The sequence below is a fragment of the Macadamia integrifolia genome, chromosome 8, assembly GCF_013358625.1.
Source record: "Macadamia integrifolia cultivar HAES 741 chromosome 8, SCU_Mint_v3, whole genome shotgun sequence".
NCBI lineage: Eukaryota > Viridiplantae > Streptophyta > Magnoliopsida > Proteales > Proteaceae > Macadamia > Macadamia integrifolia.
In genome coordinates, this window is record NC_056564.1 from 12,964,493 (window position 1) to 13,036,581 (window position 72,089).

General features: G+C 37.1%; 3 protein-coding genes, 2 non-coding genes and 2 pseudogenes across 14 annotated transcripts; 3 read left to right on the top strand and 4 right to left on the bottom strand.

The window, feature by feature from the left end:
* Positions 1 to 557: 557 nt before the first annotated feature.
* On the top strand, positions 558 to 1,863 carry LOC122085824 (photosystem I reaction center subunit psaK, chloroplastic-like). Its single transcript, XM_042654415.1, has 3 exons — positions 558 to 789; positions 1,277 to 1,357; positions 1,486 to 1,863. The coding sequence occupies exons 1-3, from the start codon at positions 691 to 693 to the stop codon at positions 1,711 to 1,713; spliced, it is 408 nt and encodes a 135-aa protein (XP_042510349.1). The 5' UTR covers positions 558 to 690; the 3' UTR covers positions 1,714 to 1,863.
* A 1,205-nt stretch (positions 1,864 to 3,068) lies between these two features.
* LOC122087787 lies at positions 3,069 to 3,146 on the bottom strand. Its single transcript, XR_006142857.1, has one exon. It is a non-coding gene; the product is annotated as a small nucleolar RNA U31b (small nucleolar RNA).
* A 3,177-nt stretch (positions 3,147 to 6,323) lies between these two features.
* LOC122086726 lies at positions 6,324 to 19,327 on the bottom strand (annotated as a pseudogene).
* Positions 19,172 to 27,905, top strand: LOC122086939 (putative receptor-like protein kinase At4g00960). Of its 10 annotated transcripts, none has more exons than XR_006142566.1 (9): positions 19,174 to 21,300; positions 21,934 to 22,065; positions 22,364 to 22,494; positions 22,629 to 22,839; positions 23,155 to 23,392; positions 23,982 to 24,135; positions 24,408 to 24,908; positions 26,352 to 27,268; positions 27,697 to 27,905. XR_006142566.1 is itself a non-coding variant. In XM_042655860.1 (9 exons), the coding sequence occupies exons 2-9, from the start codon at positions 20,876 to 20,878 to the stop codon at positions 24,750 to 24,752; spliced, it is 1,527 nt and encodes a 508-aa protein (XP_042511794.1). In that variant the 5' UTR covers positions 19,177 to 19,987; positions 20,783 to 20,875; the 3' UTR covers positions 24,753 to 25,185. The 10 variants fall into 10 exon arrangements, 6 of the variants coding, with proteins under 6 accessions (XP_042511791.1, XP_042511790.1, XP_042511789.1 ...); XR_006142567.1 differs by lacking the exon at positions 27,697 to 27,905 and having other exon boundaries at positions 26,352 to 26,484; positions 26,581 to 27,533; XM_042655860.1 differs by lacking the exons at positions 26,352 to 27,268; positions 27,697 to 27,905 and having other exon boundaries at positions 19,177 to 19,987; positions 20,783 to 20,878; positions 20,988 to 21,300; positions 24,408 to 25,185.
* A 1,491-nt stretch (positions 27,906 to 29,396) lies between these two features.
* Positions 29,397 to 32,264, bottom strand: LOC122086941 (2-alkenal reductase (NADP(+)-dependent)-like). Its single transcript, XM_042655861.1, has 5 exons — positions 31,909 to 32,264; positions 31,610 to 31,787; positions 30,609 to 30,775; positions 30,044 to 30,126; positions 29,397 to 29,954 (listed from the first exon to the last, which is right to left on the bottom strand). Exons 1-5 carry the CDS (start codon positions 32,125 to 32,127, stop codon positions 29,576 to 29,578), a joined length of 1,026 nt encoding a protein of 341 aa, XP_042511795.1. The 5' UTR covers positions 32,128 to 32,264; the 3' UTR covers positions 29,397 to 29,575.
* Positions 32,265 to 34,815: 2,551 nt separating this feature from the next.
* LOC122087789 lies at positions 34,816 to 34,912 on the bottom strand. The gene has a single exon (XR_006142859.1). It is a non-coding gene; the product is annotated as a small nucleolar RNA snoR31 (small nucleolar RNA).
* Positions 34,913 to 60,794: 25,882 nt separating this feature from the next.
* LOC122086727 overlaps positions 60,795 to 72,089 on the top strand; it is a 13,012-nt pseudogene continuing 1,717 nt past the window's right edge.

The following is a 72,089-nucleotide window of genomic DNA, read 5'->3' on the forward strand; positions in this document are numbered from 1 at the left end:
TGACTGTCTCTAAAGCTTTGTCCAAAAAGAAATGAGAGAAATTTTTCGTTGTTTCAATCCTAAAATTCTATGTCATATAATTGGGCTCGTATGATAATGGCTTCTCGGCATGATAAAGGAATTCTTTCACATATGAAACTAGAATCTGTAGCATGGTTTTAAAAATCGAATTTAATCACCTGGATTAGATTGATATTAGTCTTGATTGATTCGATATTGATCCTCTATTACAATTTAAGGGTAAAAATATTAAAAAAAAAAAAATAATGCTGTTAAAAAATATATAAAATAAGGGTAAATTCGTTGGATCCAGTCCAATCCCAACAATCTAATACCGACCCAGATCGATGTCAGTTGACACCGATCCAGAGTTTAAAACCTTGGGCTGTAGCCGATAAAGAGTTTCAGGAAACTTTATCCTAAAACCAAAATAGCTGAAAATATCCACTCAAGCCAAGATCTTATCCAAAAGGGATTGCCCACTCAAGCTCTGCCACTTCAGACCAAACATCCAAGTGCAACCAACCATGGCAGTTTGAAGCCACAAACATTTCATGTGGTTGTGGTGTAATGCCATCCCTACCATGGTGTTTAATTCTGCTTGGAACCCTAAGGAGCAGAGAGACAGAATTGAAAGGGGAGCTTTAGAGAGAGAGAGAGAGACTCCATCTCTTTGATCAGAGCTTAGCAATGGCAGCCAAACTCACGTCCCCAGCTGCTGTCGTCACTTCTCTCCCCCAATTTACTGGTCTTAGATTCTCGATTTCAACTGCCCGAGTAGAGAACTCGGTGAGTTTCAGTCTTCTTAGACTCTATTAATTGGTATTATATAGAGTAACTTTCTTGATTTATTCAACTATGGAAGTCTCAATGATACATTAATCCAATGCCCATAAATCACTGTTTCTGATCATATGAGCTTAATTGCCCTCAAATGAATATTATTAAGAAGGGGAAGGGGAAGGGGAAGGGGAAGGGGAAGGGAAAGGGAAAGGACAAGGGAAAGGGGAGGTGGAGATTATTAAGGCTGTGTTTAGTATATATTTTTAGAATAGATCTAGGTCTAGAAGGTATTTTGAAATGAGAAAAACAGAGAAGAATCAGGTTTTAGAATGCCTTCTAGACCCAGAATCTATTTCGGAAATGCATATCAAAAACAATATAAGATTCACTTTGATCTATGAGAAGATCTTCTAAGTATAATGTCTCATAACAACAGAGTTCTTTGTTCAGTAGATGTTACAGTAATAACATTTATATATTTCTCATTGTGAAGGTGACAGTTCAACCCATCAGAAACAAGGGCAAAGGTGCTTTGGGTGCTCGCTGTGACTTCATTGGCTCATCTACAAATTTGGTAAACATTTCACATTTAGTATTTGGAGTTTACAATGTGAATACAGGGGAAACTGATCCTCTATGTAAAGTAGTACAGTTGATTGAGATGATACTTAAACAAAATATGTTTCCTTCTCTGCTGGGCAGATCATGGTGACCTCAACAAGCCTCATGTTATTCGCCGGAAGGTTTGGTTTGGCTCCATCAGCAAACAGGAAGGCTACTGCAGGATTGAAGCTGGAGATAAGGGATTCTGGGCTACAGACAGGAGACCCTGCTGGTTTTACTCTTGCAGATACCTTGGCATGTGGAGTTGTAGGGCATATAATTGGTGTTGGAGTTGTTCTAGGTCTTAAGAACATTGGTGCCATTTAATTCCTTAGAATGCATGGGCTGAGGTATCTGATGCCTTGACTATAAATGGCTATAAAATTAGTTGGACAAAGGTTGCTGATTTCATGGGCTTTCCTTTTATTTCAGTTCCTGCTTATATGAGAATTGTTTCAGCATTGCAATTTGCTAAAACCTTCTACAAATTCCTAAAGAATTTCGAAGGCCCAAATCAATTGAAAAACTTATTCAATCATCATTTTAAGGAGTTGGAACACTGGGCAGTGATTCCAATGAAAGAAAAATGAATCCATCTGAAACTGTATGTTTAATATGATGTTCTAAAAATGGAAAAGAACATTGTCATTTACTGGGCTGAGGAGAGTATCACTCAAGCTCTTTTCCATTGAGAGCTTCCCCCTTCAAATTAGTGATTTACTGGGTAGATCTATGATTGATCTTGTCCAGATAATTTCCCAAACCAAGAGGATGCTATTCTGTACATTAGTAAGGAACATCTGGAAAGTACAAAACAGTCCCATTTTTAAACTTCGTGACCGTTCTCTTGTTGTTTTTCTCCAGTGTCTCTCTCTCTCTGTGTTGAAGAGGTTAGGTTGAGCTTGGGTAGTGATATCGGTCTAAGCACCATGGTTAGAATACATTCTCTCCACTTTGCCGGATGATTTCTTATCTTTCCCACTCTATAGCGTTTGGTTAACATAGTTCCATGTGGATGTCCAGAGTAAGAGAAATGGAGGAGAGATGGATGAATCATCTCCCTATGTCTATTCCAATGGATTCTGCCAAAAACCCATCTTCTTCTTTAGGGAGGCCTTGAGTGCAATTCTCGATTATTAAAACATCACCAGCCTAGAATAAATATGTAACAGAGAAAGGAAAAAAAATGAAAAATCAGCAATCTCAGCCGACAAATGGTCATAAACTAGATTAATTTTCAGCATAGATTGCAACAGAACTTTTAAAATTATAAGAAGATAACAAAAAACGTTAAAGAGTAAGAATCTGAGTTGCTCAATAGAGAGACAAAAGTAGAACAAAGTATATGAGGAAGAAAAAAAAAAACAGGGGAAGCTACACTTCTTTTTCTCTTGCTATTTTAAATTTCTTTCATTTCGACAAGATGATGCCAAGCTAAGCACAAACAAAACCCCATGAAAAAGAAGGGGAAAACAAAAAACAGAAAATTTGCAATCTCAGTTGATAAAAGGTCATATAGTTGAGAATCATCGTTTCCTCAATAGATCAAATATTCATCATAGATTGCAATAGGAATCCAGAAGAAAACAAAAATTGAGAAACATAAAAAGCAACAATCTGAATTCACTAAAAAAGATTATTTTTTTTCCCATTCTGTGATCATGGGTTGATGAATTGATGAAGAATCAGATGTGATTCATCACCAGAAAGCATCGAGAGATGCGTGTAAAACTGGGGCGACAAATAACATCATTATCTTCTTTCAAACTGATTTCGATTCTTCTTCGATTCGATATATAGATCGAATGAGATTCCATCGAATAAGCACACGAAAGGTGTTATCAGAAAACTCTCGTTCGATCTTTCGCCTGAAAGTATGAGAAGGGGAGGTCGTAAGGGGGCAGGGGAGTGAGTCGAGCGACAGGGAGAGTTTTTATTTAAAGAAAGCGTTCTAGGGTTTCGTAGCCCTAGGTGTGATGGTTGAACCGTTGAAACGTTAGGTTTACTTAGAGGGTTCTGGGGTTCGTAATGGGGCGGCTGAACCGTGAGGTTTAAAAAATCAGAATCGGCCGGAATTGATTCAGCCGACTCCAATCACTTTTCGGCTAATTTTTAATCAATTCGGATTAGAATCAGCATTGGTCGGTTTGAGATGTTTATTGAACTAAATGGGCGTGCAATCTAGTAATGCAAGGAGTTGAGAAAAAGGCACGGCCTAGTGAAAAATAAAATAAAGGGGTGATGTTTCCTACCGGGAGTGGAGGATGTACCAACATCTCCCTGCACTTTCTCTCTTCTCTTTGGACTGAGAGTTCACTCTGTGTGAGGAGAGATATGATGTAAATGGATAGTCGAAATCTGCATCTATATTAGTATATGTATTTATATTTATTTAGAGGTATTTGTATCCGATCAAAGATATCCGGATCCAAATCTAAATTATCCAAGAAATAATTATTTAATCCAATGGGAGGTCCAAATTACACAAGTCAGAGAATAAATGGACAGATGAAAATAAGAATTCGATTGGCATACGAAATATTCGTATCTGGTCAGGGAATATTTGGATCCAATCATATCTGATATGTATTCGATTTGAATCCATTTTGAATTGATTGAGTCATATCAAAATAGATATTATATGGGTGCAACTGAGATATCTTGCGCTTCTTTTGCTCCTATTCTTCGGTAGGAAATATTATCCCAAATGTTAAATAACATTGAGGTTGTGACATTTATAATCTAATAGCGTAGACAGCAAACCATTTTGGAAAAATTTTTCTAGTCTAGTCCATAGTTAGATACCAAGCATTTTTAGATGTGTATTTTTTTGTCGTTAGGCTTTTTTGTCATTTTATTTCGGTCATTTATGAACCACAAGCCATGAGAAATTCATCCTCTGTTTTTCTCTTCTATGGTTATGTCCTTGTTGGGTTAAGGCACTATCATACTGATATACATATATCAATCACTAATATTTAGGAGTGATGATATAGCACATATAAAGTCAAACTCAACATTTGTTGGGGTATGATGTCTTGTATTTTATTGTTTGCATGAGTAGGCTGATTTCGAAGGGCCGTTAAGAAGCAAAGGGCCTGAAGGGTTTGAGGCCAAAGAAAATTACCTATAGAAGGTTTCATTATATATTTTTAATGAGGGTTCTTTTTTGGTAATTGATCTAAGAGTTATGTGAGGGCGAACAATTGTAACTCTATTCTCCATTGATAGTGAAACAAATTTCATCCATTGTAAATATAGGCAATCTTGATGAATCATGTAAATCTTTGTGTGCATTTTGTGCAATTGTGTGTTTTGCAATTTCCATTTTTTCTGTATCATTTTAGGTTCAATTTTTCTACACACATGACTTTGTTATAATTTATTAATGTAATGTTCTTGATTTTGGTTTAATATTCCACTACTGGCCAAATTAGTTTTTGGTCTTTTGTTATGTAGAGGTGATGTAAAGTTGGTAGCTAGTCACTATGTGCAATTGTGTGTTTTGCAATTTCCATTTTTTCTGTATCATTTTAGGTTCAATTTTTCTACACACATGACTTTGTTATAATTTATTAATGTAATATTCTTGATTTTGGTTTAATATTCCACTACTGGCCAAATTAGTTTTTGGTCTTTTGTTATGTAGAGGTGATGTAAAGTTGGTAGCTAGTCACTATGTGCAATTGTGTGTTTTGCAATTTCCATTTTTTCTGTATCATTTTAGGTTCAATTTTTCTACACACATGACTTTGTTATAATTTATTAATGTAATGTTCTTGATTTTGGTTTAATATTCCACTATTGGCCAAATTAGTTTTTGGTCTTTTGTTATGTAGAGGTGATGTAAAGTTTGGTAGCTAGTCACTATGTTCGAAGGTCAAATGGTTGGCAAAACTTGGAGGTCAATGAATAAATCATATAACAATATGAGAAAGGAGTGCAGAAGTTACCTAGAACACACTATTGACGTGCTCCTCCAAAGGAATGAAGCATTAGAATGTGATCGCCGAAGCTTACATCTTCTCTAATGGCCAAATCCTCCAGGTTGAAGACAAAAAAGACTCTTCTCTCTTTTTTCAATCATTTTCTTACTTTGTTATAATCATGAGAATTGCGCAATCAAAATTTTGGCTTCAATCTCTTATATATAAAAAAAATCAGTTAGGAAATTATAATCTAGTGGTCTAAATCATGCCAGGTGGTGTGATCCTAAATGCTTAAGGACGTTGCTATCAAAGACGTAACCTAAAAATAGCAGTAGTAGATATTTTTATTAAACTTTCTTCCCATACTATCAACATTCGTAATAGACCTTGCAACCATGGAATATAAATTACCACCATAATATAAATCTATTGCAATTAATTATGAAATTTCAAAACCAAAGATTGGACACAAAAAAACATTTGAAATAAAATTTCAAATATAATTAATTTAAGAGCCAGGAACCTGCCAATCTAGGGTTCTCACTCCTAAACATGGTTAGGCGTGAAAATACTAAGTGTGCACGGGGTAGTGTATCTATCTATGTCTAGGCGTAGGGAACATTAGACTGGCAAAGTTTTTTCCTCTTTAATTTTTAGTGATAATAAAATAAATACTTTTCGTAAACTCTTCACAAAATAGGTATTAAGGTCTTAGATTTCATCCAATCAAAATCCGACAACTCTTTCTTCAATATTGTCCCTACACGTGCAGTGGAAAGCTGTTGAATGTCACCCCCATTACCATTTATATCATGTACACAGAGAGACCGGTGTGTAGTTAGTACTATCCGTAGATATCAACCATTGACTCACCACAAGTGCACAAAAATATCATTGGAAGCTCTCTTCATGTATGTTATAGTACTTGAAAGTAAAAAAAAGTAAATAAATTAAACTTAGTCCAAAAGTAGTTGAAAAGTCTGCAACTAATTAAGGTGCCAATCCAACGAAAAATCGGTGCTTATATACATAACCAACCTGTATTTGTATTTATCGAGGGTTTAACTCGGTTATAGATATCTCATTTATAGACCTCAGAAGCTGGTTTGAAGATTCAGCCAAGTCAGTCCCCTGTGAATGATGTTGTCTGGAATGGTTGTCAGGGTCTGATCGATTATGCTCAAAATAGGCAGGCAATGAGGGCAATGGGAGAGGACTGGAGTTGCTACTGAGCATTTGAACAGCAGAAGTCATGGTGAGTCTATCAGCTACACTTTCTTGAACACATAATAATCCGATGTGAATGCACCTCATCACTTCACTTATTGAACAATTTTCCTTCAATATTGGATCTATCACCTCTAAGGGTGTGCCTTCCCTCCAATTTCTCCATGCCTATAAAATTTCATCAGCATATCAATTGGAACTTAAAGATTAGTTATTGAATTTATATGGAATAGGGGTAAGTGTGACAATGCTCAACTATCAAATGGTGTTAACAATTAATGTGGTACCATAGGAATAAGAACAATGGGTTGGTTGGGTATCATTTAAGTTTGGATCATATTCATTTTCTTTAAGTAGGTTTAGATCTATAAATCTTAACCAAGAAAAGTTGTTCTTATAATATTTTTTCTCTCGCACACTCTTTTCCCCTTTCTTTATAGGAAAAGGGTTTCCTGAAAGGCAATGTAGATCCTGTCCAAACGCCGGGGTAATGGGAGTGTCTGTGAAAGCATCAACAAGGGTGGGATTTCCTCGCAGTGCAGCCATTTTGCCCTCCTCCGTGTTTGGAGTTTGGTGTAGGGGTCACACTGCCTTTCAGGTTTATTTTTCCCTTCTTTTTATGTGAAAAAAAATAAATGACACAACCATGTTCCTTTTTTTCTTTCTTTATTTTTTTTTTTTATGCAAGACTCACACTAGGGCTAGATAGGACCCACAAGGGGTCAAACTGGGGATCCACAAGTGGCCAGTAAGGAAGCCCATTGGGCTACACTTATTACTGATTACTAAACTATTACTACTTTTTAAGAAGGTGAGGGCAGGACTGTTAAACTAGAGACTTTCCCTGAAACTTACGCTAGAGCTCAACTGCCTAACTACCTACCATCGAGCTAGAACTTCATCCCCAACATGGCCATGCTTCTTTACCACATGGAATACATGGATAAATGTGGATGTCAATATGACTGGACTGCCTATCCATCTCAGTGATCAAATTTTAAAACAAAATGAGCAATGCAAGGTTAAAAGCTAAGGCTAGAGTTAATAAGGTCACAAACATGTTATTTTTTCATATGAATATAATGGCATTCTTGATTTCACTTTGGACTCACTGAATAGTAACTGATATTATTCTTGCACTCCTCAATCATAAGGACCCACCTATATCTTCCTTGTAGTAATAGTTAATGATTAATATGTCATTAATTAATGGCATAACACAAAATCAAACCTCTATTAATTAGGTTGAGAATCTCCTTCTACAATAGAGGTTTACATACGAGAACAATCTCGTACATCTCTGGTCCATGGATTTAGAATCCACTTTCTCTCTCTCTTTATGTAATAGATTCTAAATCCACACATACAAAACTGTTCTCGTACGTGAACTTGATCCAGATTCTTTACAGTATATATTGATCACATATTCCAAAAGTTCTACTTACATAGCTCAGAAGGTTCTGGGGAGGATCTGACTGATGGAGAAATCTCTTCTGGCCACTTATAATTTCTAGACGTAAGACACCAAAGCTAAATACATCAGTTTTAAGTGATAATCGTCCATGGAATGCATACTCTGGGGCCATGTATCCACTGCAGGCCATCTCAAAACACTTAGGTTCAAGTTAAAAAAAGCAATGAATTTTCAACTTATTCACAATATGGTATTGGTTTAATTTCAGTGTTAATGAACACATATCATTTAAAGGATAAAATAAAATAAAATTCTACATGATTACTAAGGGAATTAAAACAATCTCAAGTAACTAACTCTATCCACTAAGTTTTCCCTTTCTTCTTCTTCTTCTTCTTCTTTTTTGTTCAGTAAAAAGATGCTCAATTGTAGCTAGATTGCAAGAAGATTTTGGTAACTTTACAAATGTAGCTATAATAACTTTACAAATGTAGCTATAGTCAGTGGATTCAAAGAGATTGTGACTTACAATGTTACAACAATTCTACTTGCACTGACTTGATTTTGATTGATTGGAAACAGCCTTGCCAAGCCAAAGTCAGAAATTTTTGGATTCATTTCTTCATCTAACAAAATGTTGTTGGTTTTGAGATCTCGATGTATAATCCTAAGTCGAGAATCTTCGTGAAGATAAAGAAGCCCTCGAGCAATTCCTCCTATGATTCTGTAACGCCCTTCCCAATCCAGTTGTTCACATCTGTTTCTATCTACATGTTCCAGGATAAGTATCAAGTAACTTAGTGTGGACTAAATCAACTAGTTGTAGTGCTGGTACTAAAAATAGAGAATTAGAGGGGAGGGGAAACATGAATTATTTTAAAGGTTCACAACTAAATTGAGAGAGGGAGAGAGATCAAACCAAAAATAAACTTGTCAAGACGTCCGTTCTATACAAATTCATAGATAAGTAGCTTTTCTTCTCCTTCCAAGCAAAAGCCAAGGAGTCTTACAAGATTCCTGTGTTGTAACTTGGCCAATAATACAATCTCATTCTTAAATTCTATTTCACCTTGTCTAGAATTGTCAGAAAGCCTCTCCACAGCTAGTATTAAGCTATTTGAAAGCCCACCCTGATTATGTAATAGATATTAGATGATTCAAAGAAAATTGAGTAATTCAGTTCAAATAATCCAAGAATTTGAAATGTAAGGCATTCCTGTATTTAGCATGGCAATATCCATAAGGCAATACCTTGTAAACAACACCAAATCCACCTTGCCCAAGCTTATTAACCTCGGAGAAGTTGTTTGTGGCAGCTCTTATTGTATCGAAGTCAAATTGCAATGATTCCACATTGCCAATTTCATCCACAACTTAATTAAGAATATATATAAAGCAACCCCCACACCCCCCCCCCCCCAAAAAAAAATCAATATTAATATGAAGCCATATGAATACCTTAATTAATTTGGAAAACACCATAAACCACACACACACACTCTCATATATCTATTTATATATATATATATATATATATAGATTGCACCTATCTCGTTCTGATTGCTATATAGAACCAGGAGATCCCTATTTCCCTGGATTTTAGCATATCTCGATCCTATAATCTGGTATCAGAGCCACGGTGGTGGTGGATTCGGTTTATTTCTTTGCAGATTTCTTTTCTTTTGAGTAATTATTTTATTTCTTAAGTTTTTCGACGCGGTATATGCCTTTGGACTCTTGGGAGGAGTGGCAGAAGAGTGTAAGACCACGTTTGTGCCCAAGTTATGTTGGAAATACCATTCTAAAAATTAGATCTAGGTGGTTACCCCAAGACTAAGACTTCTCAAATTATGAATCGTTTACCCCGCTCTATGTCAATGAGATCGGCAGGTGAGGCGAGCACAAGTTCTAATGTGCTCGATTATGATGAACAAACAACAAGAATTAACCGAAGACTTCAAAGCTGGGATATGCCCAAAATTTCAAGAAATGATCTCTATGATTGAGACTGGTTCGGACTCAAAACAGTCAAGACCGTAGAACAAACTATTAATTTTACCCCTCAAACACAAGAAATTCAACTTTTTGATCCAATCACTTTACAAGAATTATACAAAGACCACAAATATAATTATGTCCATATTGGATTAGTCCAACTGGCCATCAAACCCCTTCACCGAGAAGGACTCAACACTTCTATGTTGTTAGCCCTTCGGGACCAAAGATTCCTTGAGTTCAATGATTCCCTTCTGAGAGCCATTGAAACAAGCCTTTGTTATGGACCTGTCCATTTCAATGTCTACCAAAATATGTCCATAGCCCTTGAGGACCCAAATATTTTACATTCATTCAAACTTAACCTCAAAACTCAAAGTTACAAATTAATGCATGGAACCATTCCAATTTTCATTATCCATCACATTAAATACAAAGCTATGAAATCTATCCAACCTCGTGCCAAACGAACATCTTCAAAAGGCCAAACCCTTTACCTTGAAACTGATTGTATTCAGGGTCAAATTGTTTACCCAAAACTTAGCCGTTGGGAGGACATTACCTTCCCTGAGGAATGCCAGGTGCAAACGACTGCAATTCCCCCTCAAGTTTCAAACACCAGTATCCGTTCTATTTCCCAAGACTTAGACGGATTAGTGTCCATTCGGTTTAACCAACAAACACCCCCTCCTGTTTACCAAAATTCAAGAAGGTCATGCTCTGAGGCATCGACTTCTTCTAACCTAAACCAATGGGTTTCTCAAACTAGGACTACTCCCAACCTTGTTGGAGTACAAACCAACCAAAATGTTGTCCAGGGAACTTACGAAACAACTTTCCCTGAATCTACCTCATCTGAGGTACCTGATCGACAATCTCCAACTCACTCTGAGGTTGCTGCTCCACCTCTGCATGATTCTAGAAACCCAGAAGTACGTATGATTCAAGTAACCACAGATTATCAAATTGACAAACCTCTACTTCGAACCAATTTTGAATCCCCGAAAAACAAAGAAAAGAGAGAATGGTTCTTAAGAACTTTCAATCTTGAACAACAAGCTCAAATTCAAACAAACTGGTATAATTTTATGACAAACCTTAAAACAAATGTTTTCTTCTTTACATATTTTGATATTTATGCCCAGGATAATAATGTTTACTATCCCTGGCATAATCAAGTATGTACTCAAACTACTTCACATAAATCCTAGACCCTTTATGATGGTCCAACTACTAATGCTATCCATCCTCCGGTGGAAAACATCAAACACAACTACAAAGATAATGAAATAACTGCTTCTCCGTTCAAAATTGCTGAACATGAAGACCCAAATAGAAGACAAATTGAATAATTAAACTTTGCAAATTTAAGTCTTCAAACCATAGGTAACCAACTATCTAGAGTTGAGAACCTTGTCCAACCAAAACCAATAGCTTCATCATCTATGACTCCGGCTCTAGTTCCAACTTCTGTTTCTTTATTCAAACCATATAATATTCCTCAAAAACAACAACTCGCCCTTAACAAATCTTTTGTTCTAGATCAAATTAACCAACATCCAACTATCCTTAATGCTGCTGAAGCACATTTAAGTGATCCACAAACACCAGTCCAGAATCAACCCTCAAATGAACCTTCGGCAAATAGAACGGATACTGGTGTTTGAAACTTGAGGGGGAATTACAGTCGTTTGCAGCTGCCATTCCTCAGGGAAGGTAATGTCCTCCCAACGGCTAAGTTTTGGATAAACAATTTGACCCTAAATACAATCAGTTTCAAGGTAAAGGATTTGGCCTTTTGAAGATGTTCGTTTGGCACGTGGTTAGACTGATTTCATGGCTTTGTATTTAATGCGATGGATGATGAAAATTGGAATGGTTCCATGCATCAATTTGTAACCGTGAGTTTTGAGGTTAAGTTTGAGTGAATGTAAAATATTTGGGTCCTCAAGGGCTATGGACATATTTGGGTAGACATTGAAATGGACAGGTCCATAACAAAGGTTGGTTTCAATGGCTCCCAGAAGGGAATCATTGAACTCAAGGAATCTTTGGTCCCGAAGGGCTAACAACATAGAAGTGTTGAGTCATTCTCGGTGAAAGGGTTTGATGGCCACTTGGACTAATCCAATATGGACATAATTATATTTGCGGTCTTTGTATAATTCTTGTAAAGTGATTGGATCAAAAAGTTGAATTTCTTGTGTTTGAGGGGTAAAATTAATAGTTTGTTCTACGGTTTTGACTGTTTCGAGTCCGAACCAGTCTCGATCATAAAGATCATTTCTTGAAATTTTGGGCATATCCCAGCTTTGAAGTCTTCGGTTAATTCTTATTGTTTGTTCATCATAATCGAGCACGTTAGAACTTGTGCTCGCCTCACCTGCCGATCTCATAGACATGGAGCGGGGTAAACGATCCATAAATTGAGAATTCTTAGTCTTGGGGTAACCTCCTAGATCTAAGTTTTAGGATGGTATTTCCAACATAACTTGGGCACAAACGTGGTCTTACACTCTTCTGCCACTCCTCCCAAGAGTCCAAAGGCATATACCGCGTCGAAAAACTTAAGAAATAAAATGATTACTCAAAAGAAAAGAAATAAACCGAATCCACCACCACCGTGGCTCTGATACCAGATTACAGGATCGAGATATACCAAAATCCAGGGAAATAGGGATACTTGAAAATTTAGACTTGAAAATTTTACAACTCCTCAAACTTGTAAACCTAGAACTTAGAAGCTCCGAAGCAAGCTGTGCCCTCAGAAGTTCTTCTAAGATCTCTCAGAGCACCTCCCGGACTTCAACAACAGGCTCCGATCATCTCAAGTCTGATCGTCCTTCAAAGGTTAGCTACCCACAGCTCAAAGACTCCTACCGAAACATCCTTCTTCTTCTCAAATCCTCCAACCCAAGCCTACCCAAACCAATCTCCAAATATAGTAAACATTATTTTCAAATATATTATTTTCTTTGAATGCATTATTAAGCTTTCTGCATCTGCATCTGCATACAACAACTTCTTATTCTATCCTCAGATCAAAGCCTACAATCGTGCCTCTTGATTCTGAAAGATAGATCTGGTCAAGCAGCTATTTTGTGCAATTTCTTATCCTTTATTTTAAGTTTATGGTTTTGTTCTTTCTTTGTTTATCTTTTCTGTTGCATATTTAGGACTGAGTAAGGTATTGCACCCATCTCAGTGTTAGTCTCCTTGCTGGATTGGAGTAAGGTATTGCACCTATCTCGTTCTGATTGCCATACAGAACCAGGAGATCCCTATATCCCTGGATTTTGGTATATCTCGATCCTGTAATCTGCAAAGAAATAAACCGAATCCACCACCACCGTGGCTCTGATACTAGATTACAGGATCGAGATATACCAAAATCCGGGGAAATAGGGATTTTTCAAGTCCTAGTTTTTTCCTTCAAGTATATACACAGATATATACTTAGATCTTACCATCGAATTTGCTTTTTGGCTTTCTCCTCTGTAAACCTAAGCAGAGGACTGAGGCAAGAATGATCAGTGCAGTAATTGTGGTTTCTGCACTAACACATTGATCAGTGCAGTAATTGTGGTTTCTACACTAACACATTGGCCATGCAACCAGGCAGTGTTCCCCATCCCATAGACAATTTCCTAGACATGTTATCTCCATGATTTCAAAAGAACAAGAAGATTATAAACAATATTTTCTTACCTTCAACTTCGAGTTTCTTCTTCCTCCTTGCGAGGAAACGTAGATAGACAACAGAGATTATTATGATTATAATAATTGTTGCAACAACAATGACAATGACAATAATGACCGTTAAGAGTTGAATTATTCCCTTTACCTGCATAAACCACAATACTAAATCTAAGTTTTTTTCTTCTGTGAGATTACTAAAAATTTAACCAAATCAAGATCCATACCATCTGTACTTGTTGAGTTCCTGTGTGGAGGAGTTGCAGAAGCTTGTTGATAGAAAACACTATTGAACTCATACCTTAGATTACAACTTGGTTTAAGACCTCTCCCACCTTCTTTTGGATAGAGTTTCTCTGAAATATCAATATTAACAATCCCAACTAGACATGTATTGCACTCATCCTGAGTTATATCAGGGGTGCACTGCACTAGCCCATACACTGTGTCAAACCCTGTATAGTACCTGGCTTCTCCTGTTGCATAGTACTTGGAAGTAGTAGAAGAACCATAAGCTGCTTCTTTCACAAGCTTATGCATCAAATTTCCTACTGTCTTATTATACTGATCCAATTTGGTAAAATTTTTGGGACCATAAGGAAAAAGGATTGGATCTTGTTGCAATTGAGAAGATGGATTGATTTGAATAACGAATCATACAATTATCATACCAAGATACTGCTGTGATCATGTTGGGACACAGTGGTTTGATCTCTTCAACGGCGGTCTCCACGCATTTTTGACAATCTTGGGGTGTGGTATCGCCTCTACATAGGAAGAGACCATAGACTTTGTCTGAACCATCACCTCCGATGGTTGCGTTATAGAATCCGGCGTCCGAAGTAGCATTAGAAGATAAAGAAAGGAGGAGGAGGTTGAGATTGCTAGATATGTGGTGCTATTTGTGGTGTACTTAACTCTTGAAGGACCTATACAGGCATAGCCAACAGGTTTGGCAGTGATGGTGCTTAACATGAGCAAGAGCATGCAAGAGAGAAGCATGATGAGTCGTGTATAAGACATCACTTGTAGAGATGATCTTGTAGATGAACACTGCTTTGGAGCTGGACATAAGGTCCGAGATGGCGTTGGAAGGTACAGTTGGCTGGAGAGGATGCAAACTAGATTTTCAAAACGTTTTGGTCCTCTAGCAAATAATGGTAGTCAAAAGAAGAAATTTTTTGGGAAAAAGATGTCAATGGTCTCACATGTGTTCCTATGCTAATGCAAAAGCCATCTGCTGTTTCGAGAAACCCTCTCCCTTATTTCTTTCCAAAGTGAAAGTTTTGATTGTGATTTAAGGTTTTGGTCAATCTGCGATTCGATGAAGTTGGTATCTCTTAAGCGTTCAGATATGCTATAATCTATTAATTTGATGAAGTGGGTATATGTTAAATGCTATCTCATTTTCCAATCCCAGTTAAGCATTTTTTAAGCTTGAAACATTCGGGTTCATTGGTGTTGAGAAACGAACTAACATTAGTCGAATGTTTTATGGGGATTTTCCTTGTTGAAGCTCCTCGGTTTAAATTGCCCTTATTTCATGGCTTTATAGGTGTCCCCCTTTTTCTTTTTCTTTTTCTTTTTTTTTTTTTTTTTTTTTTTTTTTTTTTTTTTTTTTCATATTCAAACATTGTGGTTTGCGATTCAAGGTTTGCATTTCTCTCTATTTACTGGTTTTTGCTTTCATTATGGTAAATTTGAAAAGAGTCAAATGTTATTCTATAAATTGAGTATGTTTAAATAATGGAAGTGGGTCTTTGCATAGATCAGAGATTAACATGGAAGGAGATAATACTATGGGAGATAAATGCATAGGTCTAGATGTTGAGAATGTGCTTTGGATCAGCAAGAATTTTAATTCAGAGAACAAGGCTTATGTATTCACAATTCCTAGGGGGGAAGTTTCAGTGTGAGTTATGCACATTAGATTTGAGCCAATAAATCAATCATAACTTTGAGAAAATCCGCTTGTACGAAACACGATTTGCAGAATAAAGACAAACGAAATATTGATACAAAGAAACCTAAAGTAGAAACAAGAACTGATTATCATGCACAGACGAGAATTGCGCATATTGATAATGGACAATATCAATGTAATGTATTTTTTGTAGAGAAAAATCATCTTCTTCATTTAATGGCTACCTTGCACATAATGTGGTCGTAACGAAAGCTATCAAATGCACATGCAGTAGAGATTGACTTGACCGATAATTCCAGAATAAGACATGAGGTCGTATTTGAATATATGACTACACAAGCAGGTGAAAGAGAAACTACACTAGACAAGATCAAAAAAATTATCTCCAAACGAAATGTGATCGTGATTTATCTTATGTAAGGATGGTAGTTATTGATGTACTTTGAAAATCAAACAAGAACAAATGTTTTTTTTCTCATATATACATGTTGTAGTTGGATAATGAGAAGATAACAAATATATTCTAGATTGATCCAACTATGTTAATAGACTATGTCTATTTTGGTGATCTTATTAGCTTTGATATGATATTTCGCACCAACAAAGAATATAGGTCTCTTCCCAATAGGGGTGAAACAGGGTCGGGTTGGATCGGTTTCTTAAAACCCTAACCCAACCCTGGGTCTTCAAAATTCAACTGAGGCCCAACCCAACCCTATTGGGTTCATGTTTAGGTCCAACCTTGCCGGGTTCATACCAACCCAATAGTGTCGTAATTGACCCTATTAGGGCCAGGTTAGGTCGTGTTGGCCTAGGTTGGGTTGACCTTGGCTTCTATAATGGTTGGATTAACCTTGATTGACATGTTTTTTTCATTCATGTCCCATATATTAAAAAATTATAGAAATATAAAATATATGTTAGAGCCCTAATTTCTATTATAAAGATGCAAGGTTAAATTTCAGGCTGGGTTGGGTTAGGTTGGGCCGGGTTAAGGCCTCAACCCTAACCCAACCCAACCCAACCCAACCCTGACCCAGGGTCAAAAAACTTGGTCCAAACCCTATTCGGGCTCAGGGCGGGCCAGGGTGGGTTCGGGTTGTCAAAGCCAAACTTTTACCCCTACTTCACAAGGTGCGACGATGTTGAAGGTGGGGTGTTTTTGGAACGTTTTTGTCATTAATGTTTGACACCGTCTAGGTATGCTTGGACGTAAAACTTATAAGTTATTTTCTTTTATTTTTTTATATTTTTTAATATACTTGCTAACTTCTAACAAAAAAATGCCATTCGATGTATTTGTTCAATATAATCACTGTAGTGGTATATGCAATTATTAGGTGCTTTGTTATGTGATAAGACTTTCAAATCTTTAAAATGGCCAATTGAGGCTTTCCTGGAAGCCCATAGGCAAAAGAAGCCATAAACCATTTTTACAAATCAAGATGCTACAATAGGAAAAGTGGTATCTAAGGTATTTCTCAATACATGGCATGGTTTGTGTACTTGGTATATTATGTGAAATGATATCAAGCATCTAGGATGTTTGATGAAGGATTGAATAAGTTTTTTGAAGTTTTTTAAAACTTGTATGTTTCATTATGAGGAAGTTCTTTAGTTTAAAAATACATGGGAGAAATTGCGTAGCGATTATATAGTTAAAGAATTTTCATGGTTAGATCATATCAAGAAGTACACAACTCAATGAGAGTTTGAATATAGATATGAACGATTATGTGAAATCCAATTTGGATCTTGTGCAGTTTTTTAAGCATTTAGAGAGGGTGGTGAATGATAAGCGTTATAATGAGTTGAAAGTGGAGTTTGCTACAAGAAATTAAATTCCAAAAAATATATTTCCTATGTCACCCATTATGAGTCAATTATTAGAAGTTTACACCCGTATAATTTAAAAAAAAAAATGGATTTTTTGCTTGTTACATAAATTATCAGAATGAGAGTTCAACAATGTGCAACTGCGTAGTTGCTATTGTTGACAAAGAAGGAGATTTCAATATTATGTGTAACCTAGATGGACCTACTATTACTTGTAGTTGTTGGAGGTCTGAGACATTCGGCATTCTATGTTATCATACTTTGAAAATCTTGGATGTGTTATATATCAAGTTCATTTCTGCACCTTATATGTTTAGGAGATGGACATGAAAAACAACGAATATGATAGTGGATTAGATAGGATGGAGACAAAGTTGAATAAGATGTTCACTTGGATTGTACACAACTTTATAGGTTTCTTTGCCCTTAACTAGTAAGGATAGCCTCAAAAACATTGAATTCGACTAAGGGATATACATTGGTTAATAGGGCTGCTAATGGTTTGTTTGGACAACTTCAAAACATTGCAGGCAATGGCCCCTATAAGCGTCTTGAGTGAGTGTCCTTGAGATATCCCAAATGGGCTGAATAATAAATTGCCTCACAAAGGTGAAAAGCGCCATAAGAGTTATGTGGAACAACAACGAAATAGAACGAAAGCAAAGAGAGAACTGTTGATACTTCCCAATCTTTTAATTTAATTTAACCAAGTGCATCATCCCATTTAGATGTCTAGAATCCTTTTGGTGGATCACAAGATATGGATAACAACATTTCTTTTACTTCACTATTAGCATAAGAAATAAACTCGTTTTCATTTCAGTTAGTTGTGTTGTGTATTTAGGAGTTATTATTTACATTGTCGAAATTGTGAAGGAATCATTTGATAATTCTCAGGCTTCCTTGTTTTCTTCCCAATCCTCAAACAAAATATGATAATGATTTAAGTTATATTGGTTAAACTATATCTCACTTAATGAGTTAAACACTACTTTTTCCGCTATTGTTAATTATTGAACAACTTTTACATTATTTATTTTGCTTGTTTTTACTTGATAATTGGTCAAAAGCATCATGTTTGATAGAGTTAGATTTTCTTATTATGCATTCCTTTTACCATTCCACCTCGTTTTAACCATTCTTAGCTTTAAGACCTCAGTCTGTCTATCCTTCTAGTATATAAAACCTCTGATACGTAGACATATATTCCAATCGTAAAAGCCAAGAGAAGTAAAGAAGATATGCAAATTGCCTAAGTTTCATAGAAATTCATTCAAACCTCACTATCTCTACTCCATTTCCTTGAACTATTGGCATGAGAGTCTTGATGGATTCAAGCCATCATTGCCTGAGAACAGATCTAGGTGCTCTTCCTTTTTGAGCTAAAGATTCACTAGATCTGTAGAATGCTTGTGCGCAATGTAGTTCTCAATGATCATATAATCATACTTAAAAAGATCTTTCCCATCCCAAATGTAACCCAAACAAAGAACGCAAGCTGGATTTTATAGAAAAATAAAATAGAAAAACAAATCTTAAAACATAAGTAGAAGGGTCCAAGCAGTAACCAAACACAGAGCTCCGAATAGCTGAAAGGCCCTTGCCGCATCCCAAATTATCTTCACCATTTCTATATCAATTGTTAACTGATATAGACGAAGCCAATGGGCTCAGGCCCAAACTGCTACTGCTGGCCCAATGACCACTGTTCTTTGGTGTTCTTGGGGTTGCAAATGTGCAATGGCCATTTCTACAAGCTTCTGCGTACGTTAGAACTATGTCCCGTTAAAACCGGTAAACGTGCGCCATTTCTTCTTCCTTCGTTCTCGCTGTGAACAGAGTCTGAACTGCAGACCTGGGACTTCCGTTTTCTGTAATCTGAAAGATATGGATAGATACGTCGGAATTCTCTTTTTCCATTTTCATTTAGTATTCTTAAGCTTCGAGGGCTTTTCCTTTTCCGAGAGAGTGGGAGGGAGAAAGACCCAGAGAGACGACTGAGAGATTGGGATAAAAAATTTGAGACAGAGAAAGGAGCCCAGAGTTGCCGTCAGTGCTGAGACACCTTAGAACGGCCGGTATTTGAAGGTGAGATAACGAAGACTGAGAAATGAAGACCCTCTTCCTTGTTGCCTACGCTAGTGAGAGAAACTCTTGGAATTTTAGGATTTTCGATCAGAAAGAGAGAGAGAGAGAGAGAGAGAGAGAGAGAGAGAGAGAGAGAGAGAGAGAGAGAGAGAGAGAGAGAGAGAGAGAATTGGGTTTTTCAATGGACACTGGGACTCCTGCTTTGGCGGTCTTGCCACAGAGGCAGCGCTCTCTTCTTATATCTTCTTTCTTCGCTGGTACTTAATCTCCTCCATATCCTTTCTTTTTAATTTATGTGGTGAAAGATAAGAACCCTAAAGCAATATTGTGGTTTCTATCCATTTCTTCTCTACTACTCACTCCGATTCTAATCTTCTGAGTGACTTTGTGAAACAGTTGCAGAGGAGCAGCTAAGGGGTTTCACGTATGAGAGATTTCATGGATGGATCGGATGATATCTGGATATTTGATAAACTAATCGAATTCGAAATCGTAAGTGCTTTTAGATTTCCAGCTGATGTTCGAATTGAATTATCGAATTTTTGAACTTTCAGATTCAGACCCAACTCAATTCCATCCCCCTTTATTTACTGTAAATTTCTTCAATAGCACAACTATCCTTCATCCCTACTAAATCACAGCCCGAGAAAATGAAAATTTCCTCTTACTAATCTACTATTCCTTGGTCCACGATCAACCCAATTAAATAAATGATTAGATACTGTCCACTTTCTGAGATTTTCTCATCAGTGTTATTCCTGCCTTTTGCTTGTCTAGAACGTATTTAGACCCCAGTTGACTTGGTAAAACCAAGGACCGTACAAGTTTAAAACACCAATAGTCAAAATTTTTGTCTGCAATGACTGATTCTTAATCTGAAAGTTTAATTTCAAAGGGCAGCTCTATTTTCCCAACTAACCCACCAAAGGAAGTACAATTAAAGAAGTCTCTGACATTTTCAATTCCTGAAACACATATATCCAGCTATCTCTTTAACAAACTAACCCACAAAAGGAAGAAAAACAAGAAGCAAGAAGCAAGAATGCCTTACACCGGAGGACTGCTATTCCTTCTTTCTTCCCTGCTTCTGTTGAGACACTGCTCTGCACAATCTGTCTATGCTTATCACTTCTGTATATCAGGAAATTACACTGCCAATAGTACATATCAAACCAACCTCAATCTCCTCCTCTCTTCTCTATCCTCTAATGCCACAATCGTTTCTGGATTCTATAACACCACCATCGGCCAGAATTCTGATAAAGTTTACGGTCTTCTCCTATGTAGAGGTGATGTTACTCCAGAAACCTGTAGTTCCTGCATTCAGTTGGCCAAGGATGATGTTACACAACGTTGTCCCACTGAGAAAGAGGCCATAATATGGTATGATTTGTGTATGTTACGGTACTCAAATAGGTCTATATTCTCAGTTATGGAGGCTACTCCATCTGTTTCTTTGTTGAATCCCAACAATGTATCCAACTCGGGTCAGTTTGATCAGACATTGGCGGGTTTGATGAATGGCCTTATAACTCAGGCTGCGTCAGGATCATCTACCCACAAGTATGCAGCCAATGAGACATATTTTACAAGCCTAGAGAATTTATACGGGCTTGTGCAGTGCACTCCTGACTTATCTCAGGATGATTGCAACAAATGTCTAGTTGGGGCTGTGGATACTATTGCAAATTGTTGCGATGGGAGCAGGAGAAAAGGTATGAGAGTTCTTAGACCGAGTTGTTCTGTAAGGTATGAGATCAACGACCCTTTCTATCAAACATCAACGAGCCCAACTATCACAAAAGGTACGTATATATATGTAGGATAGGATTTTATTAATTAAAATGCCAATGCAATAATAACTTTAATTTGTTTTATTTCTATAATCTTGTTCTACTCATTTCATAGACAATATCTTAAAGAATATTATTTGAATTGATCTCTTGATGCATAACAGCAAGTTAATTTCAAGTAATTCTGCTTCAGTCTTGACTCATTAATTTTGTCTAGTGATGTAATTCTCAATTTAATTAGAGTAATCTTCTGTTAATTGGTTGGGCCAAACAGACATATTTTCAAGTTGGAAGCATATCTATTATCCTTTTCAAAAAGTTTTAGGGGTGTTACTAGCTCAGGTAGTCGGGTATACATGACCTTTTATGAAACAAATTTAGATTATTCCTGGTGAGCCATTAAATCAAGGGGTTTTGGTCATTATATTGGAATAAAGGAGGTTGATTAGCAAGCATACACAATTGATTATGTATCTCTAGAATGTTAGTTTCGAACAATTCTATGATTATTTAAAAGTTGAGTACAATCTACTTTGATGCTAAGTATAGTATTAAATTAACCTGATCTTCAATCTGAATTGAAAAATAGATATTGACCAGCTTGGCTGATGCATATTCTCCCTCTTTTCTTGTTTTCTTTTGCAGGTAAAGGGAGTAATTCATCTATTATTATCATTATTGTTGTTGTTTCTGTTGTTGGAATTTTTACTGCAATCATACTTGTATCCATCCTCTATCTACGTTCTCGAAGGAGGAAGCTGAAGCACATAGTTGATGGTAAGAAACCCTGGTTCATAGACTACTCCCAATATTCATTAATTTATTGAAACTTTGATACAATAGGAGCTGCCACAGATGGTAGAAATTTGTATTAAAATTTGATAATCTACTCCTTCCAAAATTCATAATTTAGGCTTTACAAAGTTGACGCCTGATGGTAAGAAATCATGACAATGGATATTTATAATGAAACTGTAAAATATGTATTTTTACCAACCAAGGGTGCATCTATATTCGTTGAATTACATTTGTTTAGGAAATTTTTACATGTTTGTTTTACATATTCTGTTTTTAGAAGAAGATGATCATGATGAGATTATAAGTGCCGAATCCTTACAATTCAACTTTGAGACAATAAGAACTGCTACAGACAACTTCTCTGATGCAAATAAGCTTGGACAAGGAGGATTTGGAGCTGTTTACAAGGTGCTAAGTCTTTGTATTACATTAGATATGTTACATTCAGTATGTAATATTAGTTTTCCAGTACTTGAAGGTATCTAAAATCAACATAGATGAAATTCACATTTTTGTATCTTCTAATTTATGAATATACTCAGGGTAATCTTTTGGATGGACAAATAGTGGCTGTGAAGAGGCTCGCAAGAAATTCTGGACAAGGGGACATAGAATTTAAGAATGAGGTTGTATTAGTGGCCAAGTTACAGCACAGGAATCTTGTTAGACTCCTTGGCTTCTGCTTAAAAGGAGAGGAAAAGCTGCTCATCTATGAATTCGTTCCAAATACAAGTCTAGATCACTTTATTTTTGGTTTGTCTTTCTTCCTCCTTCCTTTGAAATTGAGTGTTTTTGGAGTGCCTAGATAAACAAAATTACCTTCACATTTATGTGTAAAGCAAACTACCTAATAGAAATTAGAACTCTTGGTTGGAGAAAAGTGCCTCAAATTTTCAAACCTACGTTTCAAATTCTATCATCCACCTATCTAGCAAGCTTGAAGCATAATTATGTTATTGTTCTAATGCTTTCTTATTTGCAGTACTTGCATTTAAAAATACTTGATGAGGGGATACTGTATGATTTGAATATTAACTTGATACTTTTTTTGGGATCATGCATATGTAGATCCAATCAGACGCTTACAATTGGACTGGGAGAAGCGTTACAAAATTATTGGAGGGATTGCTCGAGGGCTTCTTTATCTTCATGAGGATTCTCGACTTAGGATTATTCATAGAGATCTAAAAGCCAGCAATATTTTGTTAGACGAGGAGATGAATCCAAAAATTGCAGATTTTGGCTTGGCAAGGCTCTTTGTAGTGGACCAAACTCAAGCCAATACTAGCAGGATTGTTGGAACATAGTAAGTTCAAGCTCTACAAATCCATAAATTGCACCTGTTTTCGAAGAATTTTTATTTTTTTTATTGATCCATCTGATTAGAAGTGAAGTGAGTTATAAACCAAGAGCAGAGCAAAAATAACTTCTTTTCTTTTCTCTATACTACTTAGTGCTTACAACCTAAAAATATTTATGTTTCCCCTCATTTTACTTCAGTTCACTCACCAATAAAAAATTTATTCCAGTTTACCTCACTTCACCTCTAACCAAACATGGCCTTAATGTTTCACATATAAGCGAGTCCTTATTGACATCATCTTCAACCAAGAGAAGTTGAGAGAACGAGGCGTACCCGGTGCACGAGGCTCCCGCATGTATAAGGTCTGGGGGAAAGAACTACGCAGCCTTACCCTTGAATGGACATTCTTATTTTAGTTATATCACCCACTGGAAGATAATTGATTTACCTAGTATTACATTCAGTTCTTCGATGAAGATAAATATTATTTAAAACTTCATGAGCAATGGAGTGAAAACATTATATTGTGAAGTACAATCTTAAACCTTACAATCCTCTACGAAGACACTAATTATGTTGAGATGGAATACAGTGGATATATGGCGCCAGAGTACATGATGCAAGGGCTATTCTCAGTTAAGACAGATGTGTTTAGTTTTGGAGTCTTACTTCTAGAGATCGTGAGTGGTCAGAAGAACAATAATTTCAATCAATCGTCGGAGCGCACCGAGGACCTTCTTAGCTATGTAAGTATAAAATACTGGACTGGAATCCAAACTGGAAAAGGATATGGTCCCCCTCCCCCTTTCTATTTAACTCTGTGGCAACTGAGAAGTTAAATAGCACCATAAATCAGTAAGTGGCCAACACTCAATCCACTTTGAGCAGATACTCCAGTACAGATTGGCTTCCTAAATTATACACCTTGGTTCTACTGAGTATTCTACATCATCATTCTTGACTTTGATATGCATATTGAATTAATTTTTAAGTTTCATGTGTATGTTGATGAATGTAGGCATGGAGAAAATGGAATGATGGTACTGCTTTGGCATTGATGGATCCAACTTTGGGAGAAAATTGTCCTAATTCGGAAGTGATTAGATGCATTCACATTGGACTATTATGTGTTGCAGAAAATGTATCTGACAGACCCACCATGGCCTCTGTTGTTCTCATGCTCAATAGCTACTCTACTACTCTCCCGTTGCCCTCATCACCAGCCTTTTTAATGCATAGCGGAATCGAGTTACGTGAATTTTCCACAGACTATGGTTCACTAAAAAAATCAGGTCATTCCAGGAGTAGTTCAGCAACAAAATTGGTAAATGATATGTCTATTACCGAGTTGTCTGCTCGATAGTGTTGATGATGACAAACATTAACACAAGGTACCTGCAATAGCTTGGATGTTTTGATTTACAGGACTTCTGAGGATGAAGAGCATCATTAATTTCAAGGTTTCTGGCATAGATTGGATGTCTTGATTTTCAAGACTAAGATTTACTTCTCTGCGAAGGTGAAGCTGATTGAAACTATTTGCATATTCATTTTAGTCCTAGGGACTTATTTTTGTTTTTATTTTTATTTCTTTCTTTTCTAGCCCTTTTCTTTTGTCGAAATTCAGTTAAGCTCACCGCCCGCCTCTTATCTGTCCTGCAGACTAATAGTTGGTTTAGGCCAATCATTTATTTTAAAAATTACTGGGAGTCTGTAAAGTTACGGGTGGATTCATACCAAGGGATGATTTTTTAATATCTCTTCCTCAAATGTTTGTGTTGGTCAATTTGTTCCTACTTTGTTTTGGCTCATCCAATTTTTTTCAAATTGAATCAATTTGAGGGTCGCAAGTTGGTAAACCAAGTAGTCCTGTACTCCTGTCTACATTGGCCTGGACTTTAGTTGAACCTTCAGCCCATGTTGCTAGGCTTATGAATGAAACTATGCGAGGATAATGAAGTCTTGTCCTCTGTATGGGTATGGTGCATTCGCATAATGTTGAGCTGGGCCAAAAATTTGAGAAGAGGCCTACCGTGAAATTCCTCATGTATCCCACAGTAAAAATGACCAAAGCATTACTCTTTTTTTTTTTTTCTAACAAGGGTGTGCAGATTTTTGGCCCCAACTAATCCCTGAATGCATATGTATGCCCCCACACACGTGAGTTGTGTCAGAGTTGAATTCAAGATGCTTGTCCATTTAGGCACGCTCCCTTGCCAATCAAGCTATACTTTTGAGGTTACCAAAGCATTATTCAACATGACACAAAAAGGTGCCGTGCGAAACATGATTTTGGCACTAATTGTACCGTGCACCCTTTGCCTTAACTCTGGAGAAGATAAGCTAAACTGATCCTGCTAAAGTCTCTTTATTTTTTAATTGTTTGTGCTAAGCCCTGGATCCATTGGTGCTTGCAAGGGAGCCACTAGGAGGGTTGAACTCTAAACCATCCCTAGACAATCATGTATGTTCTACTTCATGATATGATTGTATTTTCCTCATTGAGCTCGTTGAGCCTATCCCATGATATATAACTATTTTATAGAGTCAGAACATGTGCCATATCGTTATGCATAAAGTGTATTTGGTGATAGAGGTGCTGATTTTCTAATCCCTGAGGAATAATATGAAAATATAAATATTTCAGACTTTGTTAGACTTGAAAAAATATTGTGATAAATTTATAATGGATTACAATATGCTTCATGTATTTGATAGGTATAGACATGTTAAGACTTTCGATGTGTAATGAAGTTATTAGTATGACTTAGTTTCCGCTGTAATAATTATGATATGCTTTCAAATTAGCTTCCGCTACATATATGTGTTTAGGTAAGAAAAATTGGAAGATTGCACCGTTATTTAATGGTGGCTCGTGATGGCTTACACCCATATCTCACCCAGATTCGGGGGTGTTACACTCTCTCCCTTTGTGTTGATTAGTGGAAGATTATTGTATCAGACCCAGGGTTCGAAGACGATGACGACGGATAATAAGAAATTAAGGGGACTGGATAAACCAAGTCTATGTATGAAAGTCTGACTCCTCCAAGAATAGTTAGCTACCAAAGTTCAGAAATTGAAAGACAGTGAAGGTGCCTTCCTTTCTTTCTTCTTTGGAATTTATATAAGGATTTTGTTTTGTTGTCTGATGGAACCTCTTTTCCATCAATACATCGATTTCTTGGCAGTGTTTTGATACCAAGAAAAGAAAAGAAAAATGAAATCAAATGAGCCGAAGATGGAAAATGGATGAACAGAGATTCCTTCCACCCACTACTTGGGTTGATTTGGCCATAAGAGTAAACCACTAACAACATACTAGTACCATCAAGTTTCTAAGGGCTTTAAGTAAACTTGTCAATAGTTTGGGGTGTCAAGCAATTTGGCCTTGCGTCCAAGCAATTCTGGAAAGAAAGTAATGCTCATCGTTATGAAGATAAGAAGCCAACTAGTATTCTCATCTTTGAGAAGATCAGGCATGGTTTTTATGATGCCAATATCAACTTGCAAGGTGTAGTAAAGTAGCCAATCGATCTCCTTTGTTGTTGGCATCTTGGTCTGCATGCTACTCCCAGTCGACCTTCAAAGATCTTGGAAATTTTTTGGTGCAAGCCAATGACATGGTGGGCAAAACTCAATGTGGATGGTAGCTCTATTGGTAATCCCGGAAGGGCAGGGGCAAGCGGTTTTATACGATACAATAATGGAGCTGTGATGGTATTATTCAAAGTATTGGAATTCAGACAAATTATGTTGCAGAATTTTGAACTTTATTGAAGGTATTCAAAAGGCAAAAGAATTGGAAGTGGTTTCCCTATGGATCGAATATGATTCTACAGCCGTGGTGACTGCTATCCATGCTAGATATACCCACAGGTATGCTGATCAGGAATGAACCTCTCTGCAAACATTTATGAACTCTTATATGTTGGAAAGTCACGCATTGCTTTCATGAGGCAAATTGTATGGTTGATTACTTAGCTATGGATGCTTCTAAGATAGGAATTTCGGAATATATATATATATATATATATATAATTTTTCCGAATCATAGAGGAAGAGATTATTCATGATGCTTGCCTAGGTACCAATTCTGTTAATGCTGATTTTATTTCCCCTGCTAATGGCATTGCCAAAAGTGGGGGTTTTAAAATCAGGTATTGAGATTATTGTGTAATCTTTTATTTTTAATTTTTAATGAAATTTTTAATCTTTTAGAAAAAAAAAAAAAAAGTGTCCACGCAATACCCCCCCCCCTTTTTTTTTTTTTGAAATATTGAAATATGTGCTTCCATTGGTTTCAGAAGAGTGGGATCTGTGATCAGGATTGTTGATTTGAGTTCTTTTCTTCGCATCGGTTGTTCGATCTATGCTTCGAAAATATGTTATTCTCTGGTGAGTTATGATGTCATTGTTGTTAGTCCAGGTTGTTGTCTTCAAGGTTATCTTCTTGGCTCCCATTCACCATTCTTTTCTGGGGAGGTATTAGGAGTTGGGCTTGGCTGGATGTCATTAGTAACTTCTCAGGTGCTAAAGGTGGTGCCCAGAATTTGTTAATCGCTTTCTTCTGTTAAAACAACTTCTGAGGTAGTTCTGAAGCTCTGTTGCTACGTTTATGAGCTCTCTCCTTCTCTCCTTCTCTCCTGCTATCGGATATAGCTATTATTTGTACATTTTAATTTGGATACCATATATACCAAATATCCATCACAGACTTGAATTCGAATTCAATAAGATGTTTTTTTTTTTTCATATCAGCCAGATAAACGGATCGAATTCGGATATAATTTTTCTTAACAAAATAGAATGCACAATTCTTCTATTGCATTAAAATTCGAATTCGAACCGATGATTACGTCCCTAAAAGCAACTCTTTGGTGCACCATTACATGGAAACTACCCTTTATTCATTACTAAATCAACCCACTTAAGTGTTATCACGGCTAACCTTTAATTCTAATTTCGTTAGTCTACTACAATATCTCACTTTCTTCCTTTGCGTGGCTCAACCTATTATTTTTAATAAAATATAATGATATCTGAAACAATAGTAGTATTCAAACCAAACAACCGGAAAAAATATGAGTTTGGAGCATTTATGTGAACCTGTCATTCATTTCCTTCTCCCTCCATTGGGGTGGGGACAGGTGATTAGCCCAATTACAATTTGTGGGAGATTCCAATCCAATGGTCTAGATACTGTTTGCTTGAACTTCCTTTTAGTCATATGGGTCCTCCCTAATGAAATTCACAGGTGCACAACTAGGATTTTAAGTAGAAGTGAAACAAAGCCGGGTGTGCTGGAGTTTTTAAAAATAAAGTCCATCTCTGAGTCCTCATAGCAACTCAATCCAACCCCAATCTAGCCCTGAGATCAGATTGAGATATTTCAGCCCTAGCCGAGTGCAGCTCTATTTGACCCTAATCAAGCCGGGCTAAGGTTGGCCTTATTGATCTTTTTTTTTTTTTTTTTTTTTTTTTTAAGAAAAAAATGGAAAAAGATGAAGATATCAACTCGACCTTAAGTGAGCACGGGGGGTATTGCACAAGCATTGCTTCTTTGATTACAACAATAATAACGTCATCAATACGAGCATATCGATGATTATTGACTCCTATGATTCAATTACACATCAATTCTCAAGCCCCTCTGTTGTCCGTTACACACATAATTTTTTAGCTTTGCAATAAAAAATTGACATATAATCAACTATGATCTTCCTATTCAACGGTTGGATTTTAGAAAGCGGTGGGATCTTTCAAATCATCGTTCAATGTGTTATATTAGTTGGTTGGGTACATGAAAGCATCTATGGATGAATGACGAACTATAAGAAACATTTCTTAAAAACAACTAAATTTTTAGAACAGTTTTGGTGGACGTTGTGGAAAACCTCAAGGTCTCCAACTCATTTATCAAGTTTCATCCCAAATGAAATTGACCAAAAGAGTGACATAAAGATTTAAAAATTTAATTAAAAAAAAAAAAAGACTGAAAATATTAGTATCTCTAACTTGCCAATCCAAATTTTGATTTCTAGGCCTCAAATCATAGATCAACACCATTAGATCTCAGTAGACAAACACCTTATCCAAATAATAGTGGTGCTAGAATTTATTCCTCTATACTCTATCTAATCTTGGACATAAGGTGGCAAACTATTGATTTAAGTAGGGCATTACTCATTCATGAGAGATACAAAGAACCTCTTTTCCAACTACATTGCCATCATAGAGGCTTACTAGGGCAGAAGGCCCACTCTCCAGGCCTTCTATAATATTTTCCATAACAACCATCTTCCCTTCTTTGATGAATTGAAGAGTTAAATCCACAAACTTTGGATAGAGGTGATAATAATCAAAAACCATGAACCCCTCCATTCGAATCCTCTTAGAGGTAAAGTAAGTCAAATTGTGAACTCCCTCAGAATGCTCAAGGTTGTGCTGGGAGATCATTCCACATACAGCAATGCGGCCGTGTTGTCTCATGTTTAGGAGAACTGCATCAAGCATTATACCTCCTACGTTCTCAAAGTAAATGTCAGTTCCATTCGGGAAGTACCTGCAAATTCACAGATAAATAAGCAAAATCTCAATATGATGGCAATCTAGAAAGAGAGAACAGTACTATGGTCTTTAATTTCAATTAACCTTTTCAAAGCAGCATCCAAATCATGCTCTTTTTTATAGTTGAAAGCCTCATCAAACCCAAACTTCTTCTTCAACAGATCGACCTTCATCAAAAGACAACAAAAATGGAAAAATGGTCAATGATCATATTTTTAGAATATGAAGAGGGAGGAATCTACTTTGTATTAGGACTTGTGTAGAACTCATTCTTAATAATTAACCTTTAAAAAAATATATCGAAATCCTTTTAAGTCTTCACATCGAATTACTCACATTCGATATGAAACAATTGTTTTCGCGTGAAAACCCAACAATTTGTTTTGTACCCTAAAAATGTTCTCTATATCCATAGTATCCTAAACATAATCTGGACGTGGTTTTGGTGGGTTGGGCTCGAGATTATCTTACACCTCCACCCAAAGCCAAACAAAGAGAAATTGGATATGTCAACCTTAATTAGTCCAGCTTGAAAACCCCGTAAATTAATTTCTAAAAATATAAATTACTGTTTTTCCTTCTAATGGAAATCCCTACTATAGATAAATTAGACACAATAGTCGCTGAATTATTTTAGTGGCTGTCTTACCTTGTCGTCTGACCCAGCACTTCCAACTACATAGCAACCCATCAACTTTGCGAACTGTCCCACAATCTGTCCAACTGCACCAAACGCTGATGAGACAAAGACATATTCTCCCTTCTTAGGTGAGCAAACCTCAAAGAAACCAGCATAAGCAGTCAGACCTGGCATACCTACAATATAACCAACACGCAGCATTAGATGGGTATTGTGAAAAAATTAACCAACACCTCTGTCTCTCTCCCTCTCTGCAAAAGTATCTCTAGATCAAAAACCGTATGTACCTGGACTCAAATAATAATAATAATAATAATAATAATAATAATAATAATAATTAAAAGAGAGAGAGAGAGAGGAGAAGCATGACAATGTCATGCAGTCATAGTAATCCTTACTTAAGAAATAAGCAGATCACTTGAAAATCCAGAAAAAAAAAAGGGAGAAATTGTAATTAATTTTTTCCTTTTTCACCAAGAAAATTGTAATTTTATTCGTTAGACAAAAGACAGTTATGAGATGGAAAAATATTTTCTGCTCGGGAGCCTGGCCTACCCTACAACAATCCCCCCTCCTCCCTCTTGTCTATCTCATTCCTTCCCCTTTGAAATAACATCTTTGCCCCCTGATGGAGGAGAGAGATATTTAGACCCAGGGAGCGTTGGCGTAAGCCACTCCTGGACAGAAAACATCAGTTATGAGATATAGAAAATGGGTTCAAATTTACCTAAAAATGCGATCAATGGAGTATCTATGACGGAGGGGTTTGGATGGGCTGGAGAGGGTATCACAAGGCTATTTTAAGGAACATACTAAAATCCAATAGGGTTTCATGAACCCTAATCATGTGGTGAATGAAAAATTTCTCCTACAAATTACCATAAAAGTACCACGCAACCTTAAGAATCCTTGCTTAAAAGGACAAAATTATATATTTGTATTGGTAATACCAGAATTCAGGTCGAACCAGGCAATTTGCTTTGAGATTGTAGTAGACCATATGTACTTACCCAAAATTCCTGTATAGTAGGAGAGAGGTACATCAGTATTGTGAATCTTAAACATGGACTCCGGGTTCTTAATGAGGCTGTACTCTTCCCATCTGGTTATTCCCCACACAAAGTCACCTTCTTTGAAGTCTGGATGATCAGAATCCAAGACTTTAGCTACTCCAAACCCAGTTATAGCCTGCAGTATAAAAGAAAACTCAACTTAAATTACTCTTAAGGAGATAAGATCTTTAGATTTGATCACCAAACTCTAAATTAAACAAATGGTGTGAGTTGAAACAATAAGTTTAGAGACTCACCGAGCCAGGCTCAATTGCATTATCTCCCTTCATCATCATTTTTCTTGAATAGGGTTCACAAGCTAAGTAGATATTCTTCACCAAAATGGCTTTGGAACCTTGAGGAGCTTTAAGATGGACAGTGCCCGTGCTTAAAACCATGTCTGTCTCTTTGAGAGGCCCATATACATAGTCTCTCAAGAGAACCTGCTTGTTACTAACTTCTTCTCCTTTGGCCATATCAAATTTCTCCAAAGAAAAACTAAGCCCTCGATCTTCAAAGGCTCAAAATGATGGAGAAGGGTCTCTCTTCCTTTCTATATTCTCAACTCTTATTTTGATTGGGAAAACCTGAGTATTGTAACAAGGTCTGCTTTGATACCTCTATATATATAGTGGTAGATTCAAATGGAAGCCATGAAGTCACCCCAATTGTCTGGATAACAACTGTTGTCTTGGTGGCTGCGGTCAGAGCAGTCAAGCCATGACCATGGTTTTAAAGATCGGGAATCAGATCGGTAAACCATAGAATTGCTGTGTTTTAGAATCTTGAGGATTGATTCTAGTGTTCTTGGGACCGATTCCATCCCCAATTGCATCATTTTAAAACATTAGCTATGACCAATTATGGGATTTTTTTTTTTTTTTTTAAGTTTTCATTACAAATCTTGTGCGGTCACTCATGACGATCGAAAAAAAGTCACTCATGGCGATCGTCCATCTGTCTTATTTTCTATGGCCAAAAGTGTCTAGGTCACACAATTCTATTGTAAATGATTTTTTTTATTAGGAGGTGTACTTAATGATGCCACATGGAAAGGTAATGTAGAATTTTAATTCTACATGCGCTCAATGATATGTACTACATGTCAAATTCCAAAATCAATTAAATGACGGTATGGGTTGTTTCCTGTATAGTACTTTTTTGTTTTCTTTATTCTTATTTCAATACAAATGATCTTTTAATAAAAAAATAATAATATTATAAATTCATTTGACCAAAACTTTACAGATATACCACTTAATACTGTGCTGATAAAGAAAAAACTTTCCGTTATTTATTGGCAAAAAGTTTCATGTGTGGCTGTGAATGTGCACAGCCTGCATTAAGTATGGTGAGATGGGCATCAATGGCCATTTGAAACAAACAAAACATCCCTTTCCCCTATAAAACAAAGTGGATGGAAAAAATCTTGGTAATCCATTCACCATAAAATAAGGGATTAAAAAATAAGGATGAAGAGCACTACCTGGTTGTCAGCATCAGTGTCAGGGTGGTGACCTGGTGTTTTTTTTCTCCTGAAAAAATATAAAGAAAAACGAAGCATGGCTAGAATGCACATTTCAATATAAACCCTCTTACATAATGAGCTGTGGGTCCACACTAAAATTCTCTCTCTTATTCTTACCATTTGGATCATATGTGGACCCATGTGAATGATATCATTCTTCAAATCCTCATTGGTTTGTCATGCAAATTACTTTTTGGACTATCATGTGGAAAACTCTCACCCAAAAATATGTGATTGAACAACATCATCCATGGGGTTAGCATATTATTTGCGCACTGTTCTGTTAAGTTTGTCTCGAATTTTTTATCCATTTTGAAAATTGACCCACTCTAATATATTTTGGTGATGATCTGAATGGAAAGTTTTCTGAGATCTGTGATGGAAGTAGGGAGGTTGGGTCAATAGACCCCCAAAATATAATGACTTTCTCAATAAGATAATAGTACATTATATATACTCCAAGTCACGGGTCGACCCATCGGGTCGCAGTCAATCCAATCGAACCATACCCTCTGCTACCATCACAGATCTTCTTTTTCGCCTAAGAACGTAGCACACCACACTGGTGTGTAAACCTCGTTAAATCTCTGTGTCTTGCGGATCTTTTATCTATTTATTTTCATACTTCTTGGTGTTTGATCTAACGTGTTTTTATAGCCCCAACACTCTTGACCTCTTTGTAAATAAAAGCTTTTTTTTTTTCTCCCTTTTTGGATAAAGAATTTTGAACAAAAGCCATCAATAAAACAGTGAAGGAAATAAGGTTTAAAATTTCAAACATTAAACTAAATTTGACCCATGACCCATGACCCATGACCCATGACCCTCTATGCCAATCATATTACTAATCCGTCATATTCACATGGGTTTTTAATAGCTTAGGATGACAAAAGCTAATCAAACCATGAAGCTTTATGAAATATTAAAGAATTAGGAAGAAAATTTGGACAGGGAACGCCAACCATGAGCCAACCATGATTCTGATAAGGGCGATTTGGAAGCATGAGAACCTAATCCAATAACTGCTTGCTTTATACTGTTTTCGACATAAAGAACTGAATAATATATATATATATATATATATAATCCCAGTCAAAACCTTTGTAAGATACACGAAGATAATGGAGTAGGTAGTGGGGATAAGCGTAGAAAATTGAAATTAATGTATTAACCCAAAAATCGAGTCAGATTCATACCTCCTTTGATGATTGAACATAATATTGGGTTTGTCAGTTGGGATCGAAATCGTCTACGGCGGCATTTCTTGGCGGAGGCTGGCGGAGGCTCCCTGTGATGCCGACATGTGGCCAATACCATGTGTACAGTGGATCGTCACTTATACCGGTCTAAAAGCTTGGTTTTGAAAACTGAGCTTGGTTTTTAAAACTTGACCGGGTCGACCAAAACCCAAACGGTAGAGGTTTTCGATTCTTTGCCTTTCTTCTTCTTCTTCCTCTTCCTCCCTCCTTTCTCTTTTCTGTTCGTACCAGGCAAACTCTCACATCTTCTGCTGATATCCTAATATGAACACCTCTTCTCTTCTAATTTAATCTTTAAAAGCACACGACCAATCCCAAAAGATAAAGAAGGGATTTCAAAAAAAAAAAAAATTAAATAAATAAAATAAAAACGAAAGATAGATTCAGAAGAAAAAAAAAAGTAGCAGTCACTTGGAAACAAATCCCTCATATCAAGTGTTGGATATAATGCTAATATTGCCACATCCTCATCTATCATAGACCATTGTAATCTAATATGAAGCTAAAACTAAGAAATTTTTATTTGGAAATGTAGGGGAAAATCAGATTACTCAGTAATGGCGATTTTGAGAATTTGGTTCGATTCCACCATCATTTGTCCTCAACTTGATTATAGAAGAGGGAGCTTGTTATCATCATTGAAACCTTTGTTTTTCCCCTCAGTAAATGAAACAAATCACTCAAGAAAATAATTAAAAAGGAACAAAAAGAAAAAACCCTAATTGTTAAGATCAAAGTTCCTGGAAAGCTTCAAACAAATGGGAAACAACAGAAAATGAAGAATCAAAAGAGAAGATCGCTCAGCAGAAGATGCGAGAGTTTGCTTCGTATGAACACAGAAGAGAGAAAGGAAGGAGAAGGAGAAGGAGAAGAAGAAGAAGAAGAGGTGAAGGATCGCACAACTCTACCGCTTTTGGGTTTTGGTCGACCCCGAGTTTTCAAAACCAAACTTTTAGACCGATATAAGTGACGATCCACCGTACACATGGTATTGGCCACATGTCGGCATCACAGGGAGCCTCCGCCAGCCTCCGCCAAGAAATGGCGCCGTAGACGATTTCGATCCAGTTGGTTGTATCCCGTAGGTTCCACGTAGTTATTATTGGTCTTGAATAAGTTTTATTGGGCGGGATTATAATCTGTTCTATGTAGAGGGAAAAATTTTTAATTCCCAGAAGTCATGTTTCTGAATTATCTATCGTTTATTTGTTTTTTTTTTTTTTTTTTAAGAAAAGAACCTAACCAATCTAGTGTAGAAAACACCCTATTGTTCTTGTGTGTCCTCCCATTGACTCGCATGTTTGATGTTTCCTATATCAAACCGTCAAGGTTCTTGTGCTCTTTTGATTAATAAAAATTCTTTAATTCTCTTAGATAAATATAGACATTAATGTCAAACCACGGTCAATTTCCTATACTATAAACTCTAGTTTAAGGATTAACTTGGACTAAGGATAATTTGATAAATTTCTTGTACTATAACCTCTAAATCTTGGAAACATTTTCTTTTATCTTAGGTGGTTATCACACATGCTTTTGATTGTTAAAAGGAAAAAAAAAAATACTGATTCCTAAAAACAATGTTATCAAGCCCTTACCAAAAGCTATGTAGCACCAATCTTCTCAAGAAATGCTTGCATATATGATTTTAAGAACTAAAATCAGTCAATCGAGGATTTAAAAATTGATGGTAGCGGTTTTAAGGATGGTATGGCCACTTAGGAGTTTATGGATTGTAAACTTAGTTGTGCACACATTAATTACTTGAGTTCTGTTTTCCAAGACTCATCCTTATTTGCTTAATTAGGACCTATTGTGGCAAGAAATCGTCCTAGACTGTCGTGGAACCTGCATAGAGAGGAAAACACAAGAGAGTAAGTGATGAGTTGATATAGTGGCGGACTCTCTAATGCCTTAGCCAGATCTCTCTGTAAACAGATAATTCCAGTAAGAATGGAAAAAGTTTGATCATTTGAAAAGGGGTTTACCTAAATATTTATTGCTGAAGATGGTGGCCATCAAAGGAGAGTCCCACTTTGGTAGCTTCCTTATGTTGGTATGAGTCTGAATATTTATAGCAAGAGTTATAATGGGCAAGTGAATACGGAGGACGTCCCGATTATGGGAACTCCACGTATTGGCCATATATCGAGGGATATGGTGAGATATCCTTTCCTCTAGGGAAGATTCGATATACCATTGAGAGTCATTTCTGTACCAGAATCAGTTCACATCTTGTAACTCACGTATTGGACTTGGTAAGCCTTTTAGGCGTATCTTGGTGAAGAAGTCTGATTGCCAAGTCACTTATCTCGAGCGAAGGGTTGTAAGCGCCACCTTCTGTTCTGCTAGTGAAGGTCTTGGACCTATCGTTCGATGAAGGAGCCAATATAGTTGGGCTTACTGAGTGATTCAGATAACCGTGTAGTAGGACATCCATGCAATGCTCTCCTCACACTGGTGCTTACTTAATCATTTGGCTATCAATGTCCCTTTGGTAAAGTAGGTCGATCGTGTTGTTTCTGATACAGGCGTCCACTTCAGACCGGGTGAACGATCTGGCTGGGCTCAGGCCATTCGCCAAGGCCTGCAATAGAGCCTTCTAAGTTTTGGGTCTACTACCCACTCGGTTCACTTGGTATGCCCTCAATGGTTGTATATTTTTGCCATAAGAGGACCTATAAATTTTTCCTCCGGATTTTTGGCTTCAAAACTTTCTTTCCTTAAATTGAAAGAAATAATTTTCGTTTCTATAACTGTAAACCAAATCCAATGCAAGTTGTTCTGAACACCTATAAATGGGAAAAATGATTTAGGCCTATACAATTCCACTCTACCACTACAAGATATGACACCATCCTCACAACTCTCCATGTCTCCATACCTTCCATCTCATCTCAATAATAAATTCTCATCATACCCAAATTTGGTACAAAAAAGAGTGTGTTGGAGAAAGACACCAAAGAATCCTCTCCTCACGATGATTAAAACACAAATATAGATTAGTCATATCTAGGGTAATTAATGGGACTTACTCACGTCAGAACCATATAAATGGTAGTGAACAATACCTGTGATGGTGTTTGAGAAGCTTCCATGAGCTTGACGAACCTTTGTCCCGAGCACATGAATTTAGTCCCACAAACAAAATCGGTCTTCTAAGGTCATCTATAGTCTCCCACTTGGATCACGACGAACAAATGGTCTTTAGGGGCAATTTTTTTTTGCCGCTAAAACTTTAGGGGCGGTTTTTATAACCAAAACCGCTGGATACCCTTCGCTAAATGTGGTGCCGCTATTGCTTAGGGGAGGTTTTTTGTCCGGGGGATGAATAATTACCCTCACTAATATATAACAACCGTATTGAAAGTGTGTACAACTATATCTTATGGAGAGGATTTGTTCCACCGCTAATAACAATGTCATTTGGGGCAGCACTTATATCGCCACTAAAGGCATATATTGGGGTGGATCATATACCACCACTAAAGATATATTCACTAGTTTTTAGTAGCAGTTTTTATTATTGACCCTATAGGTTTTTTTTTTTTTTTTTTGCACAAATTTATGCATGAATGCACCAATATTTGCCACCTTAAGACCCTTTAGGCTGCTCCCTCATTGCATAGATTTATACAATTATAGACCCCCCACACTCACCCAACCACAAAAACAAAGAGGATTAAACAAGAAGTCTTGACAAAAGAGGAAATATTGAAATGATTAAACAAGTCTTGACAAAAGAGAAAATAATTGTGGATCATTTCAAATTATTGTTCTACAGACTCAGTTCTCTAAGCCTAAGCAAATAAAATTGAAAACATTACAAAAATAGTGAAACCATTGTACTCAAAGTGGCAAGATACATATTTCTTATCATGTGAAATGTAAATCAAATTTGATTTGTAAAGGTCTTGGATCTCATTCTCTTCTCCTGCTAGCATGATGCCCTCATTTTCTTCGTCATAAACCCTTAGAAGAAGAACAACTCACCCCAATTATGTCAACCTACACAATGTAGCAAATTTTATGTCAACAAACACGTTTACCTACCACTTTTTTCTCTCTGTCTTAATTTTTTGTACAATAGCTTGAGAGTAGCATTTATGCTGGTAATTCTTCATTCTAGTTTTTGGAAAGTTAAAAACTGATTGATAAGAACATCTTAGAAGGTATTCAAAGGCAAAAATTGTATGTTTCCATCAGGAGAAAAGAAAAAAAGACCAAGTATAGAAGTCATATGAACAATATGTTCAATTATAATCCAATCCAATCCAATCCAAATTCTTCACTCCCCTTAAGTTCTGCAGGTTCCTTATCTCTGAGTAGTACATCCTGTTAAAACAGGCCTTACCACAATGTGCACTTCCAAATCCTAACAATAAATGAACAATGCCAACCAATTTTCCCAGAACACTTCGACATGAACAGACCAGTGCCGGTGTTCGGCAAGCACCCAGACTGTTACATATCTTAAGCTCAGCTCCATTGCACCCAATCACCAAGCAAAGCACTACTTGAACAGTGCAGTTTTAAGAATCAGACTCTGCACTCTACAACATATGAAATTAAGCATTCTTCACAGGCTACAGCCATAGAGTAGCCATCACAAATATTTATGAATTTACAACAGCCTGCCAGGCTCTGCTGCAACACCCAATTCTGGAGCTGGAAAACTCAAACCCCCCCCCCCCCCAAAAAAAAAAAAAAAAACAGAGAGAGCTAGAAAACTCAAAACCCAGAAACAGATCTGCTCTGTTCTTCTTCTCTGTCTTCTTTGGTTTCTAGAAACATATTCAATCACCAAAATAATCTTGGCTATCTATGTTCAATGAGTCAAAAAGAAAAAATTAAGGGCCTGTTCATTTCACTGTGATTTCTACAGAACATGATTGGACCTCAAGCTCAGAACAGGTAATTTAAATTATCTCTGTTCCATCATGTTTAAGCAATCTTCAAAATCTGCTTCTTTAATCATATTCTAACAAAAATAAAATCTGTTACAGTGTAAGAATGACCAAAAACATCCCCCAGCTCCAAATTTTTCCCTGTTGTTCAACCATTAATGCTAAATTTTTTTTTTTTTCTGGACAAAATTGTGGAAAGTCATATATACCTAGTGTTTTGATTAAAAGGCTATATATGACTTGTGGTCACCTACATGAATCTTGTAAGGGTTTTTTTCAATACCAATCCCAAAAAAACTGAAAAATGAGATTTCTTGCATTAGGTGACTTGTAAACCAATTGCAGATTCGATTTTGTTTTCTTTGGGTGCTTAGAACTCAAAAGGATAAGAATGAAGGATACAAAATCCTGATCTAGTTTCCAAATAAATCCATCATATCCAAACACAGGAAAATAAACATTCCCTTTCTGACTAAGGTTCTCTCTTTTCATTGTCATCAACGTGATTTGGATGTGAGGAAAAAGGAAATCAATAGGAAAATATATTAAGGAAAATAAACATTCCCTTTCTATTGTGTAATTAGAAAGTAATGATGAGAAATAAGCAAGTGGCAAGCAAAATAGAAACTAGTAAAATAATAGACCTTGTACGTTAATCCCCATGTTGATTAATGCAATAATTACCATATATGTTTGATTAATCTCACTAAAAAAGTCAAAGTAGTACGGACAATGACTATACTAAGCTGGTGTCACAGGGAAGAAGAAAATGAACAAGAGAATGAAAAGAGGATCACAACTCCCACTTGAACACCCTAAGATATGAATGGTTCTGAAGAAATGAGCCATAAATCCTCTGCTAAAACATAAAGCAATACATGAAGAAAAGAAATTAATTCAGTTTTATCATTAACTAGTTTCTCAAATCCTACTTGACTATCATATCTTACAACAATTACTAAGGCAATGGTGGTCATGGTAACCCAAAAAAAAAAAAAAAAATTGAAGGAAGGAAATTAATTCAGTGGTGAAGGAAGGGGAGGTAGCCTTTCAATGATTCCCACAAACAAGATCCCCATTAAACCAAAAAAAAAAAAAAACAAACAAACAAAAGACTAGAAAACATGAGCTGAAACCACCTCAAACTGAGAAGAGAGCTCAATCATCTACCCATATAATTTGAAGAATCTGATTGCTTTACTTCCAGTCAAGAAAAGATGATCTTTCAATTCTTCAATGACTATCCCAAAGTATTTTAATTAGGGGTGAAACAGGCCAGGTTGGGCTGGGTTTCTTAAAACCCTAACCCAACCCTAGGTCCTCAAAATTCAATTCAGGCCCAACTCAACCCTGTCGGGTTTATGTTTAGGCCCAACCCTGCCGGGTTCATACCAACCTTTGATTGACATGTTTTTCCATTCATGTCTTATATATTAAAAAAATATAGAAAAATAAAATACCTATTGGAGCCCTAATTCCTATTATAAAGATGCAGGATAAATTTTGGGCCAGGTTGGGTCGAGTTGGGCTGGGTTGAGGCCTTAACCCTAACTCAGGGTTGAGTTTTTTTCAATCCTAACCCACCCTTAGGGTCAAAAAACTTGGCTCAAACCCTATTCTGGTTCAGGGTAGGCTAGGGCGGGTTCAACTTATCATGGCCAAACTTTCACCCCTAATTTTAGTGTTTCGATTCCTTTATTTTCACAATTTATGTATGAACCTACCATGCTCGAATTTTGGATAACGACAAAAACTAAGCCTCAAAGAATAACAACTACAAAGCATAGCATAACATTCCATACAACAACAGATAAATGTATTATAGTCTAGCCGATTATTTGAGCATCATAGTGATTTCAGGTTTCGATTCTCCATGTGTCAAAAATATTAGTGAAAATTTCTAGCTTCCATGTGCAAAAGAATTGTCTGGTGTCTTCGCATTTTTAAGTTCAGACTTGATTGTAAGCATTCCCAGTTTCATACTTTCAATCCCAAAGGCAATGCTGAAATAAGAGTCAACCCAGCTTCATTACTGAACTTTCCTTTCATAGGTCCCGAAAGCACCTCTAAGGAAGTAACTGAAGAACTATCAGTGTCAGGATCAGGATTCAAGTTACACTCAAGGGTTCTAGAGACTGACTTCTTCTTTTTCTTCTTCCTTATGGAAGAGCATCAAATATAGAAGGTAGAATATTTTCCTTCTTCAAAATATGCCCCTAATAGATTTTCCACCATATCATCTACGTTCTTAATATCTTCTTCTAATTGATCAGCCAAGTCATTGACATTATCCCTTTCCTCTTCATCTCATTCAATTAAGCCCACCAAATTGGGAGAAAAATCTTCATTCACATTGTCCACATAAGCAGATTGATTATCAATCAGCACCACCTCCTCATTTTTATTAGCAAAAAAGGGAGCACTAATAAATTCCTCAAAAACAATCCCCTCTAAAACGGTAGCTGAATTATACCCCAATTAATCAATCCCTATAATTTCTCCTTCTACAGCCAGCACACCATCCTCTACGGCATTGCCAACTATAGAGTGGATATTAGAGTCAAAGTCCACATCCACCTCATCCTTATCACGTACAACCATCACGCCATCAGCTCCTCTTTCCAAAACAACCTCCATGCAACTTGATCCATGGTTGAGAAGGAAAGGAAAAAATTTCGTGGCATACTGAACTGGTTGAGGGTCAATCACTGCCAAACTTACTTCATGTTTCAAGAGGAACCATAGACCCAACCCAATGCACCATAAAAAGTATAAGCAATATCTCCATAAATAAAAGAGAAAAGGAAATCATGTTAAAATCGACCAAGCTTCATTATGAAATATCTAATTCAATCAACACTTTTTTCTGTATATTGTAGTAGAATTTCTGATAACCCTACCTATAGCCCAAGGGGGGAAATAAGCACATCTCCATATTATATTTTCTAAGTTTCCTCTTCAGACCATCAAATTTCATTTACCTTGTAAATAAATCTAATTTAAAGAAAGAATATCCAGATAGGTTTGTGTAAAAGCGGAAGAGAAAGACATGCATCTTCAAGCATGTAATCAAAATAGGGTATACAGAACCTCTCTCGATATCTATTTCATTGATGAAGACTTCATTCACATGGGTATTCACAAAGACTTTACAATTGTTTCGTTTTTCACTTTCTTGTTTTTCTGCAGGCTTCACGATTATGAGGAAGACTACAATTGACTAGTTTACTCTTCTTATAAGAAAAGTAAATTTACCTCAGAGAAAAGAGTGCAATGTCGGTTTCTGAAAACAAAATTTGAATCAGCAATATGGATCATCCTCAAATCAACAGTCCTAGTGAGAATAGGACGGAGGAATCACAGGCACTAAACCAGGGGTGGTTGTGTAGAGCCCTGCTCTTTGAACCCTATTTATTGATCGGTCGGTTCGGTTTGGTCTTGCAAGGTTCAAACCGGAAAGGGTTGATGCTGGCACCCTATGGTACATGACAGCAAGGGTGACGTCAAATGCGGGGTGGCCAGACAAGATTGGACCAGTACTCGAAGTGATTTGCATGCCTAAGCCGTGCCTTGCACATATCACAAGGCCGTTATGAATAAGAAAGGTACGTTATCATACTTGAATGTTAAGAACATAATCCACAACACGAGGTGAGGGCGAAATACGCGTAGGATTACACTTTCTCCAAATAGCAAGATTAGCTTCATTTTGGCTAACTGGTCGGTGTCACTGGTAGGTGAGAGACCCACCAATGTGACCCACCTGTATGGGTAACATGGACCCCAGCATGCCCAGCTTGGGTGAGTACATGTATTTTGACCTTCTCATCGTAATGATGTCTCGTATGCCCGATAATGTCGATTATTTTGGTCGGTATCACGATTTAATGCGTTTTAGTCCAAAAGGGGGCAAAACCAAATGGGCCTTAGAAGATATTTATTGGTCATGGTATAAATAGCATTTACACTCTCTCTCTCTCTCCGATTTATGATTTTAGCCAAAGTTGGTGAGAGGAGTAAAGAAGAGGGAGAAAACAGGAAGAAGAAGAGAAGGGAGGGGGAAGAAGATCTTCCCTTGGTTTCCGAAGCCGCGACTTACCTTTTCATCGTCGGAATAGTGTCCAGTGTCTTGGGATTTATGTTTTGAGGTAAGTAACGCCCTAACCCGATGGATTGTGATGAAACCGTCATGTGTATGGTCAAATCAAAGTAATAATGGAACACTTATGTGATTTCCTTGAAGGATCTTGGAAGAGAAACAAAGATTTGGGAGTAATTAAAGTGACATTTTGAGTTTTGGAAAGAGGATCTCAAGTTTGGGGTTTTCTTGAGCCAAAGTATGATTTCATCCCCAAAATCTTGATGATGACTTAGATTCATGGAGTAATCAAGTAAATAAAGTTTAGAATGTGTGGAAATGAGGTGGGATCAACCACCTTGGATCCCTTTGAGCAGAAATGAAGAAAGGAGGAAGAATAATAAAATCCGCAGAATACCGATGGGTAGCACTGGGGGATGGTCACACTTACCAATGTGACCCCCTAGTCTTGCCTAGGCTTCTGGCCCAACCGATGGGTAGGACCGATGGGTGCCACACCTATCAGTGTGACCCACCAACCTTCTCTAGGTCAACCTGTGAGTAAGACCGACGGGTGCTTGACCCATCAGTGTGACCCACCAGTCTCGCCAGTGCCTCTGGACCCACCGACGGGTGCCAAACCCACTAGTATGACCGGTCGGTCTGGGCAGTTTGCACTGGTGGATCCGCCTACCCACCTGTATGACCCATCACGCTATTAAATATGTCGTGACCATATCTTACGTCATTTATTGTCACACCCCGTTCACACCGAATCGGGCCAGTGACCGGGTTAACACCGGTTAATCCAAACCTGTCAGGATCAACAGATACAGTATTCTACCATAGCATACATACAACTAATAAAAGCTTATCAGATCAGCAGAAGACTTGGTTTACCTGTGAATATTCCCATAATACTTGATACCCGAATTGTGATACAATAGTTATATACATGTGGGCCCAAAAGCATGATATTTACACAATAAAAGTACAATTCACATATCAAGTACATAAAGGAAACCATAAAAAATCAGAGTATACAGCTAGGCTCGGTATCAAAGGCTAGAGCTTAGCTCGGCATCAAGGGTTGAGCCCAGCTCGGCATCACATGGTAGAGCTCAGCTCGGCATCAGAACTGCGGTCCCGCAGCACAACTCTCGCACGAGCAATCAGTGCTGTGCTCTAACTCCTCAGGGGCCCACCAGTCCTCTTCAGGGAACTCAACCGTGGGACCCGATCAGTGCTCTTCAGATGGATGACTTGTAAAATCATCTAAAAAGAGGTGCACACGTGGGATGAGCTCACTAGCTCAGTAAGTGGAAAGATGGACTACACAGCAGTCCACACAACAAACACAATCATATGCACTACATGCTATGCAATACATTTTAAATCACATCCACCTAAGCAACATTACTAAGTCTTTAGTTTAGTACTACTACAGCCACAGTGCGTATATACTCCAGGTACGAGCCGTGAACTCCATCCCGCAATACGCCCATAGGGCTGTCGGAGAAGGCCCACCGTGAGTACTCAGAAAAGTAAAAACATGCCGACCACCGGCTCTCAACAGAAAAGTAAATGATTGAAATTAAAGGTGCTGACTCCAGCAATTTAAAAGCAGTACGATTGGCCCTCTTGAATATACCACCGGGGTTGCCGACTGTCCTAATGACCAGTCAGGCATAATGTCTAACCGCCACAGTGACCCGACAACCGCCACCACTGCTTCTCCCTAAATAGTAACCCAACACCTTAACCCCTGTTGGGAAGGGTCGTAGCACGGGAAGGTGAAAATCATAAACCGCATGCTCCTATATGACAATAATACGATTGCATAATGCCATCGTGTCCCATACCACGGGCCACCAATGCACTCGTTTTCAAGCCGACTACGGCATCTAGTCTATTAATACATCATGCACAATGATGTCAACATTCATCACATAAGTATATTATCACTTGGCATTTAGAAAAGTAAACACAACACCCATGCATAACCATGTGAGGATGACTAATCTACATAGCATTTTCATGATGGCATGACTAGACTAGATACAATTATATGAATGCCAAACAATGCCTTGAAACAAGGCTAAATGTCATCTCCCCACTTACCTGTAGTGTACAAGGATTCCCGTTCGGTACAGGTGTGATCCGGTGCGAGAAGCGTGAGATTTGGTGAACCTAACGTGAGTGAGCGGGGTTAGTATTTCACCATCTTGGAATCAAGATTAACACGATCCAATGACACGATCATGTTTAGAATCCTAAAAGAATGTCACACGTCCGATTTGGGTCCAATCGGACGTAAAAATCACATTCGGAGCCTCTCGGGTGGGTCGGACAGCCCACCTGTCTGACCCACCAGTCAGACCCACCGGTCTGGACCGGTAGGTAGGTCGGCCCACCGGTTGGCCCATCGATCTGGCCCGTCTCTTGGGCCAGAGGGTCTGCTAAGACCGACGGGCAGGGTGGCCCGCCGGTCTGGCTCGACAGTTGTGCCCGAGGGCCCTGCCCTCTCAGGCGGGTGCCCACAGGCGGGCCAGATGGCCCACCGGTCTTGGCGGGAAACCTGTTGTTTCTTCCCATCCTCCCCCAATCTTTGGGGATTCAAATGGGGTTTTTTCAAACCCATTCTTCACACATTCAAGGTCTTATAAGACGGTTCTAACCTAGATCTAGGTTAGATTTAAGGAATGGGAAGCCATCTTACCTTCTTTGCTCAAGAACACCTTTAAACCCCAAAAATCACTTCAAATCCACAATTCTTCTCCAACCTTGTAAATACTTCTTCAAATCCTTCAAGATCAACACATAAATCATCTATTAAACCTTAGATTCATCATTTCAAGGGGGATTTACAAGATCTCAAGAAACCCTACCCGAATCAAGGGTTTTACTTGGTTATGGTGAAGGTTTAAGGAACCCAAACTTTGCTCACCTCTAAATGTAGATTTAGTGTTGAAGATCACCCTTCCGGCGTCGAAATGGGAAGATCAAGCCTCGGCGCCACTGAAATCACTCTCTTCTTCCTCTTCCTTCTCTTCTCTCTCTCCTCTTTACTCTTCTCACCAACGTACGAGTGTCATAAATGAGAAAAGAAAAGAAAAGTATAAATGCTATATATATACTTCTTAATTAACTAAGTAATTCACATGGGTGGGTCACTCAGGTGGATGGATGCGCCCACCTGTCTGCCCACCTAAGGACCAAAACTTGGGATTTTGACAGAATTCGGCCCTCGGTGCGAATCTCACTCTTGGCATACGATGTCATATACGTATGCACCTTAATATATGGCTATATACCTATTTTATCCGTACATGGCCTTATGATAGGTGCATGTACACGGCTTGGGTATTCCCGTCTCTTCTGGCACTGGCTCGGACTTGTCGGGCCAGCCGGTGTTTAAGGTCACCCTTGCCATCATAGTCCATAAAGAACCCGCTCTAACTCTCTCCGGTTCAGGTCTTGCATAGTTAAACCGGGTCAACCGTGTAATCAGACCGGGTTTAAGAAGTAGGGTATTACATTTATAGTCTCGAATTGGACGTATTTCTAAACTCCTTATCTGTGCTAGATTTCAAACAACTCAAATTCCCACGTCGGATCTTACCCATACCATGCGCGCATACTATTGTACAAAAATAGGTAAGAGGGGAGAGGACTTTGATCTTATTTTGGGAGTGTTTTTGGCATCCTATGCATCCATATATTATCTTGACATTACGAATGTCATTCTCATGCATATGCTTGATTGATGTTAATGCATTTAGAACTGAACATGTTGCATTCTTAAATTTTCTAAATACTTGTTACATGCTTGAATCTTGAGAATGGACTTATCATATGTTGGATTATGGTGATGATTTGTCAGACATATGTGGAATTTCTAGAATAGATGCTGTAGTCAACTTGAAAAAAAATGCATTGGTATACCGTGGAATGAGACACGAAAGTACTATACAGTTGTATTATCTCATGTAGGAGTATGTGGTTAGGATTTTACATTCCCTCATGCTACGACCCTTCCCAACAGGGGTTTACGTGTTGGGTTGTCACTGGGGGAAAGCTTCGGTCTCGGATTGCTATGGTGGTTAGAAATATGCCTGACTGATCATTAGGACAGTTGAAAACTTTAGTGATATATTCAAAAGGTTAATTGTACTGCTTTTATTTTCTACTGTGGTTCAGTCACGATTTACATTTCTGCTATAGTTCGACCATGATTTACTTTTTCGAGTGCTCATAACTGGCCTTCTCCGACAACCCTATGGAAGTATCGTGGGATAGGGAACACGTCTTGTACCCGGGGTATACATACACTGTGGTTGTGAGTAGCATGTAACCTATGACCAAATAATGATTGCATAGGTAGAATAAAATAAAAATGAATCTCATGTATATAGTATCATTTGAATTGCAATTCCCTGCGTGCATCTTTCTTTCCATTTACTGAGCTAGTGAGCTCACCCCTTTATATACATCTTTTTAGATAATCTTGCAGGCTATATGGTGAGGAACCCGTGCCGAGTCCCATCAACAGACTCGATTCACTTGATTCTATCCCTCAATCAATCAATCAATTATTTGATTGTCGATTCACCATTTCTAGTTTACAATTAAGAAACTTCTAGTGGCGATAACCTGGTGTAATGTTGTGGTGATATCCCCCTCTTATTGGTTAGTCCCTCCCCTATTGCTTTCAATCACCTTTTGTCCCATTTATCAAAACCCCAGTGGGGGATTGGTGGGTCCCTAAAGGATTCGATCATATTGACGTTTGCCCATGTGAGAGTTGTGTTGCAAGGCAATAGTAACAGATTCTACTTGTTGTACTCTTTTTGATTCTTTTAGTATATTTTTACTTTTGTGCTCTCGATAGTTAAATTGCTATTTCTTATGTAAATATTATGCCTATGGGCCCACATGTAATTAGACTATGTATAATAATTTGAGTATCAAGGATTCATAGGTATTTATACATGACAAGACTGCCGCTGAATTACATTATTATATCCCATGATTTCTTGTGGCTTGCTGTGCTATGGTTACTGTATCAGATGATCCTGGAGGTTTTGGGTTACAAGGAGAGAACCCTGTCACCGGTCCGCTTCTATGTGAATGGGGCGTGACAGGTTGCTTGTTATCAATTCTTTGTTTCACCTCAAATTGAAATAGAGATTAGTAGTGGATCTCTCCCACAGTACTGTGAGTGAACTATGTTATCACGTATTGGTGACTGCAAAGACCAAAGAGACTACTTATAGTAGTCCAACCAGTTCTAACCACTCCTACAATAGGTGAGCTGGGTGTATCCCCTTAAGTGGACTGAATCACCATAGACCCAATTATCACCCATATTAATTTGACCCAAAACCCAATAGAGTGTTCACATACTCCTTTATAGGGAGAAGATTTTCATTTTTGACAAGTGAAATCCACATTGGAGGTAGTTCATGCTTACTAGAACTATCCACGAGTTCTATACGAAATCAGAGTGGGTGAGATAGGAAAAATGATAGTCTTTGAATCATCTAATTTCAACCTCCAGATCACAAGTTATGGACATCTAAATATTCCAAACCCATTCTGGATGGACCAGAGAACAGACCCAACCTAGTTCCATTTGGAATTCGCCCAATCAAAAAGTGAACCAATCAAAGAATCAATACTTGCACATTTGACACTACAAGTGTCATTGACTTTAAAAACCCCCGAGCCAACATCAAAGGACGCCTCGACATCAGTCCACCCTTTATTGGTGTCAATCTAAGTCTATTCATCCACAAGACATCAATGTTGACAAGTCAATTATAAATACAAAGCCTTCCATGTTTTGGAATAGTGGACATCGTGGTCCTTCCTAAATTTATAAATACAGAGGCTGCGTTTGGTAGTTAGTCAGAAGAAACATTTTTGACGTTTTTCTATAATACAGGAAAAAAAAAAAAAAAAAACAGAATAAAACGTTTGATGTCAACTTAGTATTTTTTTTTATTTTTTTGAAACGAAAAGAAAAAAATATATATATACTAGAAACGCAAAATGATGAAATGAAGAAACTTTGTTCTGTTATTTCGATTTGTTCCAAATACAAAAAAGTAAACAACTAAGGTAATCTTTCTTGAAACATGTTCACCAAAGACCATTTTTTGTTTTAAAATAATATTTTGACACAGAAATTGAAAGTATTTTTTTTCATACGAAACATCGTTTCTGAAACTACATGACTATCAAAGACAGGCAAAGCCTCACATGTGTTGGAAGAGTGGAGAAGTGATGGCCAGCTAACTAGTGAGAAGTCCAATGAAGCTTCACGTAAATAAAATGGGAGTCCAGTTCACTTATGCTGATACCTTGGTCCTTGACAATGTTAAGTACCTTAATAAGACATTTAGGGTGGATGCATGCCATTATTTTTTTTGGTTGAAATATATCCAATCTTTCCACAAAATATTTTGCATGGGTCAATCCTTGGATTTTCCAAATATATTTTGTTCTTTATGTAGAATCCAGCTATGATATACAAGATCCAGCTGCTACAAGGCGTTTTACCATGTTTTGATTCTAGAAAATTTTAACAAAAAAGATTCTCGAAAATCCTTTCTAACAAAAAAGATTCTCAAAAAGATTCTCTAAAAATTCGAAAATTTAGTAAATGTGATTTCTGTTTCTCTATAAATTAAACCCTTTCTAACTCTCCTTAAAACAATACATAGAAAGGAGAAGAAAAGAGGAGGTGGTGAAATGGCCTTGTCATTCCCTAGAGCTTTGCTTTTGTTGCTGATATTGTCTGGCATGTTCTCAGCGTTGATAGAGAATGTGGCTGGCCAATGCAAAGGCTACGATCAAAACTGTGAGAGTGGTGTTTTTGTCAAAGCCTTCTATGGCCACTATCCAGTTGCATCTCCTGTGTGCTGTAAGGAGATCAGAGATAACGGTAAAGATTGTTGGTTTACGTATTGTAGAGGAAAATTTGATAATCCTGACTGGGTATCAAATTCTTGGGATAGTTGTTTGAAAATTGGAAACTAAAATTTCATTGTGACTACGTATTGAAGTCTTGGGAGAGTTGTTCTAAACAATAGATTATTGTTTCAGAAATGCAATCTATTGTTTCCAATAAGACTTAATTAAATTCAATAAGGTTTCAATGGAGCCATTGCTTTTTGTTCTACTCTATTTCCTTTCTTCAACTTTTAGAGATATTTTCCATTTATTTTTCAGGAAATTTAGAAACCTGTAGTGTTTGTTCCTATGAGGACAAAGATTGGAAAATTATTCTATTGATTTCCTCTCTCCCCTCAAAGATGATCTCATCTCTCTCGGGTTTCTATCCCTCTCTCCATTATAGCGGTAGAAATCGTTTCTACTTTATCTTTCCTCATTCCACTTCTTAGTGGACGACATAAAGGGAATAAGGAAAACATGATGTTTGGAGTTGTCTTAGGATTAAGGACCTAAAACCCTATTGTAAGCCCAATACTAATCGATGAATCAAGCTCGGTGTGGGGACTTAATACTTATAAAGATATCAAATCCCCGAAGTTGATTTCATATTTGGTATGTTCCAGATATTTGGGTGCGTGTCAAATTACGAGAGTGGAAAGATATTAGGCACCCACCTCACCTGAAAAAATCGATTTTTCTACTAGATGCTTGGATGCTTGATTTCGAGTTTTCTCTCACAAGAAATTGACATAACCCTATGCCAACATGCTTGCGATATTTGTTGTAGTGATAATATGGAGAGAATATGTATGCTAATAATAATAACAAAGCAAAATAATAATTAGGCTGCATTTGGTAATGTTCCAGAAAAAAGTTTTTGGAGTTTTTTTGTTATATGGGAACGAAAAAACGAAATAAAGCATTTGGCTGAATTGCACAAAACAAAATTGGATTATTATGCATTTCAGAAAAAAAAATTTAATCATCACATTATACCAAAATATTGCAAGGTTTTCAGTTTTCGGAAATGAAATGAAATACCTCTTCCCAAAATGAAAAAATAAAAAATAAAAAGAAAAAGAAAATATATAAAATTGCAATCAATCAGCCGAAACAAAATTGGCCAAAAATATTTTGTGAAGCAAAATGAAATTAATAATTAAGGAAAAACCACATTTTCATCTAGTTGCACATTGGTTTTGTGGACGCTCTGAGATATATGGGTTACGGGTTGGTAAACCAACAAGTCTATACGTTGGCATGATCTTGAACGCAACCTCGAGCCTAGGAATGTCAATTCCATACCCAAACCAACAAGCTCGACCAAGCTCGACATGTTCATGGTCCAATCTAGACTGGCACGATTAATAATCGTATTGGGGTTGAGCCTGACACGTTTATAAATAGACAATTCATGATGCAAGGTGTAAGCCTGAAGAGTGCCCGATCAGCCCAGCACGTTTACAAACCCAACTCGGCACGATCTATTAGCCTAACTATTTATATGGTATATTTTGATTTTTTTTTTCCTTATAGAATAAGGTATATCAATTATTGAATGTTGGCTTACACCTTGCACCATGAATTCCAGACCCGACCCAACAACCCCGACCGAGCTCAAAAAGTTTATGGCCCAATCTGGGCTGGCATGATTAATAATCATATTGCATTTGAGCCTGACATGTTTATAAATAGGCAATTCATAATGCAAGGTGTAAGCATAACATACACCCAACCAGCCCAACAAACAAGCCCGACTCGACATGATCTACCGGCCTAACTGTTTATATGGTATATTCTGATTTTTTCCTTTATAATATAAGATATATATTAATATTTTATCAATTATTTAACGTAAAGTCTAAATTATTTTCTAAATTGTTGATGATTTAGGACATAATTAATTTTTCCAAAATCTAAGACAATTACAACCTATTTAAAGCTTTTAATGGTGCATTAACCCATTTAAGGTCCAATTAAGACCTGATTAGCTCGATTCGTGAGTCCCGTTAAAGCCTAGTACCTGATCAAGACCCTAGCCCAATTAATTTCTTAAATAGGCAGCTCACTGTGCAAGCCATGAGGCCCACGAGGCCCGGCTAGGCCCGATCGAGCCTGATTGAGGCTGACCCGTTGACATCCCTACTCCAACCCATGTTGCTGGGCCTTATTGTGAGGCTTATGTATGAAACAATGAGAGGATGAAAAAAAGGTCCGGGTATCTAAGGTAGCACTTTTATTGCCATCTTTCTTCAGTAGCACTCATATCCATGAGCTTTTGTAAAATCTAAACGAAATCTCCAGCTATGGTATATGGTCCTAGCCTCAATGTCTAAGAGGCCAGATCCTCTCTAGACCAAAGCTGGCCCCACACCCTTTGGATGGTGTGAGATTGTTGTAGGAGATCATGGTCCAAGAGAGTATCTGGGTTCAATATCTTACTACCAAGTGTCTGCAACTATTTAGCAAATTTGGCCTAATGACATGTACTGAGGGAGTGATAGATCTGATGTCGATCTATTGACCGAATGTGTTAATGAGCTGACCAATTAAGCTGACTGGTAATCAAGTTGACCAAAAAATAAAGACCTTGTATTAAGGAGTTGATCCGTTAGAATGACCATCAAGTTGATCTAGCAGACTGAACAAATACGATCAAATAGACTAATTAGGGTGGGTAAGAATGATGGGGCGAGCGATGGAGAGGAGAATAGGACGTTGGTGGGCTGTACTAAATAGGACAGAAAATAGAATATCTTTCTTCATCTTTACAAAAGAAAAAAATTGCTGTTTTTGAAGGAGAGAGAAAAGAACTAGCAGCCGATTTACCGGGAAGGCTGGTGGAGGGTTTTTGGAAAAATGGAAGGAGAGGAACTCTGGGGAGGCGATTCTGAACACTGACTCCAGTGCGGTCGCGACCTCCTTTCAGTAAAAGAAGATCCCTTGGTTCGCCCTTCAGAGATGGATTTCCTTCAGCCTTATTTGGAGGGAATCTTATGGAAAATTACCCACAACTTCAAGGAGGGGAACTCAATTGCTGAATTTTTGGCCAGAAATGCCGCTAAGACGGGAACTTCGGGTCCAAACATCGAGTTCCCTGACCACGTCAAAGAGATGATTAGAAGAGACGCTGAGGGAAGACCCAATTTCAGATTTGATTAGTGCGCTTTCCCTCCCCCTGTTGATGGCAATGCCGAAGGTGGGGGGCAGGAAAGCGATTTTCTTTGTCTGTTTTCTTTCCTTGTAATGCTGTTTTATTTTTCTCTTCTTCCTTTTTAATATTATCCATTGTTAGCCAAAAAAAAGAATAGGGGTTGTGTTAAGTTTGTCTCGAATTCTTGACCCGTTTTGAAGATTGACCGATCCGACATATTTTGGTGGCGACCCGAATGGGAATTTTTCTGAGATCTGTGATGGAAGCAGAGGGCTTGGGCCAGGCCATCACTGATCTCGTATGGGGGTGCGGGGGCGTAGCCCCCGCGGTATGGTTCGACCGGATCGACCGTGACCCGATGGGTCGAACCGCTATTTGGAGTATATATATATGATGTACTGTTGCTTGTTGAGAGTCATTGTATTCTAGGGTTTTCACGAAGCTAGGGTTTCAGGGCGAGTTCTTCCTCGCCGCTGCTAGGGTGTAATCCTTCTTCTGCATAGTGAATCATCTTCTTCTTCGTCCGAGGACGTAGCACACCACCCTGGTGTGTGAACCTCGTTAAATCTCTGTGTCGTACGGATCTATTGTCTCTCTTTATTCGTGTTTCTTGGTGTTTGATCTAACAAACTGGTATCAAAGCTCTTGGTTACTTCGATCCATGGCTTCAACGAAATACGATATTGATAGGTTTGACGGCAACATCAGTTTCAGTTTATGGCAGGTTCGAATGATGGCTGTTCTCACGCAGCAGGGTTTGAAGAAAACCCTATTTGGGAAGGCGAAGAAACCTGCAACTATGTCCGATGATGATTGGAGTGATTTGGATGATAAATCCCTTTCAGCTATTCAGTTGTGTCTTTCGAATGATGTTCTACAGGAAGTTCTCTCAGAGAAAACGGCTGCAGAGTTATGGGTGAAGTTAGAGAACCTCTACCTCACCAAATCCCTCACCAATAGGTTGAGATTAAAGCAACAACTGTATACCCTTCATATGGGCGAAGGTACTTCTATTAAATCCCATATATCTGAGTTCAATTCTATTGTTACTGATTTGAAAAGGATAGATGTTAAAATAGACGATGAAGATTTGGCCCTATTATTGTTATGTTCTCTGCCTCCATCTTATAAGCACTTTAGGGATACCATGATTTATGGTAGAGAGACAATCTCTATTGAGGATGTCAAAACGAATCTGCAAAGCAAGCAGAAGATTGATGATGAGTTGACAACTACCAATAAATCTGATGGTGTTGGTTTGGTAGCTAGAGGGAGAACGAATGAAAGAGGCTCATATGGTGACAAAAAGAAGGCTAGATCAAAATCTAAGTATAAGAATTTAACCTGCAATTACTGTAAGAAGAAGGGGCATATTAAATCTGAATGCTATAAGCTTTTAAATAAGCAGAAGGCAGGTGGTGGTGCTCATTTATTTCAGAAACCTCTCTGATGGGTCATTCATATATTTGTTGCTTTATGTTGATGATATGTTGATTGCAGCAAAAGATAGGAATGAGGTCAATAGGTTGAAGGAACAATTAAGTTCTGAATTTGAGATGAAAGATTTGGGGGCAGCAAGGAAGATCCTTGGTATGGAGATCAAGAGGGATAGAAAAGCAGGGAAGCTGTGGCTATCTCAACAAAAGTACACTGAGAAGGTATTGAGTCGTTTTGGCATGAAAGATGCCAAACTTGTAACTACTCCTCTTGCATCTCATTTTAGACTTTCAACTGCTCTATCACCTAAGACAGATGAAGAGGTGGAGTACATGTCACGTGTTCCATACTCTAGTGCAGTTGGCTCCATTATGTATGCTATGGTTTGCACTCGTCCTGACATTTCACAAGCTGTCAGTGTGGTGAGCAGATATTTGTCATGTCCAGGTAAAGCTCATTGGGAAGCAGTGAAGTGGATACTTAGGTACTTGAAAGGGACCTCTGGTGTTTGTTTGGAGTTTGGGAGAAATGGTGATAGTTTATCTGGTTATGTTGATTCAGATTATGCAGGTGATCTTGACAAGAGAAGGTCACTCACAGGCTATGTATTTACTCTTGGAGGAAGTACGGTTAGTTGGAAAGCTACTTTACAAGCTACAGTTGCATTATCTACCACTGAAGCAGAGTATATGGCAGTGACTGAGGCAATTAAAGAAGCTATTTGGCTCAGAGGTTTGTTGGGAGAACTCAGCATGGATCATGGGGTGACTGTTGTCCATTGTGATAGCCAGAGTGCTATTCACTTGACTAAAGATTCAATGTATCATGAGAGGACAAAGCACATTGATGTTCGGTATCATTTCATAAAAGAGATAATTGCTCAAGGTAATATTCAAGTGTTGAAGATTGGTACTGAAGACAATCCAGCTGATATGTTGACTAAGCCTTTATGTGTTGGTAAGTTCGAGCATTGCTTGAACTTACTTGGTGTTTGTCATGTTTGAGTTCAGCCCTTTGGAGGGCTATTGGAGAAGAAGATATTAGCTATTTGTTTATCTGTTGGAGGAGAATTCAAGGCAAGGTGGAGATTTGTTAAGTTTGTCTCGAATTCTTGACCCGTTTTGAAGATTGACCCGATCCGACATATTTTGGTGGCGACCCGAATGGGAAATTTTCTGAGATCTGTGATGGAAGCAGAGGGCTTGGGCCAGGCCATCACTGATCTCGTATGGGGGTGCGGGGGCGTAGCCCCCGCGGTATGGTTCGACCGGATCGACCGTGACCCGATGGGTCGAACCGCTATTTGGAGTATATATATATGATGTACTGTTGCTTGTTGAGAGTCATTGTATTCTAGGGTTTTCACGAAGCTAGGGTTTCAGGGCGAGTTCATCCTCGCCGCTGCTAGGGTGTAATCCTTCTTCTGCATAGTGAATCATCTTCTTCTTCGCCCGAGGACGTAGCACACCACCCTGGTGTGTGAACCTCGTTAAATCTCTGTGTCGTACGGATCTATTGTCTCTCTTTATTCGTGTTTCTTGGTGTTTGATCTAACAGGTTGGCTGGGACTGCTTCACTTGCGGAGGAAGAAGATAAAGAAGAGGAGTAAGAAGAAAGTGGGTAACATTTTTGTATTTTGTACAAATCTTCAAAATGGTATATGGAATTTAAGTTGGATATACATTCCTACATATTATACTTAATCAATGGCATAGATCTAATCTATCTAATTTAACTATCAATAAATGCTTACACACTTTATTCCTCGATAACTTGCTAGCTTACCCATCCTCAAAAAAATGCCAATATTTTGTTTGAGGAGGAGATGAATCCGAACTTATAAATCGGCTTATTGCAGTTGACCAAACTCAATGTAGTATCAGTAAAGTTGTTGGAATATGGTAAGTTCAGGCTTTGAACCTATATGCAATTCCTCTTGATTCTTTCAAGTCAATGATAAAGAGATAATCTTTCCAGGTTCAAGGAACCATAGGTGTTCCACCCTTTATCTTGCCCCAAACAGACTATAGTTAATTTGTAAGCATTTGGTTTTGGTTGTCTGATTTATTCTTGCATTTCTTGGCAATGAACTTTAAATACAAATCATATTTCAAGGAGTTCTAACCACCCCCCACCACCCCACCCCCACCCCCACCCCCACCCCCACCCCACCCCCAAAAAAAGGAAAAAAAAAAAAATTCATATTTCAAGGAGATGAATTATTAATCGACAACTTTAGTTAATTTTGAATCTAACCATTAAGAATGCAGTGTTATGAATAGGAAATTATCGTTAAGACATGTATATTGTTTTGGGCTAGGCACACCTTGGACCATTCACACGAGGTGCTTAGTGTTCTTTACTATTTTCAGTGAAAGTTGAATGGTTTTCATTCAACACCGGTATGACCCAGTCCATACAGTTGTGGGGTCACTATGGGTCCGTAGGACTAGTTAGGCCGAAGGCCTGGATAACCGTCGTTAGCAAAAAAAAAAAAAATATATATATATATATATATATATTGTTTTGGGCTGAAATATTTTCTTAACCACGTGTAGTCAGGGAACTTTATAGTCATCAATGGCCACAAATATATGTCTTTTTGCCTAATATCGATTTCATTGATAGCTCTAAAGGCCCCTAATTATGGCAATGCCAAAGGTGGGGATCCTTTGCTTGCTTTGAGTTGCATTGCATGAGAATCCTATGATTCTTTTTTAATTCATTTTCTTTTCCTTCTAATTCAAATCTGATCTCTTAGCAGAAAAATAATAAAAAATGGTTAATAATAACTACCACTGTTTCTGCATGCCCAGTGGATACCATCTATGACCGTGGATGAAGAAAAACTTGATCAAAGTTTTACTTCTAAAAAGTATGAGGGTTCAAAGGAATAACTGCTTCAGTCAATGGTCACCGCTAGTTGACTACCTTCTAAGCCAAGTAATATTAATAATAAATGTATTCCCCCCTCTATATATATATATATATATATATATATATAATAAAGAACAATGCAACTGAGGAGGGCCATTTACCGGGGAAACAAAAACTAAGGAAGGCTATTCTTGACCCAATAGGTCAACATTGTATCTTTTTCATTTCTGTTGGTTCCATCTGTTTTGATGTAAGATAGATTTAAAAATTAGATAAAATTTCTTTTAAGATCTCACTATTATATTTTACTTTGACATATTCTATCTTGAAAAAATGGAGCCTAAAGACTTAAAAGAAAGTTATTAAAATGTTAAATTTATTATAAAAGATCAAATATCATATCAAACTATAATATATATATATATATATATATATATATATTATTCTATATGGGGAAGAAATAACTAAGTAACTCTTGACCCAATTGTCTACCATGTATCTCTATAGATCCCTATAGTTTGGGTTGTCTCTATTTATTTAAATGTGAAAAGACAGGACGTAATCAAAAGGAACATAAAATTTTGAGACGAGGTTTTTTGCTCTAAAGGTCAACATAATCAAGTGTCATGGTCAAACACCTGCTTCTACCACATGGCAAATTTTATTGGCCTAAAGTTTTATGATATAGTTTGGATCTCTTGATCACATGTCAAGTTGTGAAAAAATAGATTATTGAAAAATTCATGAAATTGAAATTAACATTCAGCAAACTATTATGGTGCATGGCGTACATGGGAGGTTGTGACATTACATGGTGTAATAGTAAAGACATTTGACCTGTCCAAACTATCATTTAGATATCCATTAGTTAGAGCTACCTTTTGATCCTTTCACATGAAGGAATTAAATGCATGACTAAGGACATCATTGCTTGGTCTATCAATTATGAAATTTTCACCTAAAAGTTTGAAAGTGAAGGGTTTTTCTTTATAGGTGAAGCAAAATATAACTAAAATGAAGGACACATTACAACCTCCAAAAACAAATTAAAAACTAAGGAGGAATACCATACTCCAAGGAGAAACATAGAGATTGATCTCTAGGAGTTAAGGACATAAGGATCCGGTGGGCTCACCTAATTCATACATAACTGAAGCTAGATAACTAAGAGGAGAAGCAAATCATGCTCCGTTGGAAAATTAAGAAAGAAATAAAAAAGATCAATAGACCATGATATGCTGAAAAAAACTTAAAGAATTTAAAACCTTCTCCGCTTGCATGTACGTATGTCAGACATAAGCAGACGAAGAAGATGGCATTGTTCCCTACTTATATGCCCTTGCATGACCTTCCACTAAACTATGTGCTGACACAGTAATTACGTAAACGGACAAAGGTTCTCTTGTCTCCCAAAAAATTAGTCCTTTCAGTTTTCTTGGTTAATTCCAACGAAGGTACAACTATTGAAATGATGTATCAAACTCTGTAGGAAAATTGAGAAAGAATTAAAGTGATTAGATGCATCCACATTGGACTATTACATGTTCAGGAATCTGTATCCAATATACCTACCATGGCCTTTGTTATTCTCATACTTAATAGATTCTAATCTCGATGAATGCAACATAAAAATTTAGCTTAGTTGTCATACCTTGCACTATCCTATTTTCCAAAAATAAAATTTCATTTGGTTAATTGAAAATAATGTAAAAAAAAATTCTATTTCATGTGTGCTAATTTTATGCAATCATGCTTACTAAACCTAAAACCATAACTTAATCCACTCTGCAAAGATAAGATTAGACACAAAATGCATAAAAGATCCAAACTTGGTATTATTAAAAGAGGAATTTTTTTTCTTTTATTTCTTTGATAGAAAAGAGGAAATTGACTAAGTACTAACCTGCACTCCATCTTTACCTATTTTATTTTTATTTTTTATACAACACTTTTTTTTTTTCTCGATAGAAAATATAATAAGAAATATGACTAGTAATACTAGAAGAGGGAATTGATTACCCATCTACTTCGTACTAGCAAAGAAAAAATTATACATATTTGTGGCCCACATCTCTAGGGCTATTGGTAGTAAATCCAGAAAAGCAACCTTGATCACAGTCAACGACTTGACTTTGAAATTTTCTTCTCTTACGTATCATCAATTTATTTATATAAATTAAAGAAAATAACCATTGCGATCTCCACACCTAGACACAACACACGATGTCATAGAAAGATACACATGTCCTTCAATTGGAAACTTGTGCAGGACTCATTTTGCTAAAAAAAGGTCTTGGGATAATGACAACCCGACTTTGGTAGCTTTCTTTCTTTTTATTTATTTTAAATTTTTTGACCAAGTACACCTCAAAAAGAGTTGACCATCCCCCCTTTGTTGGGAGGGGAGATGCTTGCCAAGCTAACTATCAAGCCCTTGTGGTTCCCAGTTTGAAAGGACCAAACTCAACTTATATAAACTTCCAAGGATCTCCACCAGCTCCAAAGCAGTTTACCTTGTCTTCAAGACCTCTGCAAATGATGGCTTATGGAGGGTTAGGATTACCACTGATCACACTTCTCTCTTGTATGCTCCATGTCAATTCCCAACGCTTGTTCTGCAACTGTACAGGTGCTTCAGGAGTAGGTTTCACCACAAATAACCCCTCATTTCTTACCAATCGAGACCTCCTCCTCCTTTCTCTATCCTCTAATGCTAATTCCACCTCCGGTACCGGATTCGGTAACGCCACCGTCGGTACTGGTTCAGCCAAGGTGAATGGTCTCTTCCTATGTAGAGGAGATATCACAGCCAAAGATTGTCAAACTTGTGTGGAGATTGCCTATTCAAATCTCACACAATCTTGTTGTCTCAACAAGACCATGGCAATAGTTTGGTATGATACTTGTATGATGAGGTACTCAAACCTATACATCTTCTCAACTATGGAACAAGATCCTGTCTTTTATGTTTTCAATACAAATGTTACTACCCACTTGGATCAGTATAATCAAACAGTGGGACCTTTGATGCTTAGACTTGCTAAAGAAGCTGCTTATGGTTCTACTACTCCCAAGTACTATGCAGCAAATGAAGCCTATACAGGGTTTGATACTGTGTATGGGTTAGTGCAGTGCACCCCTGATATAACTCCAGATGATTGCTATACATGTTTAAATGGGGGTATTAATTTGGATATTCCAAATATACTCTATCCAAAAATAGGTGGGAGAATTCTTAAACCAAGTTGTAATCTAAGGTATGAGTTCAATAGTGCTTTCTATCAACAAGCTTCTTCAACTCCTGCAGCTGCTCCTCCTTCCACCAACTCAACAGTAACAACTGGTATGACTCTTGATTTGGTAGTAGTGAAATTTTATTCTAGATTTCAGTATTCCCACAAATTGGAATGTTGAAGCCAAACTCTTACCCATAAGATTGAATCATTATGGTCATATCTCTTTTATGGAAAAAAGTGGGCAAGAATAATGGCTTGAGATACTTTGAAGGTTTTTCATATAATTTCAAAACTTTAGGTTATTTGTTTGAATTAGTGATATCAAAGTCCTATCATATTTGGTAGCATTTTTAAGAAAAATGAGGATATGCTTTATATTATTATTTTATTATTTCATCATATTTTTGTTATTCTTTCTTTTCTTGCCTTTGCAAACAACTTATATTAAATGCTTTGTCTACTTTTGTGAAAAAGGAATTATCCCACGATTTCCACATCACCTTTCGTCAAAGTCCTATCATATTTAGTAGCATTTTGTAAGAAAAATGAGGATATGTTTTATATTATTATTTTATTATTTCATCATATTTTTTACTATTCTTTCTTTTCTAACCTTTGCTGCATCTCGACTCTATACATATGGCCCCATAACTTTTCTTTTCCCACCATTTTTTCTTGCAAAACAGATGGGGCCAAAGGAGACCATGATAAATCAACTTTCCGCTGCTTCAATTAATCAATTTCTCTTTTCACAAAAATAAATAATCAGTTTCTCGTCTTAAGCTTAAAATTTATAGTATAGAAAAATTTTAAAGAAAAAAAAAAAAAACAGTATTAAAAAAAGAATTAAATTAACAGAAATTTTTATTTTTCAACTTCTACAGGTAAAGGGAGTAATTCAAACAAAGGGGGCAATTCAACTCTAATTGTGATTGTTGTTATTGTTGCAAATACTGTTACAATTATAATAATCTCCATCCTCTATCTTCGTTTCAGAAGAAGGAAACAAAAGCTCAAAGTTGAAGGTAAGAAAGTATAGTTTATAATTTTCTTGTTATTTCAATATTTATTGAGGTACAATGATGGGAAATTTTCTATATATCATCAATTCCTAACCTTCTTAATACAAGGAGATGTAACGGGATTGGCCCCATTTGCTTCATCATTAAATCTGCTTGGATTCAATAAGCTAGTGTGCATTGTAGTTCTAATTTAATGAAATTCACACACCGATGTAGTGTACTACGTTTTGGGCAAAGAAGAAGAAGTTTTACTATGTAGAAGAAAAATTACACCCAAACAGCAGCAAGAAAACTTGCCCTGAAACCCTAGCTCGAAAAACCCCATATTACAACTGCTTTTTCAACAAGACAATAGTACATTATATACTCCTCCAAGTCACGGGTCAATCCATCAGTGCTGGGCTCCAGGCTTGGGCCTATTGGCCCAACCCCTCTGCTTCCATCACAAATCTTAAAAAAAATCACATTCGGATCACCATCAAAATATGTCAGAGCGGATCATTCTTCAAAACAGGTCAAGAATTCAAACAAACTTAACAATATATATAGATATATATATATATATATATTTATTTATTTATTTTATAAGTCAACAAAGAATATATTAAGCTAAAAAAAATAGGATGTAAGATATAGAATTGTTCGACATTTCAACTTTGGCTGATTTTGTGCAACTTCATTTTGATCGTCAAAATACATGAACAAATGTCCTAACATGTAGGGAGATGAACCTAAAACTTTGATGCATGAGAATAGTAATTAATTAGCATGATCATGCAGCATATTGATTCTAAATGCAACTTTTTAATTTGCTTGCTGCGTTAGGTTTTGACAATTTGGCTAATGCAAACAAAGAGTAATTAATCTCTTATTGTCATTGTTGTTGTTATAGTATTATATATTTTAGTCATACTTGTATCCATCCTATATTTTAAATCTAGAAGGAGGAAGATAATGCATAATGTTGATGGTAAGAAATCATAAACGGTTCATAATCTGTTCCTTCTAAATTTCAATAAGATATCCATGACAATAAAAAATTGTATTGAAAATGTAAATGAAATTCATAAAACCCAAGGATGCATCTATATTTAATGAATTATTATTGTTTAGGAAATATTTATTTATTAGATTTACATATTTTGTTTAGATGAAGATAATCAGAATGAGATTACAAGTATCGACTTCTTACAATTCAAATTTGATATAATAAGAGTTGCTACAGACAACTTCTCTGATACAAATAAACTCGGACAAGGAGGATTTGGAGCTGTTTACAAGGTAACAAGTTTTTGCATTACCATTATATATATATATATATATATATATATATATATAATATTGTTACATTTCGAATACTAGAAAGTGTTTTAAAACTAACATAGATGAAATTACATTTTTTTTTTTTTTTTTTTTTTTTTTTGTATATTCTAATTTATATTGTATATTCAGGGTGAGCTTCTGGATGGACAAGTAGTCGCTGTGAAGAGGCTCGCAAAAAATTCAGGACAGGGTGAAATAGAATTTAAAAATGAGGTTATATTAGTTGCCAAGTTACAGCACAGGAATCTTGTTAGGCTTCTCGGCTTTTGCTTTAAAGGAGAGGAAAAGCTGCTGATCTATGAATTCCTGCCAAATACAAGTCTTGATCGCTATATTTTTGGTTTGACTCTCTTCTTGCTTTCGTTGACCTTAAATCTTTTTGGGTACCTATCCAAACTAAATTATTTTCATATTTAGAGTGAAATCCAAATACCTAGAAATTCTGATTTTTTTATTGGAGAAAAATACCTTGAATTTTATGTGAAAGGAAAGATATAATTTCCATTTTACTAAAAATAAAACCTTAGTGTTGCAAAAATTTGCTTTTCAAATACAAACATCCAACTATCTATTAACCTTGAAGTAATATTATGTGATCCTTATAATGCTTTCTTAGTAATTGTATTTAAATTTTTTACTTTGATGAGCAAATACTACATGATTTGAGTACTCTTAGCAAAGAAAAAAAAAAAAAAACATGATTTGAGTCTTAACTTGATCATTCTTTTGGATCATGTATGTGTAGATCCAATCAAACGTTCACAATTAGATTGGGAAGAACGTTACAAAATCATTGAAGGGATTGCTCGAGGGCTTCTTTATCTTCATGAAGATTCTCGACTAAAGATTATTCATCGAGATCTAAAATCTAGCAATATTTTATTAGATGAGGAGATGAATCCAAAAATTGCAGATTTTGGCATGGCAAGGCTCTTTGGGGTTGACCAAACTCACGGCAATACTAGTAGGGTTGTTGGAACATAGTAAGTTCAAGCTCTATGAATCTATCTGGTTAGAAATTAGAAGTCCATTGATTGAAAAAGCCAAGAGTAAACTAATTAATTATACTGAGACGAAATGCAGTGGATATATGGCGCCAGAGTACGTACTGCACGGGCAATTCTCAATCAAGACAGATGTGTTTAGTTTTGGAGTCTTACTTCTAGAGATTGTAACTGGTCAAAGAAACAACAATTTCGACCAATCAGGGAGCATCGAGGGCGGCTTTCTCAACTATGTAAGTAGGGACATTTTTTTATCAAACATTGAGCATAGTTTAAAATTCTAAATTAGACCCCAAACCGAAAAGTGATCTCATGCTCTCCCCCATCTCCCCCACCCCCCCCCCCCCAAAAAAAAAATCAATTAATTTTAAATTGTGTATGTGTTGATATAATGTTGTAGGCATGGAGGAAATGGACGGATGGTGCAGCTTCAGCATTGATAGATCCAAGTTTAAGAAAAAATTATGATATGTCTGAAGTGATTAGGTGCATTCACATTGGACTATTATGTGTTCAAGAAAATGTCTCAAAGAGACCCACCATGGCCACTGTTCTTCTCATGCTCGATAGTTACTCTTCCTCTCTCCCATTGCCTTCATCATCAGCCTTTGTAATAGGAAGTGAAATCGACTTCGGTGAAATTTCCATGGATGATGATTCAAAGAAAACAAGATCAGGTCGATCCCCTAGTAAGTTATCAACAAACTCGGTCAATGAAATGTCTGTTACTGAGTTTTCTGCTCGGTAGTGTTTGTGAAGGAAGAATATTATTTCAAGATTGTCTGGTATCACTTGGATGTTTTGTTTTACAAGACTTAAGAGTTACTTGTCTGAGAAGAGGAAGCTAATTGCCCTCTGCTGTGTAATGCTCATTATATACTCAAGCCTTCTTTCTTCTTCCTTAATGAGAAGCTGAATTTTCACTTCAAAGAAACCAATCCTAAAACCCTCCAAACCCTAAATACAAAGGAGAAAGGGAGGACTGTGGTAACCATAATTGTAGTTTGTTATCTCTCAAAACCATCATTTCTCTTTTCATTTGAGCAATAGGAGCCCCCAAAGATCCAAAGAGTAGCCAGAAAGGGAGGACTTTGGTAGCCAATCAGGAGGATTGGAGAGGGGAGGAAGAGGGGAAGATGGGGTTAAAATGTCAGAATATGTAGATGGGTGAGGGAGGAGCACTAGTGGTAATGGTGGTGCAAATGAATAAAACTCCATGGTTCGCACTCCAGAGATGGTTTCATGTTAGATCTTATTTGAAGAATGTTGGAAGATTTCTCATAATTTTAGGAAAGCGAACTCAGTAGCTGACCATATGGCCAAAAAAGCAGCAAAGTCGAAGACTATTCTTTCAATGTTGTTTTCCTGAGTTATATTTCAGAGATGATGGCAAGAGATGAAGCAACTAGACCTTACTACAGATTCCTTTAGCGTGTAGCTTGGCTCCCCGCTAATGGCAATGTCGAAGGTGGAGGCCCCACTCGCTTTGTGATTTGGGTGTTTGTGTGTTATTTTTGTTTCTTCTTGATTTTTAATTAATTTAAAAAAAAGAGAGAGAGGAGTACTGATTTGATTAGTTATGTAATACGTACGGGTTGCAATCCGACGAGGTTGATCCGGAGTTTCTTAAAACCCAGCCAACCTTGGTTTCTATTGGATCAACCCAGGCCCAGTCCTATTGGGCTCAACCCAACCTAGTCCACCCTTAATTGACCCTAATTGAAATGGGTTTCACCCTAATTGATCCAGGCAACCCCTATTTTGACATTTTAACGCTTGGCAAAGTTTTGCTAGCCATATTTTTTTACCGTATGTATGATATTATTATGTATAATTATATATTTTAATTTCCATATAAAAAATCAGGCCAGACTGGGCTCAACACGAGGCCTCAACTCAGGCCCGGTCAGATCTTACATCGGGTCTAGAAATTTGAATCTTAGCGTAGCCCATGTGCTGAAAAAACAAAGGCCTTATCGGGCTTAGATTGGGCTCGGGCTCATCGAACCAATCTTGCATCCCTCGTAATAATTATCTTTGTTTTGGACAACTTGGTTAAACAAGAGATTGGATGTATAACTTAATTAAACTGAAACCTATTTTTAGGTAATATTATAAGTTAAAAAAAATAATAAAAATAAAAATAAAAATAAAAAAAGGTTGTCAGGCAATGTGGTGCCTACACCTAGACACAAGAAGGGTGAAATGACCACCCCTTCTTCGTGAAATGAAAGATTCATCCCCTGTTTGATGGCCATGTGTGCACAATCATTGGCATGGATTTAATCCGTGCCCATATCATAATTTTCATATAACTTAGATTTTTTACTGTTTTACACCTAGTTGATCTGTACCATTCCATTGATATAGGACTGACTAGGTATTGGGATCGATGTCGATCAATATTAATACAAATCGCTAACCATGCTCATGAACCCAGATTAATGCAAGGACCATGCAGCCTGGCTCCTTTAAAGAAAAAAAGAAACTTTAAATCAACAAAACCAAAGGCTTGACACCGCTAGCCCCAAAAGAACATGCAAAGGTAAATAGTCAACGCTTTTAGGACCAAGTTGCATTCTTCTTTGTTTTGTTTAAAATAATGTGGTATTGTTTTTCAAGGGAAACCGTTTTCGTTGTTGACGGTATATTTTATTTATTTATTTATTTTTAAGGATTGCTACCTGGTCGTGTAGTACGTACACCTAGGCACAACAATACAAGAGCCATGCAACTTAATAGCGATCTCTTGTTCAATTTTTTGTTTGATTCACAGAACTTATAAGAGTTAAAATGGGGTCAAGAGGGCCACAACTTTCTTGAATGGTAAGAAAAATACTAATAATTCTGTGACAAGATGTAGTTCGGGAGACTTTATCAATCCAATGACCAAGTCCCAAACACTCAGGCACTATTTGATAACGTTTCTATTGTCTCTATGTATAGAAACAGTAGAAACGACTTTTCACGTTTTCTGAAACAAAAATGAATTTTTTGGTGTTTGATAAACCTGTTTCTCGAAACATTTTTTGCAGACACAATGCCACTAAAAAACTTAATAGTATCATCGGATGCCCAAAAGGGAGAGAGGGTTCGGTTTCTTCTTTTTAGGTTTAAATAGTTGAGAGATTTATTAGGCACAACAACTTTTTTTTTCTTCTCAAATTCGTTTCTAGAAAAGGCGAAACAAGTCGGAGTTATTTTGTCCAAGTCATTTCTAGAATTGCAAATAGGCATAAATTTTGATTTATATTTCTAGAAACTGGTGAAACGGAACAACTTTATCAGATGTTTTTTAGAATGTTTCTCTGTTCTGGGAACAAGAAAACGTAAAAGCGACAAAAACGAAACGTTGTCAAATGGTGTCTCAATAGACGAGAAATATAAACCATCAAGAAGAGCCGAGTTTAAATCAGCTCCACACCACCCCCCCCCCCCCGCGGGGACATCCCCTTGGGTAATCCAGCTGGTCAGACCCTCCCATTGATGGCAGGATCACCCAAGGAATCCAAACTTGGGCAAACCCACCTTGCAAATGTAGACTTTTGGGCTCTTCAATGATGGGAAAATGTTAGATTTAATCCCTTTATATTTCACGGGACCCAATTTAGAAGAATTCCTAGCCATGAGGAATCGAATTGACCCTATAGCAAATTTGTATAATAGAGCAAGTGAATAAAGTGGATGCTTCCCTCTGCTCCTCTGCCATTCCTTTGTTTTCTTTTTCTCCTTTTGACGTCTTCTATCTTTAGGATCACCACTCATGCTTCTCTGTTGCATTCTCTTTCTCCTTTTGAGAACCATCACTGCCCAACCTGTGGGCTTTGCTTGTACGGGTCCTTCAGGAGTTAATTACACGACAAATGGCACCACATATCTAGCCAATCTCAATCTCCTCCTCCCTTCTCTATCCTCTAATGCTAATGCTTCCTCTGATACCAAATTCTATAATGCAACCATTGGTGATGGTTTAGATAAGGTCTATGGTCTCTTCCTACGCAAAAGCGAAATCACACACCAAGATTATCAAAATTGTGTAAAGAAAGCCAGTGAAGAGATCAAACCATGTTGCCCCAACATGATCATAGCGATAGCTTGGTTTGATGATTGTTTGATAAGGTACTCAAACCAATCCTTCTCAATTTTGCAACAAGAACCAATCCTTTATCCTAAAGCTCCAAATGACATCTCCAACTTGGATCTCTATAATCCGACAGTAGGAGATTTGATGTATAGGCTAGTGAGAGAAGCTGCCTTTGGTTCTTCTACTCCAAAATACTATGCAGCAGGTGAAGAGAACTTTACAAGCTTTGATAAAGTGCATGGGTTAGTGCAGTGCACACCTGATATAACTCAGGATGAGTGCAATAGATGTTTGGTTGGGAGTATTACTGATATTCCAAAGAAGCTATATCCTAAACAAGGTGGGAGAGTTCTTAAACCAAGTTGTAATCTAAGGTATGTGTTCAATAGTCCTTTCTATCAACAAGCTTCATCACCTCCTGCAACTCCTCCATCAACCAACTTTTTTTTTTTTTCACTAAAGATCATTTGTATTAATAATATAAAAAAAGAATGTATAACCTGGAAATATCAGTCACGACCAACAAGCCTCAAAACTTAACTCCTCCTCCCACCTTCAGCATTGCCATTAGCAGGAGAAGAGGAAAAGGAGCAAGAAGAAAGAACCAACAAATGACTAAAGACTATCTAAACCTAAACCTAGGTCTAGATAAAGCATCTTCTAAGAAGTAATTCTTCACACTCAATGGCCAATCAATAGCAATAATCTCCTCTTCCTTCTTCGCTGCAGCATTAGCAAGAAAATTCACTATGGGGTTGGCTTCCCTATAGCAATAAGTTATTTTCCAGCTAATACCTCCATCAACCAACTCAACAAGCACAAAAGAAGGTATAACTCTTGATTTGGTAATAATGGAAATTTATTCTAAATTTCAATTGTTCCCTCAAATTGGAATGTTCAAACCAAACCCTCACCTACAAGAAATGAATCTTACTAGGAGACCATGATAATTCATATTTCCAGTTTCCACTGTCTGAATTAATCAACTTCACATCCTAAACGAAAAATTTTAAGAATGGATTAAATTAATATTTATTTTATTTTATTTTTATTTATGCAGGGAAAGGAAGAAATTCAACTCTAATTACCATTATCCTTGTTGTTGTTAATGTTGTGACAATTATTATAATCATGATAATCTCAATGCTCTATCTGCGTGTTCAAAGGAGGAATCAGAAGCTCAAAGTTAAAGGTAGGAAAGTATGGTTTATAATCCTCTGGTTCTTCTTAAATTCATCTTTGTTATTAATTAAATTCATTCTTATCTACTACATATCAACTATAAAGGCTGTAATGTGAATACATTCTCATCCACAACCTATCAACCATGCAGGCTGTAACTGGGTTTGGTTCATTAGCTCCATTATTAAATGGGGCCAGCTTAGTTATAGGGCCCTGGACCCAACGTGCTAATCTCAGTTGGGAAATTTTCAGTTTAGTTTACTTCTTCCATATGAAATATTGTTAGATCAAACACGAAGAAATATGAAAATAAATAGATAAAAGATATGCATAACAAAGAGATTTAATTAAGTTCACACACCAGTGTGGTGTGCTATGTCCTCAGGTGAAGAAGAAGATGTTTCACTATGCAAAAGAGAGATTACACCCAAGCTGCGGCGAGAAAACTCGCCCTGAAACCCTTACTCAAAAAACCCCCCAAAATATAATGACATTTTCAACAAGACAACAGCACATAATATACTCCAAGTTGCGGGTCGATCCATTGGGTCACTGTCGATCTGGTTAAACCATACCCCTCTGCTTCCATCACAAATCTCAGAAAACTTTCCATTCGGGTAGCCACCAAAATATGTCGGAGCTGATCAATTTTAAAATGGGTCAAGAATTCGAGACAAACTTAACAAATATAATGTTATGATCCTGTTGAGAGGTATTGTGCTAGTAGTCTTTCCCTTATTCAATGTTTTTAGCTCTAAGCACATTCAACGAATAGTCTACGGGTTTGTTGCTGTTTGGCATGCTTAGTTCCAACCCATTTGATATATATATATATATATATATATATATTTATATATATACAGACGTGTGAGTGGAAAAAGGAACCCTGCCGGTCTGGTGCAAGAAACGACCAGACAGAGGTGGGCAGGAAAGACCGATATTCCTAATGCCAGACCAACAGGGTTCTTTCGTCATATGTATATAAACGGGTCAGCTGAAAGCCATATTAGCTGAACCTCCAAAAGCCACACCAAATTCTAAACCCAGCTCGGTAACTAATAATCCCCAAAGGTACCTCATTTCCTTAATTTACTTTATTTTATGGAAATTTATTTGTATTCCATTAAATAAAATGTTTCTCGTTAAGGAGAGGATGAGATTACAAGCACAGAAACAGACTCCTTGTAATTCAACTTTGATACAATAAAAGCAGCCACAAACAACTTCTCTGATGCAAATAAGCTTGGACAAGGTGGATTTGGTGCTGTTTACAAGGTACTTATGGCAATATCTGTAAATTGCAAGTTACAATACCATCTTGAATATTGTGGTGGGGGTGGGTGTTGGAGTTACTAGAACTTTGTTTGAAATTTCTTTAGGTGGAATCATGTGTTTTTCTCAGCATCCTATAATTTCTTTTATAGAGGGTAAGCTTTCTAATGAACAAGTAGTGGCTGTGAAGAGGCTTTCAAGAAATTCTGGATAAGGTGACATTGAGTTTAAGAATGAGGTCATATTAGTGGCCAACCTGCAACATGGAATCTTGTCAGGCTCCTCGGATTTTGCTTAGAAGGGGAAGAAAAGCTGCTCATCTATGAGTTTATGCCAAACAGAACCCTTGATCACTTTATATTTGGTTTGAATCTTTTCTACATTTTTTCTTCTTCTGCATTTCTTACCTTCTAGAATGCTTAGTTCTATAGAAAATTATATTCAATTTTTTGTAAATTTATTAGGCAGTGAACAAGAGAAAGGGCCAAAAGCAACCTTCTTCCTTATGCTTCTTCTGTTTCTAGATAAAACTTTAACTAGAAAAACAGGTTTTTTTTAGGAGAGTAACCTAAGTGGAGTCAAATTTAATCCAATAAATTTGGTCATGTGTCATGGGAACTCCTTTAGGCTTGAAAAAATCTGTCTAATTCCATGTTGTATTGAATTTTCATTGAATCATTGATTCAAGGAGTTATGAGGCTGTTATAGTGATTTCAGATCAATTTAGTAGGGACCTACAAGAAACTATCTTCACTTTCTCTAGTTCTGTTTGTCTTGATTTTACTTGGAAACAATGTAAAAACAGAACCTGAAAAAGACGAGCAAACCTAATGAATCCCCCTTGCAAGTACACTTATGAATCTATTCTATCATATGTAAAGGTTATTTATGTGATTCTTGTAAATTTTAATTAGTCCTTCCGTTTCGATAAGTATAAATTGGATTGTTGATTTGCACATGCCATATAAACAATTTCTTCTAACTAGGTCTTTTATAGATGAACATCTAGATCCAAGTAGACGTGCAAAATTAGATTGGGAAAGGCGAAAAAAAATCATAGTAGGAACTGCTTGAGGACTTCTATATCTTCATGAAGATTCTCAATATAGAATTAT

What these genes read in the sequence shown, in the direction of transcription:
- LOC122085824 (XM_042654415.1), top strand. Translation starts at nt 691, where the DNA reads ATGGCAGCCAAACTCACGTCCCCAGCTGCTGTCGTCACTTCTCTCCCC. An exon ending in CTGCCCGAGTAGAGAACTCG is followed by an intron (nt 790 to 1,276) that starts GTGAGTTTCAGT and finishes CTCATTGTGAAG; the next exon opens with GTGACAGTTCAACCCATCAG. An exon ending in TTGGCTCATCTACAAATTTG is followed by an intron (nt 1,358 to 1,485) that starts GTAAACATTTCA and finishes TCTGCTGGGCAG; the next exon opens with ATCATGGTGACCTCAACAAG.
- LOC122086939 (XM_042655855.1), top strand. Translation starts at nt 20,538, where the DNA reads ATGCCTTACACCGGAGGACTGCTATTCCTTCTTTCTTCCCTGCTTCTG. An exon ending in GATTTGGAGCTGTTTACAAG is followed by an intron (nt 22,495 to 22,628) that starts GTGCTAAGTCTT and finishes GAATATACTCAG; the next exon opens with GGTAATCTTTTGGATGGACA. An exon ending in TCTAGATCACTTTATTTTTG is followed by an intron (nt 22,840 to 23,154) that starts GTTTGTCTTTCT and finishes ATGCATATGTAG; the next exon opens with ATCCAATCAGACGCTTACAA.
- LOC122086941 (XM_042655861.1), bottom strand. Translation starts at nt 32,127, where the DNA reads ATGGCCAAAGGAGAAGAAGTTAGTAACAAGCAGGTTCTCTTGAGAGAC. An exon ending in ATGCAATTGAGCCTGGCTCG is followed by an intron (nt 31,788 to 31,908) that starts GTGAGTCTCTAA and finishes TTTATACTGCAG; the next exon opens with GCTATAACTGGGTTTGGAGT. An exon ending in TTGGATGCTGCTTTGAAAAG is followed by an intron (nt 29,955 to 30,043) that starts GTTAATTGAAAT and finishes GTGAATTTGCAG; the next exon opens with GTACTTCCCGAATGGAACTG.